The 72089-nt window shown below is 38.0% G+C and overlaps 3 protein-coding genes across 4 annotated transcripts; 2 read left to right on the forward strand and 1 right to left on the reverse strand.

Moving 5' to 3' along the window:
* Positions 1 to 20190: 20190 nt before the first annotated feature.
* Positions 20191 to 23060, forward strand: LOC110928563 (bZIP transcription factor 17). Of its 2 annotated transcripts, XM_022171577.2 has the most exons (4): positions 20191 to 20603; positions 20839 to 21006; positions 21082 to 22332; positions 22445 to 23060. In XM_022171577.2, exons 1-4 carry the CDS (start codon positions 20321 to 20323, stop codon positions 22918 to 22920), a joined length of 2178 nt encoding a protein of 725 aa, XP_022027269.1. In that variant the 5' UTR covers positions 20191 to 20320; the 3' UTR covers positions 22921 to 23060. The 2 variants fall into 2 exon arrangements, with proteins under 2 accessions (XP_022027269.1, XP_022027268.1); XM_022171576.2 differs by having other exon boundaries at positions 20239 to 20603; positions 20839 to 22332.
* A 2078-nt stretch (positions 23061 to 25138) lies between these two features.
* Positions 25139 to 26330, reverse strand: LOC110928564. Its single transcript, XM_022171578.2, has 2 exons — positions 25991 to 26330; positions 25139 to 25846 (listed from the first exon to the last, which is right to left on the reverse strand). The coding sequence occupies exons 1-2, from the start codon at positions 26327 to 26329 to the stop codon at positions 25481 to 25483; spliced, it is 705 nt and encodes a 234-aa protein (XP_022027270.1). The 5' UTR covers position 26330; the 3' UTR covers positions 25139 to 25480.
* Positions 26331 to 31557: 5227 nt separating this feature from the next.
* On the forward strand, positions 31558 to 32601 carry LOC110927507. The gene is made up of 4 exons (XM_022171095.2): positions 31558 to 31688; positions 31784 to 31904; positions 31990 to 32062; positions 32246 to 32601. The coding sequence occupies exons 1-4, from the start codon at positions 31673 to 31675 to the stop codon at positions 32492 to 32494; spliced, it is 459 nt and encodes a 152-aa protein (XP_022026787.1). The 5' UTR covers positions 31558 to 31672; the 3' UTR covers positions 32495 to 32601.
* Positions 32602 to 72089: the final 39488 nt, after the last annotated feature.

Raw genomic sequence — 72089 nt, forward strand, 5'->3', positions numbered from 1 at the left:
TTTTGTTCATTTGGCCATACTTTATCCTGAAAATCAAAAGTAAACAAAGAAACGCACTTTTTCCAACATTAACACTGAAAAGGGTTGTTTTTATACCGTATTTGATACACTTTATATGTTATATTTTGTGCATATCAAGCATGATAAGCAAATTTAACATGTTCATTCAATACAGTACTAAAACACAAACACTCAAAGTTTCTCAGATGAGACAAGGAGGTTTTAAAACCAAACATAAGTTCATAAGGACTCTTTCCAACTAACACAAAGGATGGTAGCATGTTAGTTAAATAAACTGCAGTTAGAATACAATCACTCCAAAATCTCAGTGGTAGACCACCCTGAAACATCAAAGCTCTCGCTATGTTTAAAAGGTGTTTATGCTTCCTTTCAACTACACCATTTTGCTGTGGTGTATATGAACATGAAGTTTGATGTATAATACCTTTGATGTTACAAAACATATTCATTTGATTATTTACAAACTCAGTACCATTATCACTCATAAACACTTTTACCTTTTTCTTAAACTGAGTTTGTATTAATTCAAAATAAATCTTTAAGTTTTCTAACACTTCCATTTTATTTTTAAAAAGATAACACCAAAAAGACCTAGAATAGTCATCTACCACACTTAAAAAATATTTATAACCTTCATAACTAACCACTTTACAAGGACCCGACAAGTCTAAGTGAATCAGATCGCCAACACTCTTAGACTTATGATCGCTTAGTGGAAAAGGGACTCTAACTTGTTTAGACCTATGACAAATTTTACAAGGACCATGCTCAATAGAACTAATACCTAGACTACCTTTTAAAACAACCAGAACTTGATCAGAATGAGGACCTAACCGACTGTGCCATATGTTAGACTTTAAAACACTGTTAAAGCACATATTCACAGAATTACCATTCCTACCAACAAAATATAGTCCATTATCTTGACTACCAATCATCAGGATTTTCTTTGGTTTCAAATCCTGTAACATGCAAGTATCCTCATTAAACAAGACAGTAATATTATTATCCTTAGCTAACTTATGAACATATAACAAATTAACACTATACTCAGGAACAAAAAAAAAACTTTCAAAACCACATCATTGATCAATTTTAACTCTCCAATTTTTAAAACACTAACACTGGTTCCATTGGGATGACTCACTTTTAAACCACATTCAGAACCATCAATGCAGTTAAACATATCTTTATCAGTTTTAATCATGTGTTGATTAGCACCAGAATCTACAATCCAATTGTACTCATGATCAAAATTCACACTACTAGAACAACTAACAAAATTATTAACACAGTTATACACACAGGATGACTCACCTCCCATATTAGACTTCAACTGATCTCCCCCAGGCTTATCACCAACCAGACTTATCAACTTAGAAATCTGCTTAGGGGTAAATGGCAAAGTAGATACAACAGAACTAGAGGGACCACTAGACAAACTAGATAATTATTACTTCCACTATTATTTTTAACAGATTGACCTACAGGCCTTTTCTTCATACCAGGAGGGTAACCAATTATTTCAAAACAACGATCAACAGTATGTCCTAACATATTGCAATTAGTACACTTTAAGTTTGGATTAGGATCCCTAAAATTTCTCCTTTTAGGATCAAAAGACTGATTAGACTTAGACACAAAATAAACATTTTGACCTTTAGACCCACTACTAGATAATCTGTGTGACTCTTCTCTAGACACAAAAGAGAATGCCACTTTGGTTGAGGGAAATGGTTCTCTTGTCAATAGATTTGTTCGTACAGGTTGATGAATATCATCAAGACCCATAAGAAACTGCATAAGTTTTATTAAAGTTGTGAAATCATTGTAGTCCTTGGCTGCTTGACAAGAACATGAAGGCAGATGAACCAAAACATCAAACTGCTTCCACATTGTTGTCGACTTGTTATAATACTCAGCCACAGAACTACCATTTTGGGCAATACAATTAATTCTTTTATAAATATCATAGACAACAGAACCATCCACCTTATCATATGTTTCTTTCAAATCATTTAAAACTTCAGAAGCAAGTTTGGAAAATACTTGTCCTAAAAAGAATTCATCAGATACAAAATTTAACAACAAAGTTAACACCACAGAATTATACATATCCCATTGACTAGCCAACGCATTATCATCTTTAGGTTTTATGCATTTACCATCTATAAATCCATACTTGTTTTTAGCTTCAAGTGCAAGCTTCATAGCATTAGACCACACTGCATAATTCTCAGTACCCTTAAGTTTTATACTGACTATGGTCAAAGCACTTGAATCACTAGGGTGTAAGTACAGGGGATTCCCTATATCAAGCTTACTAAGATTAGCAGAAGTTCCAGCAACATCACCCATATTATCACACAATGAACAACCAAGAAATCAACAACACAAATAATGAAATAACACACAAAGCAGAACAATCAAAAAACCTTGAGGCGAAACTGTGTCAGGGGCTAGATTCTAGGATCGTCACTCAATGGTGCCTGGACAAGTCTTAACACGGAGCTAAATACCTAAACAGACCACAATAAACTGAACAACAACAAATAATGTAACAACTAGCATAGAGAGTCGATCAAGGCCGATCCGACTACCCCGGTAACAGCAATGCCTAGACACAATGCAAATACAACACGAAAATAAAAGATCAAAGACATAAATATCTCACAAAAGTGTTTAACTCCAAGCTAATCAGACTGGTTAGTTTGCCCTGTAATCTTCTAGGATTGTAGAGACTAACGCAAATCTGAGCAAATAATACATATAATCTTTTGTTCTGCACATCTATGTTTATATATATAGGGGAAGGTTTATTGGGGAACACTAAAAAGTGGGGAACAACGGGGAACCGACTCAAACGAACTCCGATTTGACTCATTCCAACGGCGTTGGAACCGGCTCGTCGAACCCTAACTAAGATCTCTTAACCCTAAACCCTAAATCCTAACTCCTAAACTCTGAACCCTAAAGTTAAAAAATAAGGCTAAAACCTAGCTAAACCGTAAAATCTAAACTATAAACCCTAAAAGCTAAACCCTAAAGGCTAAACCTAAAGCTAAACCCTATAGCTAAACCTTAAACACTAAAACTAAACCCTAAACCCTAAAGCTAAACCCTAAGGCTAAACCCTAAAGCTAAACCCTAAAAGCCAAACCCTAATATATTTAGGGTTTAGAGGTTATGATTTAAGGTTTAGGGTTAAGAGATCCTAGTTAGGGTTCGACGAGCCGGTTTCAACGCCGCTGAAATGAGTCCTATCGGAGTTCGTTTGAGTCGGTTCCCCACTGTTCCTCACTTTTTTAGTGTTCCCCAATGAACCTCACACTATATATATATATATATATATATATATATATATATAAACGGTTTGGTATGTATTTGGAAAAATTGGTAAGTAGTTTACCGGAAGAAGCAGTAAAAAATGGAATTTCTTTTACGCTAAAAGTGAACTATCTTTAGCGACGAACTCTTTAGCGGCGACCAAGGGCTTTTAGCGACGGCTCTTTAGTGGCGACCGTTTAGCGACGACATGTCGCCGCTAAAGCCTTTAGTGACGACAAATGGGACTTTTAGCGACAACTAAAGTCGCCGCTAATGCTTCGTTTTCTTGTAGTGATTTTCGATCTTGTGGGTGTTTCACAAGAGGGGTTGCCAAATTTTCATCTTAAAATATGTGTCATGCATATCTCAGTCGAGTTTGTCATGTTGTCAGAGAACTCTGGCGCAACTATTAAGGGGCCGTGGATCCCCCAAACTTTTCGCTCAGTAGTGTAATATATGTGGTTTTTGTATAGAAATTTTTGGGTATATACATTTTCAACCCCCTGATTCTATAGAAATTTTTGGGCTTTCACTGGTACGGGCCCAATCAGTTGGACCCAATGATTGGATTTGTGGACTGTTTGTTATTGGACTTGTATGCGTTTACTATTTGGGCCGATTAAGAATCTGGACTGTTTAGATTGGGCCGTTATATGAATTGATTGAATGTTAATTGGGTTGTTTGACTTTCGGGCTTAGACATTGGATCGCACATGAATGTTAATGCTATGCTCTTACCTGTTTACTTGCATACGTGATGGTAACGTGTTAACATATGTGATGCACACGCGTATTACCTTAGTCAAAACCTGACTTGTATAATAACCATGATAGGACGTGGTTGACCATTTACTTGCTACCTGTACTCTTTGTGTATCTGCCGAGCAAACCAAGGTGAGTTCACACAGCCAAGGCATGGGATTCCCGGGTTGGGAATTGGGTTGGATATGTTGATATTGAAAGAGTTACTCGTACTTACGCATTCACTAGACTATAGACCATCGTCCTCAGGATAGTCAGGACACGTTACGTAAAGCCTACGTAACCCAGTAAATGCCATTTGTCTCCCGGGTCGGGAGGACACGTTGCGTAAAGCCTACGTAACCCAATACCTTCTACTGTCTTCCGGGTCGGAAGGACACGCTGCGTAAAGCCTACGTAGCCCCTACGCGTACCACTGTCCTCCGGGAAGGGCACGTCACGTAAAGCCTACGTGACCCAGTACGTATTCCTGTTCTCGGTAAAGAAGAACACATGGTTGGAAGTTAGTCTAGTAAGTACCACTAATGAGAAGCCCTCATTAGTAAGGATAAACGTGGGAAGCCCCCACCGATAATATAAACACAAGGTTTGGGAAGCCCCCACCTTTAGTATACACTAGTATGGGAAGCCCCCACTAGCTAAACTTATGCACTATGTTATGAACTTACTTTCTGTGAACTCGCTCAACTAGTTTGTTGATTATTTGCTGCATGCCTTGCAGGACCTTAGGTACATTATGGAGCTTGCACAGGGAGGAGCAGGTCGTTGTGGGATTTGGATCATGAACGATGTCTGAACTTATAACTGTTTTTGAGATTACATTACTATGCTTCCGCTACATAAATAATGTTTGGTTTTGAAACATCAATCGTGTCATGATGAACTACATTAATTACTTTTATTATTAAATGCTATGTTTGATATGATTGATGGCTTGATCCTGGTCATGTCACGCCTCCAAGCGGTGGTACTCCGCGTGTGGATTTTGGGGGTGTGACAGATTGGTATCAGAGCCATTGGTTATAGAGAACTTGTTTTTAATATGGGAAAACGTTTTTATTAAAACCAGACTATAACCAGAACAGTGCTCACAACGATCCACAACGACGCTTCGCTCCACGTGCAAGACTCGACATCCTAGGTAATAAGGTTTATGTTTATTGCCTGTTTGCTAGAACTGCTTAAAATTTTGCTCGCATTACGTTTAGATACACATGATACTATAGCATGAGAATCCCTACGTGCTTACTCTTTTCTGTCATCGTCCTATTCGCGAACCATTCTTACTTAAGCTACTTGTTACATTGAAGATCATGTCTGGACGAATCAACATGACTCAAGCCCAGCTAGAGGCTCTCGTTCAAGCTCAAGTTGCTGCGGCAGTTGCAGCAGCTCAAGCAGGTAGTATATCCTGCAGTATAGGCACACACTAGGATCTTTAGATCCTACATTAACTCTCGTATTTAACTTCGTCCTATTCGTACACAATAGGTCAACACGCGCAGCAGCCTGTCTGCACTTTCAAGAACTTCATGGACTGTCGTCCAAATTCTTTCAGCGGCACCGAGGGGGCAGTGGGACTCCTCCATTGGTTTGAAAAGCTAGAGTCAGTATTCGAAATGTGCGAGTGCCCTGAGGCTCGCAAGGTCAAGTTTGCCACTGGCACCTTGGAAGGAATCGCGCTAACCTGGTGGAACGCGCAGGTGCAGATTCTTGGGTTGGCAGCTGCTAACGCCACCCCATGGAACGATTTCAAGGAACTCATCAAGAGGGAGTATTGTACCCGTGAAGATATTCACAAGCTGGAAGACGAGCTGTATAACCTGAAAATGGTTGGGTCAGAGATCGAAGCATATACTAAACGGTCGAATGAGCTGGCCGTACTGTGCCCAACTATGGTGGACCCTCCATACAAGCGCATTGAGATGTATCTCAAGGGGTTGGCACCAGAGATCCAGAGCCACGTTACCTCGGCTAACCTCGACAACATCCAGGAAATTCAGCGCCTCGCTCATCGCATCACCGATCAGGCAGTGGATCAGAATAAACTGCCCAAGCGTGTCAACGCTACTGCCACAGTCACTCCTTCAGCTACTCCTGCTACTACTAGCGAAAGCAAAAGAAAATGGGATGGAGATTCCAGCAGGGGTTCAGCGACTGTTCAGCCACAAGCTCAGCAACAGAAGATTGACCACTATCAGAGTCCCAGTCAGCAATCCTCTGGTGGTCACAGACAGAGGAGATATCAGGGAAGTCAACCTAAGTGTTACAATTGCCACAGACATCACAATGGCCCGTGTAACAAGGGTCGTTGTCAAAGGTGTCTTAAGATGGGTCACGAGGCCAAAGACTGTAGGAGCCCTCGTCCTGCAAATCAGAATCAGCAGCCTCAGCAACCAGCTCCACAGAACCAGCAGCAGCAGCCACAGCGTGGAAACCGGGGATGTTTCCAGTGTGGGGCTGAAGGTCATTTCAAACGCGATTGCCCTCAGTTGAACCAGAACCAGAACCGCAACAACAACAACAACCAGGGCAACGGGAACAACAACGGTGGGAACAACAATAATAATGGCAACGAAGCTAGGGGACGCGCTTTTGTGCTAGGTCGAGGCGACGCAGTGAACGATCCCAACGTTGTCATGGGTAAGTTTCTCCTCGACAATATTTACGTTACTGTTTTGTTTGATTCGGGTGCGGATACAAGCTATATGTCTGTGAAAATGTGTCAACTGCTAAAACGTGCACCAACACTTTTACCCACCAAACATGTAGTAGAGTTAGCTAACGGTAAAAGTCTAGAAGCCACGCACGTAGTTCAGGGTTGTAATCTTATCCTAGCTGGCCAAGCCTTCTCTATTGATCTCATTCCCATAGTTTTGGGTAGTTTCGACGTCGTGATTGGGATGGATTGGTTATCCCAACACCAGGCAGAAATCTTATGCAGCGAGAAGATAATTCGTATTCCACGTTCTGGTCAAGAACCTCTCGAAGTCCAAGGCGACAAGAGTGGTGCTGTGGTTGGCATCATCTCATTCTTGAAGGCTCAGAAATGCTTACGTAAGGGTCACACAGCCATTTTGGCTCATGTTTCAGATGCATCGGCGAAGGAAAAGAGACTGGAAGATATACCAGTTGTACGTGACTTTCCTCAGGTATTTCCTGAAGACTTACCTGGCTTACCGCCTCATCGTCAGGTCGAATTTCAAATCGAGCTCGCTCCAGGAGCAGCACCCATAGCTCGCGCACCATATCGTCTAGCTCCATCAGAATTGGAGGAACTGTCAAAGCAGCTACAAGAGCTCTTGGAAAAGGGTTTTATTCGTCCAAGCTCTTCGCCTTGGGGAGCTCCAGTACTTTTCGTGAAAAAGAAAGACGGTACGTTCAGGATGTGTATCGACTACCGTGAACTCAACAAGGTAACGGTGAAGAACCGTTATCCTCTTCCACGTATAGATGACTTATTCGACCAGTTGCAAGGGTCGTGTTACTATTCGAAAATAGACTTAAGGTCAGGGTATCATCAGCTGAGAGTCCGGGATGAAGACGTCTCCAAGACAGCCTTCAGAACTCGTTACGGCCACTACGAGTTTCTTGTCATGCCGTTCGGGTTAACGAACGCGCCTGCCATATTTATGGATCTTATGAACAGGGTGTGCAAACCCTATCTTGACAAGTTCGTCATAGTATTCATCGACGACATCCTGATTTACTCCAAGAGTCAGGATGAACACGAGCAGCATCTTCGCCTGATATTGGAACTTCTCCGGAAGGAACAGTTGTACGCCAAGCTTTCTAAATGCGACTTCTGGCTTCGTGAAGTCCACTTCTTAGGCCATGTGGTGAACAAGGATGGGATCCATGTCGATCCATCCAAGGTGGACTCGATCAGAAACTGGCCTGCACCGCGAACGCCAACGGAAATACGCCAATTCTTGGGTTTGGCAGGTTACTACAGACGGTTTATCAAAGACTTCTCCAAGATCGCGCAACCACTTACACTACTGACACAGAAGGGTGTCACCTACCGTTGGGGCAACACGCAGGAAACTGCTTTTCGGTATCTAAAGGATAGGCTTTGCAGCGCACCTATTCTTTCATTGCCAGAGGGCACAGATGATTTCGTAGTATATTGTGACGCATCAATACAGGGTCTGGGTTGCGTATTGATGCAGCGGGATAAAGTTATTGCTTACGCCTCTCGTCAACTAAAGGTTCATGAACGGAACTATACGACGCACGATTTAGAGCTGGGAGCTGTCGTTTTCGCGCTTAAGATATGGCGACACTACCTGTACGGTACCAGGTGCACGATTTACACCGATCACAGGAGTCTCGAGCATATCCTTAAGCAGAAGGATTTGAACATGCGTCAACGGCGATGGGTTGAACTACTAAACGATTACGAATGCGCCATCAAGTACCATCCAGGCAAAGCCAATGTTGTGGCTGACGCTCTTAGTCGAAAGGACACCTTACCGAAGCGCGTGCGAGCGCTACAGCTTACCATACAGTCTAGCCTTCCTACACAGATACGAAATGCTCAGATAGAAGCATTGAAGCCCGAAAACGTCAAGGCTGAAGCCTTACGCGGCTCACGACAGCAAATGGAACAGAAGGCGGACGGCGCCTACTATGTAACAGGGCGTATTTGGGTCCCACTTTTTGGCGGTCTACGCGAACTTGTAATGGATGAAGCTCACAAGTCTCGCTACTCGGTACATCCAGGGTCGGATAAAATGTACCACGACATCAGCACTACTTATTGGTGGCCTAGTATGAAGGCCCACATTGCTACGTACGTTGGAAAGTGCTTGACTTGTGCGAGAGTCAAGGTCGAATATCAGAAACCAGCTGGCCTACTTCAGCAGCCTAAGATACCTCAATGGAAATGGGAAGAAATTTCCATGGATTTCGTTACAGGCCTACCTAGATCCCAGCGTGGGAATGATACCATATGGGTGATCGTGGACCGACTCACCAAGTCTGCACACTTCCTACCTATAAAGGAAACGGACAAGTTCTCCACTCTTGCAGACGTATATCTTAAAGAAGTTGTTTCAAGGCACGGGGTGCCCACATCTATCATTTCGGATCGCGATGCACGATTCACGTCAGAGCTTTGGCAAGCGATGCACAAATCTTTCGGCTCAAGGTTAGACATGAGCACAGCATATCATCCTCAGACGGATGGGCAGTCTGAGCGAACGATCCAAACTCTCGAAGACATGCTTCGGGCGTGTGTTATCGACTTCGGCAACGGCTGGGAAAAGCATCTCCCTTTGGTGGAGTTCTCGTATAATAACAGTTATCACACCAGCATCCAAGCCGCTCCATTCGAGGCATTGTACGGGCGTAAATGCTGGTCACCTCTCTGTTGGGCAGAGGTGGGGGATAGTCAGATCACGGGTCCAGAGATCGTAGTGGACGCCACAGAAAAGATTGCACAGATACGACAACGCATGGCGGCAGCACGCGACCGTCAGAAAGCCTACGCGGACAAGCGTAGAAAGCCTTTGGAATTTCAGGTCGGGGACCGGGTTTTATTAAAAGTCTCACCCTGGAAGGGTGTGGTTCGTTTTGGCAAACGGGGCAAGCTAAATCCGCGATATGTCGGACCATTCGAAATCATTGAGAAGATTGGCAAGGTAGCCTACAGATTGAACCTACCAGCTGAACTCGGGGCAGTTCACAATGTCTTTCATGTATCGAACTTAAAGAAGTGTCTATCAGATGAAAACCTTATCATTCCTTTTAAGGAACTCACTATCGACGAGCGGTTGCAGTTCGTCGAGGAACCAGTTGAAATCACGGACCGGGATGTGAAGGTCCTCAAACACAAGAGAATCCCTCTTGTTCGAGTTCGTTGGAACTCCAAACGTGGCCCAGAGTACACCTGGGAACGCGAAGACAGGATGACAGAAAAGTACCCCCAGTTATTCGAAACCAATGCTACCACTACTGAGGCTCAAGCTACTACTTCGGAATTTCGGGACGAAATTCCAGATCAACGGGGGGAGGATGTGACACCCCAGGAAAATCAGTGAACAATACAATTTACCTAGCTTCCTCAGTGAGTGCATACCAAATTTCGGGACGAAATTTCCAATTAGTTGGGGATAATGTGACAACTCGAACTTTAGACTTGCTTTGATGTAACGTTACGTGCTTATATGACACTTTGAGTTAACGAATGTTATGATGTTACGTACCATGTGAACTTGATTATATAATTATGTGAGTACGTGTGTTATTATGTGCATTGTGTGATATATGTTTGCATGTTAATCGAGCCAAACCCAAACCGCACATTATAACCGGTCACACAAGCCTTGTGGGCCACACCTTGTATACGGATCCATTAGGCAGCCGAGTGGGCTCGGCCCACTCCCCACTCGCAAACACTAAACCCTTTGGTAAGGGTTTGATTCTCATTGTTGTTACAAATCACACACACACAAACCCTAGACATCTCTCTCTCGTTTTGCTTGGAACTCGACGGCGAACAACCATCACTCGGATCAAGGATCTCGGCTCACTTTCCCTTTTGTTTCAATCCGATCGGTTAGTGTTTGATTATTGGTTGTTGATGTTTTGATGCGTGTGCTTATAATAGTCATGCTTGATGATATAAGATACTTGATTAACATGAATGATTAAGCTACATGGTTATTTGACATGAAATCGGTTACATGTATGTTTGGCTATATGAAGATTAGTTCGGATATGTTATGATTAAACCGGCTGTGATATTGTGATTTCGAAATTACACGGCATGTTACATGATAGTTAAATGATTCGGTCTAGGGTGGTAGGTTGATCCGATTGTTGTTCTTGATGATGTGTATGAACAGGTTGAATGTGTTATGATAACTGATTAAATTTCTGTGTTTGATCTGAAATCCGAAACTGCCTAAGTGTTTGCTAGAATCACGGAATGATTGTTGCGAATGATTATGGTAATCTGTTACAAATTGATAGCCACACTTGGTTGCGACCCGGATTGCGAGTCGGTACCTCACTCGAGACCAGCAACGATATCAGCCGAGACCACAGCAGCACGAGCCGCAACCACGGTTGCGAGTCATGTTGCGACTCGTAACCAAACCATGATGAGCCGAGACCACCCGTTGCGACTCGTATTCAGCTGTTGCGACTCGTAACCCCCGGTTGCGACTCGAGATCCCCGTTGCGACTCGAGACCACCTATGCACGTACACTGTATTGGGCTTTCACTGGCACGGGCCCAATCAGTTGGACCCAATGATTGGATTTGTGGACTGTTTGTTATTGGACTTGTATGCGTTTACTATTTGGGCCGATTAAGAATCTGGACTGTTTAGATTGGGCCGTTATATGAATTGATTGAATGTTAATTGGGTTGTTTGACTTTCGGGCTTAGACATTGGATCGCACATGAATGTTAATGCTATGCTCTTACCTGTTTACTTGCATACGTGATGGTAACGTGTTAACATATGTGATGCACACGCGTATTACCTTAGTCAAAACCTGACTTGTATAATAACCATGATAGGACGTGGTTGACCATTTACTTGCTACCTGTACTCTTTGTGTATCTGCCGAGCAAACCAAGGTGAGTTCACACAGCCAAGGCATGGGATTCCCGGGTTGGGAATTGGGTTGGATATGTTGATATTGAAAGAGTTACTCGTACTTACGCATTCACTAGACTATAGACCATCGTCCTCAGGATAGTCAGGACACGTTACGTAAAGCCTACGTAACCCAGTAAATGCCATTTGTCTCCCGGGTCGGGAGGACACGTTGCGTAAAGCCTACGTAACCCAATACCTTCTACTGTCTTCCGGGTCGGAAGGACACGCTGCGTAAAGCCTACGTAGCCCCTACGCGTACCACTGTCCTCCGGGAAGGGCACGTCACGTAAAGCCTACGTGACCCAGTACGTATTCCTGTTCTCGGTAAAGAAGAACACATGGTTGGAAGTTAGTCTAGTAAGTACCACTAATAAGAAGCCCTCATTAGTAAGGATAAACGTGAGAAGCCCCCACCGATAATATAAACACAAGGTTTGGGAAGCCCCCACCTTTAGTATACACTAGTATGGGAAGCCCCCACTAGCTAAACTTATGCACTATGTTATGAACTTACTTTCTGTGAACTCGCTCAACTAGTTTGTTGATTATTTGCTGCATGCCTTGCAGGACCTTAGGTACATTATGGAGCTTGCACAGGGAGGAGCAGGTCGTTGTGGGATTTGGATCATGAACGATGTCTGAACTTATAACTGTTTTTGAGATTACATTACTATGCTTCCGCTACATAAATAATGTTTGGTTTTGAAACATCAATCGTGTCATGATGAACTACATTAATTACTTTTATTATTAAATGCTATGTTTGATATGATTGATGGCTTGATCCTGGTCATGTCACGCCTCCAAGCGGTGGTACTCCGCGTGTGGATTTTGGGGGTGTGACAATATGAGCATTAATCAAAGTATATATGAAACGCTAGTTGACCACTTGGACCTTGTGCTTCTTTAATCCACAGTCAAATGATTAACCAACTCCTTTCTCATAACAGCAGCAAAAATTATTGTTGACCAGTTCTGTTTAAACATATTGAAAAACATATAAATAACATACGTGATTGCAAGAGACAGGCCAGCAGAGAATCCAGATGAAGACGAAGCAATAACGTTTGACATGATTGTCAGCTTGATCTGGTTCCTTCTTAGGGTGCAAATGTGCAATCTAATGATGGTGATGAAGAAACCGAATAGGGTGTTCGGTTGGGAGAGAGAGGTCGATTGATGTTATTGTTATGAACTAATAAGGTTGTCTAAGTTGTCTAACCTTGTAACCTCTACATTAGTCTACTTATATATGCATCCAAGAGGAAACCCTAATTAGTTAATGAGGGTAATATGTCCCATCAACAATTACCAACTAACTATTTAATAGGTTGTTATATATTTTGATCTATATAATGTAAATGATTATAATGGCTACTAGATTAAGGGGCTGTTTGGTAGCCTCTGAATGGTCATTAAGAGGCTACCTCTTAATGGAACCATTAAGAATTTTACCAATGAGAAGGTAGAAGAATGTGACATGTGATGATTTACCATTCAGAGCTTACCTCTTAACCATTCAGACTTGAGGTTACCTCTTATTCTTTCAGAGGTTTTAAACCATTAAGAGGTAGCATCTGAATGGTCATTAAGAGACTACCAAACAGCCCCTAAATATAACATAATATATATTTAATATTACAAGTATCACTTAATAGAGCCACCAATATTCATGAAATTCAACTTTGTGCGCTATGATACTTACATTTTACGCAAAGGACACTAAACTTTTATTCTGCTCCCCACCCAATTTTCACCATGATCAACAGATTGAGCCTGAATTAATATAAATTTGTATCATTAAAAAATATGATTAGCATAATTAAAGTGAAGAGCTGTTAATTAGAGTTGGCACTTTGAACCAATTATAGGTAAATTATTGATTCGCGTGATACTTTGGCTCTAAGTCTCTAACAGGTCACATGGGTTAAATTTTGATCGGTTATAATGGAAACATATCAAACGAGTCAAAAGTCACCTAAAAGGTATTTAGAATGCGTAAAACTTCCTAAACCCTTGTATTTAAATCATATCTTCATTGTAACAATATAATTCTTTAATCATAATTCAACCATTACATATTTAGAAAAATGGCAACCATTGGGTATCAGCCCAATGGCCACCGACACCCAAGTTAAACCGGTTCGAGGCCTAAAAGTGCTCGGGTTCGAATCCTGCTTGCAGGCTCTTCGCTCCCCTCGAAACGGCCGGGTAGTCACCGCCAGGCAGCGTTGCCGGGTCGCTAGCTTGGGGAGGGGATCCCTCCCGCGGTCAGGGGTACCGTGCAATTACCCTTTTTTTCGAAAAATGGCAAGAAAGTGTTTACGGGCCATCCCGACCCGTTTTAATCCGTCAAAAAATAGTTATCCTTTTGACTGGTTACCCAACCTACCTAGTTTTCAGAAACATAATTACCTGTTTCTTCCATGAACTGTTAGTTCTTTTGCGTTTTTTCTTCACCTATGTTACAGACTTTGGTGGATCGTCAGAAACCGAAATGGTTTTCTTTTCATAATTTTTTTTCATTTTCAGAGTGGCCGCATTTTGACATCACCAAAACTTTGCTTTCCTCTACACACCCAACTTGTGAATTATGATTTGCATCATTCTTTAACTCTTTTGCTTCAGTTGTACATGTTCAGATCAACGGTCAGGGATTTGTTTTAGAACCTGGACACGTATTGGGCTTTTAGCGACGACTTCTTTAATGTCGCCGCTAAAGGGGTCGTCGCTAAAAGCCAACTTTCTTGTAGTGTATAAATACCAGTTTGTGAAATAACGTTCATGTATATTCATTTATTAAGAAAAATATTCCAATTCCATATATATGCCTTTAAAACTCACATAATATCATATTTGACAAAAAAAAAATAGATTTATAAATGTTATTTTACGTTGATATTGGGTTAATTTATTAATAGTTCAACGGGTTAATGAAAGTTTAGTATTATTTATAGGGGTCAGGGTACATTAGAAAGTTTATTTGGGTAGTATAGTCAGAAAGTAATCTTGATATTTCATTAAGTAATTAAAGGCTTAGATTAAATAAGTTGAATTGATCAAAATGGGAGGCGAGTGAGTTTTCATTAAGAGTATTCTTGTCCTTCCAAATCAATAATTTCTATCTCCTCCAAATTTCCTCTCATTTTTAAAACGTAAATAACTTTTTCATATGATATTATTTTTATTAAAAAAGGCACCATAAAAAACACGTGTTTTTATCTTTAAAATGACTACACTATTGCTATACTTTTGAAAAAAAAAATCAGAAACCCAGTATCGTAAAATGCAATGGACAAAAAACACCGCAATGAACAAAAAAATAACTTTTTTTTTCTAAAATGCTGTCACACCCCAACCGATGACGAAAACATCGGGGCATGGCACTGAGCGAAACAGATTGTCCAGGAGAAATCCATAACAACTAAAATTATCAGATATCTATCATTATATCCCATACCATAATATATCAAATAAAAGCAGTTATTACAGACATTGTTTTCTCAAAGACAGATCAATTGTTCCGACAACTCAGATTCAAAATAGATAAATTGTTTTTGGTTTGTTTCTAGACTCCTCCCTACTCGATTCCACTAAAGCAGGTAAGCACAACATCCTAAGCATTCAAACACCTGTCACATACGTTAAAATATAGGTCAATACACATAGTGTAAAGGTGAGCATACAAGTTTGATAATAATAATAATATAGTTCGAAATAGTTTACGCATAACCAGCATGTAACATGTACAAAGTGAAGGTAAGTAGGTTATCGACAGAGAAATATGCACAGACGTGACTGCGAATTGTAGAATGCGCAACACATATCCCCACTGGGACACATGAAGTAAAGCCCTTAACAACCCCTGTCCACGACATCCAAACTATAGTACTATCGTTGCTAAGGTGTCAGGCAACAATCACTATGTTAACATAACATACAGTCATTCATCGAATAACACGTAGCATGCAATAATCGGTCAGCGTATAAATAGTGTATGCATTGTGTGATTTAGAATAAGTAACGTATGTAACACCCAAAAGTGCATAAAGCAAAAAGGGTTCGAGTATACTCACAGATTGTGTTTAACAAGTAAACACTCTATTGGATTGAAGGGAGCGCTGAGAGAGATTAGCCTAAACAGTTAACGATAGCATAAACGATAAGCGGCGTGTAAAACGGTGCAACAATACCAAGTGTCGGATGGTAATCCGATCGGATGGCAGTCCGATCGGATGGCCATTCGATTGGATTGACATCTTGGTAAGGACGTGTTTGCGTATGATGACTTTGAAGTTTTCATTGTAGCATTTTGAAAACAGAGAAGTATCTCTACCCTTCAAGTCGATCGATCGAACGGTCGTTCGATCAGGTAACTATCTGATTGGTGGGAGACTTAGTGAGAACAAGTTCACAGCAGGATTGTCACTCGATCGGATTGCAATCCGATCGGGTGGCAATCTGTTGGTCATTGAACATGTTGAAAATTGTTTAAGTGTTGAAGCTCCAAATGTCACATGTTCGGATAGTCGTTCAATCGGACAGCAATCCATTCAACATTCAGATCATGAAAGGTTGAAAATAACAGTTTAAGTGTGGGACCAAGTGCAGGCCGATCGGATGGCTGTTCGATCGGATAGCAATCCGATCGGATGGCAAATCGATCGGACGGCAATCCGTCCCAACGGCCTGTCGTCTTTGACACTTGATTGTTTTGATAGTTTGCAGTTTTAATCGAGACGGTGTGATATCGTGCTTAAACAACGGAAACCCCATCCTGACCCAAGTGACTCGATCGAACAGGAATCACCATAGTCCGACCAATTAACCTGTTCAAGACGGTGGTTCATGTTTAACCCGAAATCGGTAGTCTCTTTGGTAGAAACCAGATCCTGAACCGACACATCACTAAGAAAGAGTAGAAGATCAGAACGAGCTCCGATTCTATCGGTTTTGAGTGCATTGAGTGTAAAAGAGTTGAAAGAAAGTTGGAAAACCATCTTTCAATCCTTTTCACCATGAATATGTGTAGATCTATGCGGAAACATTGTTTAATCTTGTGGAAATCCTTCAGATCTGAGTTGTTCTTGGTGGAATGAGGTCAAAGCTTGAAGTTCATAAGAACTCCATGATGACATCATCCTAGAATACTTCAAATCCATTGATTTCACGGTTAAAAGTTAAGATTCAAAAGAGAAAATGGTGAAGAAGTGCGTGTAGATCATAGAAGTACAAGATTTAGGTTGAAAACTTACAAGAATCGCGAGAAATCGAGAGAAAGAAGAGCTTGAGTGCGGCTGGTCGAGTAGAGAGCTGTCACATCACAAATGATGTGACAAGATGGTATTTATAGGGTTTCCAAAAGAGGAAAGTGTTCAAGGATCGGATGGGTCACCAATCGGATGGCGGCTCGATCGGGTGACAATCCGATCGGATGGCCACTCGATCGGGTGGCCACTCGATCCTGGTGCCCGGTGTGTTGAGTATTGTCGTTTCGATTCGCATGTTGAGTGTTGCGATGCGTTTCGAGCGAGGTTGCGGTGCACTAGCATTCAACAATAAATAACCTATCCATCGCTCGCTATATCTAACATACAATCATCATAATTAACTGGCGTTTAGCGTTTGCGATTCAATTGCGATTGCGTTTCGATTAATCACCACCACATAAATATAAATAAACATGCAAAAGTAACACATAAATAGCACACACCCGTAAAACAATATCCAGAACGCATAGTTCGAAGTTGCGAATGCGATTGCGATGCGATAAGCGATAAAGCGACAAAACATGCGATAAATAGCGATTAAACCTCGATTATTAACAAGTACTCCACATAATACAACTAATGCGATAAAATAAATAGATTATCTACAAGTCAAAGAAGTCAAAACAGGAGTTGAGCAAGGAGTGACAGATCGCAATTAGCAATCTTTTCTTCCTTTGACTTCAATCTTGACTTTGACTTTCGAAACACGGGGTGTTACAAATGCAATGGACTAAAAACACAAAAGAAAGTGTTCTTATAAAGCGCAATGGACTAATAAAACAAAAGAAAGTGTTCTTTATAAAACACAATGGACTAAAACACACACAAGAAATTGTTCTTTCTAAAACGCAATTACCTAAAAACACAAAAGAAAGTGTTTTCTCTAAAACGTAATGGACAAAAAACACAAAAGAAAATGTGCTTTCTAAAACGCAATGGAGTAAAAACACAAAAGAAAATGTCTTTTCTAAAACGCAATGGACTAACAACACAAAAGAAAAATGTTCTTTCTAAAACGCAATGGGCAAAAAGCACAAAAGAAAGTGTTTTTTTTTTTTTATAAAACATAATGGACAAAAACAAACACAAAAGAAAGTGTTATTTCTAAAACTTAATGGACTAAAACACAAAAATGTGTTTTTTTTTTCTAAAACGCAATGGAGTAAAAACACAAAATAAAAGTGTTTTTTTTTTCTAAAACATAATGGACTAAAAACACAAAAAGGTGTTTTTTTTTTCTAAAACGCAATTCGAAAACTCAGATCATAAAAAGCAATGATTGAAAAAATTCTTTAGATTTTTTACATAGATCAAAGCCGATTTCTTTAACGACTAACGAAATTTGAATACTAGAAATACTGATCAACGATCGGATCGATAGAATCGAGTGATTCGCTTCAAAATCATGAGAAAAAAAAGAGAAATTGTATAAAATTAAATTTGATTTCTTTAAAAAAATTTAAAACATGTTGATTAGGTGTTTTAATCATTGATTGATGAAGACTAGTGTAGTGATTATAATGAACAAAAATGTTGAAGATGATGAGTTTTGAAAATAATGAGTTTTGAAGATGCAGAGGAAAAGAAGGGGAGAAGATAAGATGAGATTGACTAAAATGTCTCTCCCTATGTTTTTTTGTTATTTGTCACATATCCTCATATTATTGCTTCCTACATTTCCTATACAAACCAAATTTTCTATTTGATACTCTCACTTTATGTATAGTTTGATTTTACTCCTAGGGTCTTCATTTTAACAAGTTTATTGTAAGGACTTCATTTTTAATAAGTACGTTTTTGTTAATTCATTTACATATTTTAACAAGTTTATTTTAAGGACTTCATTTTTAATAAGTAACTATTTGTTAATTCTGTTAAACTAGATTTACCATCCGTCGCGATGCAACGAGGATCGGTTATATATATACCGCAGTAGATGAAAGCTTAATGTTTGTTACATTAATTTCTTGTATTTCATTCACATCATGCCACACTTAGGGTCGTCACAAATTGTTAAACCTCTAAATGTAAATGTGTTTCATTCACATCACGCCACTTATATATTTGAATTGAAATTAACATAAATGAACAAACATAAATGAATGAACATAAACAAATGTAAATGAACGAACATAAACGAAGGTTTACGAGCATAAATAAATGAATAAAATGTGTGTTCATATTCGTTCATTTATTTAGAACATAATTTTTTGTTCATATTCATTTGTTTATTAAATAAACAAACTTTCTACCAAATAAATTCATGAACCGTTAATAAACGTTAAGTCTGTTTACACTCTAATTGCGTATGTAACAATGACATGGCCTCTTTTTGGGTGTATTTGGCATTAAGCTTTTAGGAGCTTCTAGCTTTAAGTTTTTAAGAAAAAACTCCTACTCAATAAAAAGTCTTGTTTGGTTGAAGGAGCTTGAAGCTTTTAGGTTAGAAACTTGAAACTTTTGGTTGAACACTCCTACTAGTAGCGTTTAGAAGGAGCTACAAGCTTTTAGGGAAAAATATTTATTTTAACCTCTAAAGATAATTAACTTTTTAATACACAAACTTTTTAAATTTTTAGTTATGTTCATTTTGGTCATTTTATACATTTTATTAAAAGTTCCAGCAACTCTGCCAAACATCAAATATATCTAAAAAGCTACAGTTACTAGCTACCGTTCCAGCTATCGACTACCAGTTTCCAGTCAGCAACTACTTTTGCTAAACATATCCTTAGACCATGTGTAGTGGGGCGTGATTTTTAAAAAAAATTGAAAAATAACGCTCTAAAACGCCCCCACTACCACTACATGGGGCGTTTTATTGCAAAAATTTTGAAAAAAAAGGGATTCAGCGTTTTCTTCAAAACGCCCATACTACAACAAACTTTTGCATGTGATTTTTGATGGGCCAATGGAAAGGGGACAAGTGGGCTGACACACTTAACTTTTGCATGTGATTTTTGATTTCTTTTTTTTTTTTTTTTTTTTATGATTGAATGGGTATTATGGGGCATTATACCCACTACACCACTTTTGCTATAATGCCCCCTTGCTGACTAGGACGTCACGTGTCGTATAATGCCCCATGATGGGGGCATTATAAGGTTCTTCCACTACACATGGTCTTAATAGAGTCATTCGGTGCTGACTTTGTTATCAAGTTGTATGTAATTTTTTATTTTTTTTGGCAGACTTACGAGTAACGGTTTTCAAACGAAAACTCACGCGTTTTAATCTGTATACCTTGAACCAAACGCATACATACATACCTCTTAAACTCTAGAACCTTCTTCTCCGACGACCACCACCGAAAAAACCCTAACAATGGCCGACGCAGCGGCCCTCGAAGATCCGCTATCCTCCCTACCAATTCCACCTCTCAGTCCCTTCATATTCTCCGACGACCTCACCTTCCCCGAGGATATCCTCTCGTTCGACCTCGATGACCTCGGTATCACCTTCGACGATCAACATCAACATCATCCTTCAGATGCCGAACAATTATTCAATTCAACCGTTAATCAATCGAATCCGTTTGATCTGTCATCTTCTGATCCTCATTTCTTCGATTTTGTGCCTGATCACGAAACCGTTGCTGCGAATTCAGGTAATTTATTAGGCTTTCAATTCAACCTTTAATCAATCTAAACTGTTTGATTAGTCGTTTTCTGATACTGAATTCTTTGATTTTGTGCCTGATCACGAAACCGTTGCTGCGAATTCAGGTAATTTATTAGGCTTTCAATTCAACCTTTAATCAATCTAAACTGTTTGATTAGTCGTTTTCTGATACTGAATTCTTTGATTTTGTGTCTGATCATGTAACCGCTGGTGAAAATCAGGTAATATGTTAGGAAATCATGAGTCGGATGTTGTGAAATCAGGTAATTTGTTAGGAAATCAAGGATTTGATGTTGCGGACTCAGGTAATCTGTCAGGAAATCAAGGATACGATGCTGCGAAATCAGGCAATTCGTCAGGAAGTCAGGAGTTTGACGTTGCGGAATCAGGTAATTTGTTAGGAAATCACGGATTGGATATTTCTAGATTTGTTAACATTCAGTCACCCGATGATTGCGGTATAGGTTTTGTTGAGGAAATTATGAATCCGGTGAGGATTTCGGAGAATTCACCTTCGGAAATGAGGAATGAGGATCCTGTTTCGTCTCAGGGCTCTGGAACTTGTGGTTTTGCTGAATCGGAAGCTGCTGTGATTTGTACATCATCGGATTCAGGAAATTCGGTTGTGAATAATGTGAAGCGAGAAGCGAGAAGTAATTTCATCTTGAAGAGGAAGAACGAGAGTTTAGATGTGAGTTCGGAGTGTAGAACAGTTAAGCAGCAACGGTCAAACGAAGGTTCTACAACAACCGAAAATTTAAACGAAGTTAATGAAGAGGATGACAAGAAGAAAGCGAGGTTGATTAGGAACCGAGAGAGCGCACAGCTTTCGAGACAGAGAAAGAAACAGTATGTTGAGGAGTTAGAGGATAAAGTGAGAGCAATGCATGCAACGATACAGGATTTGAATGCTAGAATTAGTTACATTGCAGCAGAGAATGCAACGTTGAAGCAACAAATGGTTACTAGTGGTGGTGGTGTGTGTTCACATCCTGTAATGTACCCACCACACCCTGCAATGGCGCCAATGGGATATCCATGGATGCCATATCCACCTTATCCTGTCAAATCACACGGTTCTGAAGTTCCATTACTCCCAATTCCACGGTTGAAGACTCAACAGCCTGCATCTTCGCGGAAAACGAAAACAGATGTTAAGAAAACTGAAGGTACATCTAAGACCAAAACAAAAACCAAAAAAGTAGCTAGTATTAGCTTTCTTGGATTGTTGCTATTTATTGTGCTTTTTGGTGGGTTGGTTCCTATTATGAATGTGAAATTTGGTGGAGTAAAAGTAAATGATGGTGGTTATCTTGTTAAGCCTCTTAATGATTATAAGTCTTACAATCAACACCATGGGAGGGTGTTGACGGGTGATGAACATGTCAATGGAACTAATCATAACGCTAGTGAGCCTCTTGTCGCATCTCTTTATGTACCGAGGAATGATAAGCTTGTAAAAATCGATGGTAATTTGATAATATCTTCGGTTCTAGCAAGTGAGAAAGCTATGGCATCTAGGGAAGAACAAGAAACAACTCTAGATTTGGTCCCTGCAATCCCCATTCCGACGGTAAAAAGGAATGATGGAAGACAGCCTTATACGTATAGGACTGCAAGTGATCATCAAAGAGCTCTTCCATCAAATGAGGAGAATTTGCAGCCAAAACATGCTGATGGTAAACCGCAACAATGGTTTCGCGAAGGTCTTTCTGGTAAATGTTATTCATTGTTGCATCTTTATCACAGTTTAATAACACATAACATTGTGATTGTTTATGGTTTTCTTTTTAAGGGTACTAATCTAAAACTGTCTGTGTTACATAGGACTGATGTTGAGTTCAGGCATGTGCACTGAAGTATTTCAGTTTGATGCATCTGTGGCTGGAGCTTCAGGAGCCATAGTCCCCGCCACGTCACTAGTCAACATCACTGCCACCCCAAACCGCCACAATACAACCTCCATCACCACCGTGAAGAACAGAAGAATCCTCCATGGTCTTCCAATACCCCTTTCGGATTCCACCACCAACATCACCAAAGAACAAGTAGCGGGTCATGACTCAAAGCACGAGGACCACCTAAAAAACAAGTCAGTTTCATCAATGGTGGTTTCCGTGCTGGTTGACCCTAGGGAGGCCGGAGATGGCAGTGATCTTGACGGCATGATGGGTGGTGGTGGTGGTGGTAAAGGTACTTCATTTTCAAGAATATTTGTGGTGGTTCTATTAGATAGTGTGAAGTATGTTACCTACTCTTGCATGCTTCCTTTAAAAGGAGCTAGTCATCTAGTAGCAGCTTAATAAAGTTAATTTTGTAGATATTATATAGTAGTCATATAGGAAGAATTCATTCATTGTACTTTTGAATCTAATTTTGTTCTTTGTGGTCTAGATGTAGATATGACATTTGAAACTGTTTATATATATCATCTAATTATCTATCTGGTTTAGTTTTATTTATAGAAAATCCAAAAAGGAACAAGTTTGGCGACGAACATAATCATAAAATTCAGAAAAAAAACCCCCTCAAATTCAAGTACTTTAGTAAACAGATTGTTGTGTGATGACACAAATAGTCAAATTCAGGTTTCTTGTTAAATTTTACCGTTAGCTGCATCAAACATATCCAAGTTTGCAATCCCTGTAGTTGTGTGCAACATACTAAAGTCTTTATTATCTTTAAATAACAACTACAACCTTACCTGGTAAATCCCACAAATACTAAGCTATTGGTAGGGTTTGTGGAGGGTTAGATGTAGGCAAATCTTACCTCTGTCCGTAGGGATAGAGATATTGCGCACCAATAACAAACCAACTCTAATTACACAGTGAATAATTAAGGTTGTAATCTTGTATCCCTTAGTTATAGGAGAACTTATGAGATAATAAAAGAACAAAACCATATATCTTCTAACAGTTGGTATACAAGACTGTTCTCAGTATACTGAATTTTAATGCAGCAATAAGCTGTTTTAAAGGTGTTTGGGATTGCTTGTCGAAACTGCTTATCTAGTTATTTATGTTTGTTTGAGTGACTTGAATAAATTGGTAACCTGCCATTTGTTTTACTTTGTAATTCTTTTTCTTTTTAAATTATCAAATATGTAAGAAAAATAAAAATTTTATTATTGTTAGTATTATTATTTACAATTTTATTTTGCTTTTTTTTTTTTCAAGAAGTTGGTGTCGTGTAATCAGTTTCCTATCATTACATAAAAGTATAAAACAGTAAATGTTTCAAGTCTGGTACATTAGAAATAATGATTTTAGTACGTCATACACGATTACATGATGTGTCAAGTTCAATATGTGTTCAGGGCCGTCTCCGAAAATATGAAAAATAATTTGGGCCCTGTGCGAAATAAAAAATTGGGCCCGACCACCCTGTTAAAATGAATATCGGTACCGATTTTGATAATATGGATATCGGTATCGAGGTTGTTCGGTCAAAACCATACTCTATTTTGAATACAACTATGTTTTCAACAAAATTTACGCCTTCTTCCTATTAATTAGTTATCATATTCTCAAGTATCCTTTTCTTTTAAACTTGTACTCATTTTCAATCCTTTTACAGATAATCGATGTTAATGAAAATATACTAATGATATTTTTATTAGAGTTAGAGTTTAACGTGCTTTATTAGTTTATGATTTTCATTATTATGCCAATTATTCTTCCATGTTTTAACATTAACCAATAAAATAAAATATGAAAGGGCTATGATAGAAATTAAAATGAATGACTTGCAGAACTGGACATGGGCATTAATCTTTCTATACTAATAAACAAAAATCATTTTTGGACACGTGTCATTCACTGGTAATTTCTCATCCTTAGTTTTTTATTTATCTTTTTTATTAAATAATAATAATAATAATAATAATAATAATAATAATAAACATCAATTTAACTAAATCTATTTATCTCTTTTGTTTAATTGATTTCTTTTTTAACTCTAAAGTTTCAATCTTTGGCAATTTAAGTCTAAAGTTTCGATCTTTGGTATTTTAACCCCTTTGATTAATTTGATTTTTCACTTCTAATTCAAAAGTTTTCATCTTTTGCAATTTAACCCCTTTAATTTTTTTACTTTCAATTCAAAGCTTTTCATCTTTTGCAATTTAATCTCAACATTTTTTTTACTTTCAACTTTAGTCTCTTATATACTTTTCATCTTTCATAAGTTCTCCGTTTAACGTGTCATTCTAAATTTCCGACTTAACACGCCGCAACGTGCGTGTGGGGTTCAACGTTTTTCATCTATTTTTTTCCTGTTTGACATGTCCGTCGCAGCGCGTCTATTTTTCCCTGTTTTATAGGTCTGTCGCAACGTGCGAGTCAGAGATCGACTTAGTTATTTTTTTCTCGGTTTTACACACAGGCTCGTGGTCCTGTGAGAAACATTTGCCTTTCATCTAACATGGTATATAACTATTGAATCCCCCGGCGCATTACGGCGGGTGGTAAATCTAGTTGAGAAATAAAGAAAGACATATATAGTAACCAGCAGCCAGCATTAATTAAGAAAGGATTCATTGAATTGTAAAAAGAGAAAAATAACAGAACAAGCAGCCTCGAACTCAGGACTATCACCTTAAAAACAGGGTTATCAACCACTGGTCTGTGAAGCCATATGGTATCATAATTCAATGAAGAATATAAATAATATACATATATAATACAAAAAAAATATAAAAATTTTACGGGCCCTTTTACGTTTTTGGCCCTGAGCCGGCGCCCACCCGGCACTTGCTCATGGCCGGCCCTGTATGTGTTTAATGCATTTAGCCCTTAATTTTAAGGCTCAAACTCATTGTTATTTATTCAAAGACCCAATTCAAAAAATAACGATACAAGCTTATACATAAGAAGAACCATTATCGAGTCCCATATGAAGAAGTATTTGATAGTCCATTGGTGTTAGTTTCACCTGAGCCTGACCATCACTTGAACCCTGCTGACCTGTTGATGCAGCCGGTTGAGTCGTTGGTGCACCCTGATCACTAGGTTCAATATCTGATCCGTCATCCATTTGGTACAAACCCATTTTTATCTCGTTTGTTGCACATAACGTGTGAACTCCATAGTTTGCGCACACAAGACACTCGTAAGACCAATGCTTTGAATCCAACGGCTTTCTACACATTTTGCAAACTTGGTTCTGAACCCCGGTTTCACTGGTATGGTTAAGGACGAGCTCGTGTGGATGAGCTTTATGAGCTACCTATTTGCATAAACATAATTGTTACAAGTCAAACCACTTTTCTAAGCATTGCTAATCATGCTCAAATAACCAAAATGACTGTTGCTATTAAGCCTGATTCGCAATATAAAGACAAACAAAACAGCATAACAAAGACAAGCATACCTTTGGGGGTAGGAAAGCACAATTGACATGTAAATCAACTTCACACAAAGCACAACAATATGAAAACCTCGACCCGTTGGTACCACATGCGTTGCACAAAAAACAGTTTGACGGGTAAGTCGGGTACGGGCTAAGAATGAGATAATGAGATGAATGAGAAGGGTGTTTTATATATCGAGTGGCGTTCCCGCAATGCTCGTGAAGAAAGAAGTTGCACTGCCAACACGCGTAGATGGTTTTATCACAGAATTTGTCACATCCAGAGCAACGCAGTTGTTGCCCCGGCTGCACTTGGTACATGGACAAGTTGTGTTCATGGCTGAAATGCTTGTACTCCATGATTTGCAGATCTCTGTGCTTTGTATAAATGGAAGACATGTATATATATGTATGTATAGATACCAAGTCAAAGTCAACTATGGGCAAGTGGACATTAAGTTATGAAGTCAACTATAAGGATTCCTTTGTGGACTTTCTAGATTAGATGTATAATATGGATGGTGGATATTAGAACCAATCAAGGTTCGGACTTTGGGTCGAACATGATGGATAATGGATTATTTTTGTGGGTATAACCAAAAAATGTTGACTTTGTTGGGGTTGACCTTTTCGGGTATCAGTGAGTTGTTTTCTTAGTTTTGTTATTGAATAAATTTTAGTACATTCTATTGTTAGTATGTTTATTATATGTATTCTCTTTTAAGGGGTTAATGAATATGGGACCTAAATTTGTAAGTGTATATATAACTAGCGGTGGACCCAAAAGTTATTTCCTGAGTGGAAACAAGGGGTTCAACCAAACTTTCAAGTGATGCGATCGGGTTTTTTGCCTATAAGATACACTAAAATACTTTTTTTAAGGCGGCGCTTGCCCGCCCAAGCTTGTACTTGGTCTGCCCTGACCATCGCTACATATTATTCTACGTCTCATTGTGTGAAACCGAACCAAACTTACATTGCTAAAAATGGATAATGCAAATACGGGCGTAGTTTTTTGAGGCCATAGGTCTCTTGGAAGTGAATCAATGATGGTTGGTAAACACCATAACCCGAATAAGCACCTTCATGCAATATGTAAAGAACTAGTTGATGCCCCGCCTGCGTTGCGGGGCGATGGCTGAATAACTCTCAATCAATTAAAAAAAGACTACTATAATTTTGCTGGGAAAAAAAAACAAAAACGATGATAAGATCGTAATTTTGGGTTCAGGGCAAAATTGTAATTTTTCAGGACTAATGAGCCAGTGTTAGGCAGTTCCTTGACACGAAAAAAAGTTAAATCGAGTCAACTAATTAAAACAAAAAACCTTTATAGTTTTGCTAAAAAAACTAAAACGATGGGAAAAACGTAATTTTTAACCGAAGGCGAATCATAATTTTAATTCAGGGATAAAATCGTAAATTAGATGGACAAACGGGGGAGTGCCAGGCAGCTGCCGGCATGACTGTAATTTTACACTGGGGGCAAAATTGTAATTTCACCAGCAAAACAAACAAAAACGATGGACAAAATGTAAATTTAAGTTGAGGGCAAAATCGTAACTTGGCTGCGAGGAAAAAAAAACTAATGGCAAAACTGTAAATTTATACGGGCCAAAATCGTAATTTTGAACCGCGGGCAAAATTGGAATTTTTAGCTTGGAGCGAAAGCGTAAATTTATTTTTAAGTGGGGGTAAAAACGTAATTTTGAACTGATGGCAAATCGTAATTTTAAGGGGGAAAAAATTAATGGCAAAACTGTAAATTGAACGGGGGCAAAATCGTAATTTTGAAACGGGGGCGAAATCGAAATTTTTTGCTGGGAGTAAAAGCGTAAATTTATTTTTAAGTGGGGGCAAACGCATAATTTTGAATTAATGGTAAAATCGTAATTTTAAATCGGGATAAAATCGTAAATTTATTGGGACAATAGAGGAATGTCAGACAGCTACCTGGCACTATTAACTCTGCCGCCCATTTAGCCCAATAGAGGGCCACCACTATTGCCACTAATGTGTTTTGTAGATATTGAATATATTATTGTTAGTATGTATGGATACATACTCTCTCATGGGCTGTATGAATATGGAACTTAAAGCGGTAACCATTCTTAAATTCATTTCAATTACTCTATCAACGATAATTTAAGGGGTCAAACTATAAAGAACTGACAACGTTGAATAACCCTACTGACAAATTTGTGTGTTGAAGGTAATGCACCCATGTAGATTTGCTATAAAAGAAAGTTTTGTAGGTCGAAGGCCCACATCACATATCAGAATTGGGTTATGGCATTCATGATGTATATCGTATTAGGTGGGAAGATAGATGGTTCATGAGGGTTGTGTAACGAGTTCAAACACATATATTTTTGTTTGGCCACGACCAGGGCCGGCCATGAGCAAGTGCCGGGTGGGCGCCGGCTCAGGGCCAAAAACGTAAAAGGGCCCGTAAAATTTTTATATTTTTTTTGTATTATATATGTATATTATTTATATTCTTCATTGAATTATGATACCATATGGCTTCACAGACCAGTGGTTGATAACCCTGTTTTTAAGGTGATAGTCCTGAGTTCGAGGCTGCTTGTTCTGTTATTTTTCTCTTTTTACAATTCAATGAATCCTTTCTTAATTAATGCTGGCTGCTGGTTACTATATATGTCTTTCTTTATTTCTCAACTAGATTTACCACCCGCCGTAATGCGCCGGGGGATTCAATAGTTATATACCATGTTAGATGAAAGGCAAATGTTTCTCACAGGACCACGAGCCTGTGTGTAAAACCGAGAAAAAAATAACTAAGTCGATCTCTGACTCGCACGTTGCGACAGACCTATAAAACAGGGAAAAATAGACGCGCTGCGACGGACATGTCAAACAGGAAAAAAATAGATGAAAAACGTTGAACCCCACACGCACGTTGCGGCGTGTTAAGTCGGAAATTTAGAATGACACGTTAAACGGAGAACTTATGAAAGATGAAAAGTATATAAGAGACTAAAGTTGAAAGTAAAAAAAATGTTGAGATTAAATTGCAAAAGATGAAAAGCTTTGAATTGAAAGTAAAAAAATTAAAGGGGTTAAATTGCAAAAGATGAAAACTTTTGAATTAGAAGTGAAAAATCAAATTAATCAAAGGGGTTAAAATACCAAAGATCGAAACTTTAGACTTAAATTGCCAAAGATTGAAACTTTAGAGTTAAAAAAGAAATCAATTAAACAAAAGAGATAAATAGATTTAGTTAAATTGATGTTTATTATTATTATTATTATTATTATTATTATTTAATAAAAAAGATAAATAAAAAACTAAGGATGAGAAATTACCAGTGAATGACACGTGTCCAAAAATGATTTTTGTTTATTAGTATAGAAAGATTAATGCCTATGTCCAGTTCTGCAAGTCATTCATTTTAATTTCTATCATAGCCCTTTCATATTTTATTTTATTGGTTAATGTTAAAACATGGAAGAATAATTGGCATAATAATGAAAATCATAAGCTAATAAAGCACGTTAAACTCTAACTCTAATAAAAATATCATTAGTATATTTTCATTAACATCGATTATCTGTAAAAGGATTGAAAATGAGTACAAGTTTAAAAGAAAAGGATACTTGAGAATATGATAACTAATTAATAGGAAGAAGGCGTAAATTTTGTTGAAAACATAGTTGTATTCAAAATAGAGTATGGTTTTGACCGAACAACCTCGATACCGATATCCATATTATCAAAATCGGTACCGATATTCATTTTAACAGGGTGGTCGGGCCCAATTTTTTATTTCGCACAGGGCCCAAATTATTTTTCATATTTTCGGAGACGGCCCTGGCCAAGACAAAACATGTATATGTGATTGTGAATACCCTCTATCCGTTTACAATTAGAATTTTATAATAAAACATAGGGTAAATTACATTTTTTCGTCCTTTATATTTGTAGCGAGTTGCAATAGATGACCTTTAACTTTAATAATTACAGTCACAGTCCTTTATTTGCAAAATCTGTTACACCTTAGGTCCTTTAACCCTAACCTGGTTACAACTTTCAGTTAAGTAAGGTTATGTGCAACCCATGTGAGGGCAAAACAGTCATTTAATAATATATATATATATATATATATATATATATATATATATCTTATATATATTCACCAAACCACACTTGTCTCTTCAAACCAGTCTCCATGGGATATCATCACTTTCCTAGCATCCACACGTTCTTCTTCCACTTCAATTCATCTGGTAATTCCGTTAATAATGTCTTCTTCAAATGTATCTATTTCTAGAGTAGAGAATGGCACAAAGACAAAAAATCATACCTCTAAGGGCATGTTTGGCTAAGCTTTTTGAAACAACTTATTGACTTATTGGCTTTTTGAAAAGTTATAAGCTCTAGATGATGTTTGGCAATGAGCTTGTATGTGAGGGGAAAAATGACTTTTCTAAAAAGTCACTCCATACTAACTTTTCCAAAAAGCTAATAAGTCAATAAGTTGTTTCAAAAAGCTTAGCCAAACATGCCCTAAATGTCCAGAAGAAGTGATATCTGGAAACGGGAATCCTTGTCGAACATCCTTATTAATGGTTCTACATAAAACAGCAAGCATGCAACAGGTGTGATTTGCAGTTCCTTGAGCATGAAACATCTTCAATACATCAAGTCTAGAGATCTGCGAATCGAGCCCTAATTTAGGATGGATGCTGTTCAATCCCAAATCGCGAGAGGAATTTGAAGGAATCGAAGGAATCTGAAGGAATCGAAGGGAGATCTGCGAATCGAAGGAATGCTGTTCAACCATCGTCTTCTTATATTTTTGTTATTAGTTAGTAGGAATTTGAAGGAATCGAAGGGAGATCTGCGAATTGAGCCCTAATTCATCTGGTAATTCCATTAGGGTTTTGAGTTGGGGTTTTGTGAGGGGGTGTGGTGGAGATACGGTGGTGGGTGGTGGAGATATGGTGGTGGGTTGGATGGAGAGGATGGTTGTGGGAGTGATATTTAGAGAGAGAGGGAGGTGTGTACAGTGGAGAGAGAGACCAGGGAGATGATGATGATTATTTAGCTTTACAATTTTTATATAAATTTTGATAGTTTTTTTATTAAATGACTGTATTGCCCTCACATGTATTGTACATGACCTTACTTAACTGAAAGTTTTAACGAGGTTAGGGTCAAAGGACCTAAGGTGTAACAGGTTTTGCAAATAAAGGACTGTGACTGTAATTATTAAAGTTAAAGGTTATCCATTGCAACCCGCTACAAACATAAAGGACGAAAAATGTAATTTATCCTAAATCATATTAATATAATTATAACACATATGATTTTTTGTGAGTGTTTAAATATTTAAATACACTTTGAAGAACTTTAAAAGATGTTTGATCTCTCAATTGATGTCAGTTGTATTTCTAACTATTTTACCTATTTAACTAGGGAAAGTTTAGGCGTTAATGAATTATGTTAACTTAACTACTTATTGAATTGAAGGGCTTTTTGTTATATTTTACGAAGAAGATGTACCAATCCTTACATAAACTCTTTCTATTCTTTTCTTGAATCAAAAGCACAACTCTTCTTGACCACCATGCAAGTATTCCCTTCTTCCTTGACAAGAATCATTCATATGAACTCTATCTTGTTGTTCATATATACTATTAAACATAAACTCAAGTCTCATTCAACCTTTGCAAGATATGGGCCAAACTATTGGTATCATTCTTACTCATCTATTTGTTTTTTGTTTTTTTTTTCGATACTTTTACAATATTTATTTTTTTCTCGACATGGATGGATCAACTTGATAGGAAAAGAGGAAAAGAATGATCTCGGTCCAACCATAGGAAAATGCTACGACAAACATTTTTCAGACCGTAACAAGGAATGGAACTCGGCTGAGTTTTATCATGCAGTCTGTGAGATCGTCGAGTACATTTCATCTTTCTATTTAGCTTTTTTTTTTAAACCAAAATATAGGTAACAATAGCTACTAATCACATGGTGTTTTTGATAGAGAAATGAACACCATGCTTGGTAGCACTCAATTCCATGTTCCAAAGACTTCTACCCTTGAACAAGCCTACAATGTAAGTTTCTATAATAACTTGTCTTTATTTTTTTTAGAAAAAAATATTAAAAATAATCTAAATCTTTAATTACCCCTAATGAACACAAGAATACATACAATTCAGATTTGTAATTTTCGGAAAATAAATATGATTGAAACGTTGATGAGATATTTGGAATGGAATCATGGGAATGAATTGCAGAAGCACCACAAAGGAAAAGAGAAGTCATTGAGCAAGGAAGAGTTTCAAAGGATCATGCAAGATATAATCCTGGATTCCGGTATTACTGGAATGGGAATCAAAGACATACTCCTCTTCATCTTTGGAATCCCGATTGTAACAACGTTTGTCAAGCAACGAGCAGGCGCGACAGCCATTCCCAATGACATTTTCATTCCGGCTGTTACTTCTGCATCCGTCTTCCTCCTCACCAAACTAAACAAAATATGATCATTATATTATGTTTCAAGGTTGTTGTGTTATCATATTTTTTTTTATTTCAAACATGTTTTTTTAGTTAAAATTCAGAAATGTGACAAGAAGCAAACATGATCAAATATTCTAATGTCTAAACAATTAAATAACAAATTATTAAACACACAATTTCTTCTAATTAACCCTCAAGAAACCGTGTAAAAAAGGAGTTATTGAGTACTAATTTGACGAAATATTACATACCACTTTGAGGTCCCAAGTTCAAATATGGGATCTCTCCATCTCTTATATGTTTGTCTCTGAAGAAAGACGATTGAAAGTAAACGCTTGGCCTCGTTCACACGCGTGAGAAGACCAAGAATCCAGAAACGTGACCCAACGACCACATCACATACCAGCCAGCTGTCTTAACACTATTCTCCTAATTGATTTTCAAATAAATTTATAATTATAATTAATAGAATGGAATATGTATGAAAAAATAAATAGACTCTCTCAAGGGGTGTATGAATATTGAACCCTTAAGTGGTAACAAAAAATTACATTCATTTCAATTACCCTATTGACGATACTTTAAGGGGTCATAGCATAAGGAAGCAGCAACATTGAAAACCCCCTATCGGCATAAAATTTTGTCGGTCAGAGGGTAATGGACCACTCTAGATTGGCTATAAACGAAACTTTTGTAGGTCGGAGGGCCACATGACATATCTAAACCGAGTTACGGTACTCATGATGTATTTAATGGTAGAATTAGGTGAAGATAGAAGGTTCATGAGGGTGCCAATGTGAGATTAGTCCACTTGATAGAGACATACGCCTTTTAAAGGAGAGGTCCTAGGTTCAGTCTTAGACAAAAAAGAATAATTTAGAATTATTGATGTAATAGAATAGGAGCAAGTTTTGCTATTAAAAAAAAATTTCAAACATAGTTTTTGTTTGGTCAAGATGGGATGAAATGCATTTATGACAGTGAATACCTTTCTGTCCATTTACAATTGGAATTTTATATAAAAAAAGTATAAATTAGAATTATAAATTTTATTATTTCTGTGAGTGTCTAAATTTTAAATACACTTTTGGATAACTTGGAAAATGTTTGATCTATCTATTCATGTTTAACTCTTTTACCTATTTAACTTGGGAAAGTTTAGGCGTTGTGTTTAATTACCAAATTTATTTATTTAATTAAAGGGATTTGGTTATATTTATATAGAAGATGGATCAAACTGCACAGCTCTTTTTCAACGCCAACGGCCGCTAACACTAGAAAGCCTTGTAAAGCAAAAAAAAAAAATTTAAAAAAATGAAAAAATAAAATCGAAAAAAAGTAGATCTAAAAAAGTTTAAATATACACGTCTGTAGCGGTGTGTTAATACGCAAAAGTTAGAACAAAACATAAAACATAAAAAACAATAGCTAAGTCAATCTAGAACCTACGCGTTGCGACGGAGTCGTTAATTTAACGCGAAAATATATGTAAAAAGTTTAACCAAGCACACACATTGCAACGTGTTAACTCGTAAAATTTACACCGACACGTTTTAATAAAACGAAAGGTTTGTAAAAGATAAAAAATATACGATACAAAAATTAAAAGTTGAAAATATTGGGGTTAAAAATGAAAAATTCTTTGTGACAAATTTGAAAAAAACGAAAAGTTAAGCGCCAAAAAATATTATAAAAATAAAACTTCTTAACCGCACAAGAGTATACAACAAACGAAACTAGTATATATAAATTGGCAACTCTATGAAATTTTAGTGGTGTAACCAAAAAATTTTTTTTGCATAGCAACGCTGCTAATTAGTATATATAAATTGGCAACTCTATGAAATTTTAGTGGTGTAACCAAAAAAAATTTTTTGGTGGAGGGTTAAAATAAGGTTACTTTTTATACTGGTTACAACTAAGAGAGTGTAACTCATGTTTTTTTTTTTTTTATTAAAAGAAACTCAAATTATATATCTAAATATCCAACAAATCTGGTGACCAGGAGTCAGTAGGCCTTCTTGACCCCCTTGCTGATTTTACCATAAATATTTACCCAAACACATAAATTAATAAATTTATCATTAATTTTGTATATGTAAAACAACAAAGAAAATAATTAGAAAATTAGATTCTTTTAGTTATTTGATTATTTTAGATTTCAACCATTTTATAATTGTTGGACCACTATAGTTATGCAAATCAGCTAGCTCAATTAGCATTAGAGGGAAAGTGAAGATTTGGGTTTGAGACTATAGGTCTCAAATTCGAACCCAATTTCAAACGTTTTTTATCGTATTGGGCCTTCGGCGACGGGTTATCCCCGGAACTAGAGACGGTTGACTTAGACTTCTAAGCATTGTTTGTAATGGTGAGTGGGGTCGCTTTTTGCCATTGGATTATCCTGAGTAATCAGGTTTTTTGTGACAACTGTGTTCAGTAGTCGTGGTTCAATGTAAAACAATGTTGATTATTAATAAAACAATGTTATTTGGTGTTATTATATATGTTCTATGTTATTATGTGTGTATTTATGTTTGGTAAGTTTTCAATTCGATTCGATTCCAATTTCAAGCTCTAAATCGCTTTCTGGAAGGTTACATGCGCACCGATGCGTAAATATAACCAGTTTAATGCAACAAACACTCCGGAATAGTGACATAGGCTTAACATACCTTAAATAACCTCCACATAACTTAAAAATAAGTTTTGGATGGTTTGGTGTGTTAAAAATCAACTTTGTTCGATCGCAGGGACTATTTGTGTCAAACTGTGAAACTATACCGATTTGTGTAGTAACGAACATTCCGGAACTTGATCATAAGTTAAACATACCCTAAATAACTTTTACATAGCTTAGAAATAGGCTTTGAGGAGTTTAGTGCGCAAAAATAAACTTATTTGATCAATAGGGACAAAAAGCGTCAAAAAGTGCATAAGTTTGCATTTTCGCGCATATCTTACGTTCTGAATATATCCGGACTTCCAAAAAAAAATTTATGAAATCATTAAAATATTTTATTTTAGTGATTGGCATGATAAAATTCCATTCGTCGCGTAATTTGGATCGTTTTTGAGTTCGTTACGACTTCCGTCGTAATTAACCGAATAATGCAACCGTACGGCCAAACGAACCGACATCCGTGATGTCTTTGAGCATATTTTAAGTTCCCTGTACTTTAGCATCATTTTAGAGCCTTGAAATGAGGTTAAAGGGGTTTAAAAGCGCCAAAAAATCAAGTTTTACAAGTGCAGGGACCATTTTTGAAATTTCTGGCAGATTCAATGAACCTAGTCCATTTTGAAGTGTGATGGTTTTCACCCATGGTTTTGCAAAACCATGGGCTGGTATTCAATGAACATAGTCCATATTAGGGGCTCCCATGGTTTTAGAAAACCATGGGCACACATGTAAGGTCCAGATCAAAGCTCAGTTTTCGAGGAACGATCTTAACAGTTCTAGAAATCCTATATATACCCCATCCATTTCACTTCAAAACCCACAATTTGAAATCTGATTTATGCTCTCTAAGTGGAAGTATATGCTTCCTACCTGAGAGAAAAATCGGAATCAAATCTTGCGGGGACCTTCTGTAAGTGTTCTTTCGTTCTTTTCATTCGTTTTAGCGTTAAAGTCAAACTGCGTTTGACTTTCTGCTTTAACCAGTTTATGGTCAACGCAAAGTTCGTTTAAACTTCATAACGTGAGCGTAATCACGATGGTTATAGTCCCTAGTAACTATACCTACTGATTACCACGTTATCTAGGCTTAGTGACGAGTCGTAGCTTCGGCCAGAATGCGTTTTCTCGCGTATTTTTTAACCAAGCTACTTTTAGGTATCAAAACCATTTGTTTTGATACCAAACTTGTTTTCTAACTTAACTAAACATGTTTCGACATGTTTAGCTCGTCACTTTTTAGTTTAGTGCTTGTGTAGAGTCGTAAGTCAAGCGGACTAAACACCCGCTTAGACTTCCGAACACGACCCGTTTGGTCAATCATTAGGATCCGACCAAACATGTTTTGTGACCATAATAGCATAGGGAATAACCTTCCAAGGTTATACCTTATGGTCGCCTAGTTTAAATAGTTGTATGATAAGTAGTTTATATGCCTTAAGTAAATTACCAAAATACCCTTTTCATACGTAAGTGGTAATTAAATATATGTAACCTAAACTTTTGTCACATAACTGATTTTGTAACATATTTAAAACATGTTTTGGCATATAATACTTGTCATAGGACTAGTTAGACGTCTCGAACACGCATTTGCGCGCACGACGCGTTAAAGTAGCGTAAGCTACCTTAATGGGTCGCGATGGGTCGAAAGCACTTAGGTTAGGTTTCAATTTAGGATGTAGGCTTTGTTAAACCATATCACATGAGTTCCAACACTCATTTGGTTTACAAGACCTCATCCTGTCCGTTCGTCCGATTTAGGCGTCTATTGTTTGACTAGTGGTTCGATTACTAGGTGCTACATGATTCCTTTGGTTTACTTGAGGTTGTTTGAAGTTCTATTGATTGAGGATACTTTGCACTTCATGTGAGTACATAGTTCCCCTATTTTACTGTTTTCAATTGTTTTGGGGTGATTCATATAAACGAAATGTTTTCAAGATTTAAACGATGATTTCAAAAACGATTAAAACGACTTTTACTAAACTAATAACGATTTCAAGAATGTGAACGAAACTTGATGGTTGTAGTTACATAACAATTGACATTCATTAATTTTGGCCCAACCGACCAGTATTAGGTTATGGTACCATAGGATCTGACAAATCCCGTTACTTTACTACACCCATGGTTATGTGTGGGGGTTGTGGGTAGCGACTGAATCTGATGTTTGTTAACTTACCCTTTGGTGGTTTGTTAATTCGAGAAGCGAGAAGCGAGGTGATCGAGTCACGAAGGTTTGAATGTTGTTAGCGAGACGACCATAAATAAGTTTTCACAATTAAAACGAGGACGATTTAAACGATTTAAACGAGTTAACGATTTGGAAACGATTTGAAAACGATTTGAACAAGTTATATGAATTGGGTAAACGATTGGTTTTTTACTAGTGTTTAGATAACGGGACGGGTGTAATATGGTGAAAACATGGTAGATACGCCGCTGGTACTTCTTATATATGAGTGTTTTCAACATATTATATACCGTGGCGTTATTTAGTTCACTTGGGTAAACGATTTTGAAACGATGTCACACAAACAATGTTTTCTAAAGGTTATAAACCATACGAGTTTTTAACGAATTTTTACAAGATGTTTTACAAGTTGGTTTTCTAAAACAAATGTTTTTGGGTTAAGAAGCATGGCTATGGGATTTTACAAACTATAACCCACTTGATTTGAGTTGGTTAACTATGTTGCAATACACTTTTCAAAACAAGGTTTGTATTTTGACTCTTGTAGTCTAATAAAGTACTGCAACATATAAACGAGCCATGATTCCGATACTCTTATAAAACCTATGTACTCGCCAGCATTTCTTTGCTGACTAAGTTTTTACATATGTTTCAGGTGTTGATGCTTGATTGATTTCTAGGATGCATGCGTCACATAGGATCTGGACAAGGCCTTAGTGACATAACAACTATGATAGACGATATAAAACTAGTTTGTTCTATGTGTTAAGACAATGAAATGATTAATTTTATCAATAAAACAAAACTATTTTGTATCCATGGTTGTGAAACAATAGCTTCTGTTGCAACACTCCCCAACGTTTCCGCCACGGTTTGTTGTCCTACGTGGTCGGGGTGTGACAGAAGAAAGTTGGTATCAGAGCCAATGGTTATAGGGAATTAGGTTATTAGTAATGCTTTGACCTAGACTATAACTTTAGGATCCTAACACAAGTTTACTTGTGTTTAGAATTTAAAACAATACCGTCACCTATCCTTAGGTGATAACCACACGAGAACACAAATCTGAATCTGCTTCGAAAATTAATCATCCGTTCTAGGATGATTGATTACTAGGTTTTGAACCCTTCCAGTTTGACTCATGCTTAGCATAGTGCTTTCTGAGTTTTCAAAATCTCTTCAAAGTTTGGGTCTAAATAATGTGAACATGTGCAAACTGGAAGAGTGAATGCCTATACCCTGGGTTTTCTGTCTAAGGCTAGAGTGTTCGTACAAATCCACATAATCGGACCAGTCACTCTTACCTGGGAATTCTTGGGGTGAGTGTTCACTTATAGGCGAGCATGTCTTCGCGATACATTATTTTGATTCATTTACTTTGATTAGTCACTGCGTATCGTTTGTTTGTTCGAGGTAACGAACAAATGATTGCCTTCCTTGTGTTTTGTCGATGTTTTCAATGCCTCTTGTGTTTTTCCAATTGTCGATCCCGCTCATGGAGGAACATTCAATCTGAATGCAAACGAGGCCCGAGCTGACCACCTCGTTGTCGATGGTACCTTTCTGGTGAACGGTACGTTTCTTGTTAACAATCGATCTGCATCTATTCTTTTTTTGATTCTAGAGCCGATAGAAGTTTTGTTTCTTTGTCTTTGAGCCTTTGCTTGCAATACCTAGAACTAAACTGAGGAAACCCTTATCTGTCGAAGTTGCTTCTAGTAAACCTCTTGTTCTCGATTCTGTTATTCGTGGTTGTCAATTGAACCTTGATAACCATCTTTTTTTCCCACTGACCGCACGCCGATGCAACTTGGGAGTTTCAATATTATCGTGGGGATGGATTGGTTAACCAAACATCATGCTGAGGTGGTTTGTTTTGATAAGATCGTTCGCATTCCTTTGTCTTTTGGCGATGTTTTGGAAGTTCGTGGCGATAAACCTTCAGGTGGATTGAAGCTTATGTCATGTACAAAGGCCCAAAGTTATTTGAGAAAGGGATATGTTGCTTTTCTAGCACATGTCACCGAGGAGAAAGACAAGGGTAAGAGTATTTAGGATATTCCGATTGTTCGGGATTATCCGGAGGTGTTTCCTGATGAACTGACTGGTTTGCCTCCAGTTCGTCAAGTTGAGTTTCATATCGACCTTGTACCCAATGCCAACCTGATTGCGAAAGCACCTTATCGTCTTGCACCATCGGAAATGCAAGAGTTATCGAAACAGCTTCAAGAGTTATCTGATAAAGGATTCATCCGTCCGAGTTATTCACCTTGGGGAGCTCCTGTCCTCTTCGTGAAAAAGAAAGATGGGTCTTTTCGAATGTGTATCGATTATCGTGAGCTTAATAAGCTTACCATCAAGAATCGATATCCCCTACCTCGAATTGATGATCTCTTTGACCAGCTGCAAGGTGCTTCATGTTTTTCTAAGATCGATCTGCGTTCTGGGCATCATCAACTTCGTGTTCTCGAAGAAGATATTCCCAAAACTGCTTTCCGCACGAGATATGGGCATTACGAGTTCACAGTCATGCCTTTTGGCTTGACAAATGCTCCAGCTATCTTTATGGACTTAATGAATAGGGTCTGTAAACCTTATTTAGACAACTTCATTATTGTGTTCATCGACGATATTCTCATTTATTCGAAGACTCGAGCCGATCACGAGCAACACCTTCGCTTAACGTTGGAACTCCTTAAGAAGGAACAACTTTTCGCTAAATTCTCCAAGTGTGAATTCTGGCTTAAAGAAGTTCAGTTTCTGGGTCATATAGTCAACGAGCAGGGTATTCATGTGGATCCATCCAAGATTGTTGCCATTAAGGATTGGAGTACGCCAACGACACCTACAGAGATACGATCTTTTCTTGGTCTTGCTGGTTATTATCGTCGATTCATTTCTAATTTCTCGAAGATTGCGGTTCCACTAACTGCTTTAACCCAGAAGAATAAGCCATTTGAGTGGGGACCCAAGCAAGAAGAAGCGTTCCAAACACTGAAGCAGAAGTTATGTAATGCTCCTGTTCTATCTCTGCCCGAGGGAAGCGACGATTTCATTGTCTATTGCGATGCATCCAACTTAGGCCTTGGTTGCGTCCTCATGCAACGAGGTAAGGTTATAGCATATGCATCTAGGCAGTTGAAAGTTCACGAGAAGAACTGTACGACGCATGATCTTGAGTTAGGAGCTGTGGTTTTCGCGTTTAAAATCTGGAGACACTACCTCTATGGAACGAAGTGTGTGGTTTTCACGGACCACAAAAGTCTCGAGCACATTCTTAATCAGAAAGAGCTGAACATGAGGCAACGACGTTGGGTTGAACTTTTGAACGATTACGATTGCGAGATTCGCTACCATCCTGGTAAGGCGAATGTCGTAGCCGATGCGCTTAGTCGAAAGGAGCGAGTCAAGCTTCATTCTGTTTGAACTCTGTCTGATATTCAATCTCGTGTCCTTCAAGCTCAGCAATTTTGTGTTTCACAAAATTTGATGGGTAAGGAATTACCACGTCAGCTTGAGCTTAAACTCGAAGCGAAAGACGATGGTTTGCTCTATTTCAAGGATCGTTTGTGGATCCCGAAACAAGACGATCTTCGCACCTTGGTAATGGATGAATCTTATAAGTCTCGATATTCTATCCATCCTGGTGCTGATAAAATGTATAAGGATCTTCGTACTCAGTGCTGGTGGCCTCGTATGAAGAAGGATGTTGCCTTGTACGTATCGAAATGCCTAATTTGTCTCAAAGTTAAGGCTGAACATCAACGGCCTTCTGGGTTGCTTGTACAACCAGAGATACCGGTTTAGAAGTGGGAGAACATTGCGATGGATCTCATCACTAAGTTACCGCGTACGTCTAATGGTCATGATGCTATTTGGGTTGTTATCAATTGACTAACGAAATCAACTCATTTTATTCCAATTCACGAGGACCTATCTGCTGATAAACTTGCAAAGATTTATGTTGATGAGATTGTGACACGACATGGTGTTCCTTTGGGTATCATCTCTGATCGTGATGGCCGATTTTCATCTCATTTCTGGAAGACCATACAATCTGCTATGGGAACCCAACTAAATCTAAGCACTGCTTATCATCCCCAAACAGATGGTCAATCTGAGAGAACGATTCAAACTTTGGAGGATATGCTTAGAGCATGCGTGATAGACTTTGGTGGTAAATTGGGATTCTCATCTGCCATTGATAGAATTCTCTTACAACAATAGCTATCATGCTAGCATTAATATGGCGCCATTCGAAGCTCTCTACGGTCGAAAATGTCGTTCACCTGTCTGTTGGAATGAGATCGGGGAAGCTTCGCTTACTGGACCTGAGCTCGTTCTGGAAACAACAGACAAAATCAAGAAAATCCACGATAATCTTGTGACAGCTCGAAGCCGTCAAAAGAGTTATGCGGATATGCGACGCAAGCCCTTAGAATTTCAAGTCGGAGATCGTGTCCTACTCAAGGTTTCACCTTGGAAAGGAGTCATGAGATTTGGAAAGAAAGGAAAACTTGCACCTCGATATGTGGGACCATTCAAGATTATGGAAAGAATTGGGAAGGTTGCCTATCGACTAGAGCTGCCTCCAAAGCTTGGTAATATTTACCCGACTTTTCACGTGTCCAATCTGCGAAAGTGTTTAGCTGACGCTGATCTTCACATTCCTCTCGACGAGATCCGAATCGATGAAACGATGCACTTTGTCGAGAAACCCGTGGAGATTGTGGACCGTGCTTTCAAACAGTTGAAGAACAAACGGATTTGATTAGTCAAAGTTCGTTGGGAGTCCAAACGTGGCCCAGAGTTTACTTGGGAACTTGAGGACCATGAAGGCGAAATATCCGCATTTGTTTTCACAAGCTTCCTCTAGTTAAATTTCGGGACGAAATTTCCTGAAGTAGGGGAGACTATGACAATTGTGTTCAGTATTCATGGTTCAATGTAAAACAATGTTGATTATTAATAAAACAATGTGATTTGGTGTTATTATATATTTTCTATGTTATTATGTGTGTATTTATGTTTGGTAAGTTTAAAATTCGATTCGATTCCAATTTCAAGCTCTAAATCGCTTTCTGGAAGGTTACATGCGTACCGATGGGTAAATATAACCAGTTTAATGCAACAAACACTCCGGAATAGTGACATAGGCTTAACATACCTTAAATAACCTCCACATAACTTAGAAATAAGTTTTGGATGGTTTGGTGTGTTAAAAATCAACTTTGTTCGATCGCAGGGACTATTTGTGTCAAACTGTGAAACTATACAGATTTGTGCAGTAACGAACATTCCGGAACTTGATCATAAGTTAAACATACCCTAAATAACTTTTACATAGCTTAGAAATAGGCTTTGAGGTGTTTAGTGCGCAAAAATAAACTTATTTGATCAATAGGGGACAAAAAGCGTCAAAAAGTGCATAAGTTTGCATTTTCGCGCATATCTTACGTTCTGAATATATCCGGACTTCCAAAAAAAAATTTATGAAATCATTAAAATATTTTATTTTAGTGATTGGCATGATAAAATTCCATTCGTCGCGTAATTTGGATCGTTTTTGCATTCGTTACGACTTCCGTCGTAATTAACAGAATAACGCAACCGTACGGCCAAACGAACCGACATCCGTGATGTCTATTTTAAGTTCCCTGTACTTTAACATCATTTTAGAGCCTTGAAATGAGGTTAAAGGGGTTTAAAAGTGCCAAAAAAATCAAGTTTTACAAGTGCATGGACCATTTTTGAAATTTCTGGCAGATTCAATGAACCTAGTCCATTTTGAAGTGTGATGGTTTTCACCCATGGTTTTGCAAAACCATGGGCTGGTATTCAATGAACATAGTCCATATTAGGGGCTCCCATGGTTTTAGAAAACCATGGGCACACATGTAAGGTCCAGATCAAAGCTCAGTTTTCGAGGAACGATCTTAACAGTTCTAGAAATCCTATATATACCCCATCCATTTCACTTCAAAACCCACAATTTGAAATCTGATTTATGCTCTCTAAGTGGAAGTATATGCTTCCTACCTGAGAGAAAAATCGGAATCAAATCTTGCGGGGACCTTCTGTAAGTGTTCTTTCGTTCTTTTCATTCGTTTTAGCGTTAAAGTCAAACTGCGTTTGACTTTCTGCTTTAACCAGTTTATGGTCAACGCAAAGTTCGTTTGAACTTCATAACGTGAGCGTAATCACGATGGTTATAGTCCCTAGTAACTATACCTACTGATTACCACGTTATCTAGGCTTAGTGACGAGTCGTAGCTTCGGCCAGAATGCGTTTTCTCGCGTATTTTTTAACCAAGCTACTTTTAGGTATCAAAACCGTTTGTTTTGATACCAAACCTGTTTTCTAACTAAACTAAACATGTTTCGACATGTTTAGCTCGTCACTTTTTAGTTTAGTGCTTGTGTAGAGTCGTAAGTCAAGCGGACTAAACACCCGCTTAGACTTCCGAACACGACCCGTTTGGTCGATCATTAGGATCCGACCAAACATGTTTTGTGACCATAATAGCATAGGGAATAACCTTCCAAGGTTATACCTTTTGGTCGCCTAGTTTAAATAGTTGTATGATAAGTAGTTTATATGCCTTAAGTAAATTACCAAAATACCCTTTTCATACGTAATTGGTAATTAAACATATGTAACCTAAACTTTTATCACATAACTGATTTTGTAACATATTTAAAACATGTTTTGGCATATAATACTTGTCATAGGACTAGTTAGACGTCTCGAACACGCATTTGCGCGCACGACGCATTAAAGTAGCGTAAGCTACCTTAATGGGTCGCGATGGGTCGAAAGCACTTAGGTTAGGTTTCAATTTAGGATGTAGGCTTTGTTAAACCATATCACATGAGTTCCAACACTCATTTGGTTTACAAGACCTCATCCTGTCCGATCGTCCGATTTAGGCGTCTATTGTTTGACTAGTGGTTCGATTACTAGGTGCTACTTGATTCCTTTGGTTTGCTTGAGGTTGTTTGAAGTTCTATTGATTGAGGATACTTTGCACTTCATGTGAGTACATAGTTCCCCTATTTTACTGTTTTCAATTGTTTTGGGGTGATTCATATGTACGAAATGTTTTCAATATTTAAACGATGATTTCAAAAACGATTAAAACGATTTTTACTAAACTAATAACGATTTCAAGAATGTGAACGAAACTTGATGGTTGTAGTTACATAACAAATGACATTCATTAATTTTGGCCCAACCGACCAGTATTAGGTTATGGTACCATAGGATCTGACAAATCCCGTTACTTTACTACACCCATGGTTATGTGTGGGGGTTGTGGGTAGCGACTGAATCTGATGTTTGTTAACTTACCCTTTGGTGGTTTGTTAATTCGAGAAGCGAGAAGCGAGGTGATCGAGTCACGAAGGTTTGAATGTTGTTAGCGAGACGACCATAAATAAGTTTTCACAATTAAAATGAGGACGATTTAAACGAGTTAACGATTTGGATACGATTTGAAAACGATTTGAACAAGTTATACGAATTGGGTAAACGATTGGTTTTTTACTAGTGTTTAGATAACGGGACGGGTGTAATATGGTGAAAACATGGTAGATACGCCGCTGGTACTTCTTATATATGAGTGTTTTCAACATATTATATACCGTGGCGTTATTTAGTTCACTTGGGTAAACGATTTTGAAACGATGTCACACAAACGATGTTTTCTAAATGTTATAAACCATACGAGTTTTTAACGAATTTTTACAAGATGTTTTACAAGTTGGTTTTCTAAAACAAATGTTTTTGGGTTAAGAAGCATGGCTATGGGATTTTACAAACTATAACCCACTTGATTTGAGTTGGTTAACTATGTTGCAATACACTTTTCAAAACAAGGTTTGTATTTTGACTCTTGTAGTCTAATAAAGTACTGCAACATATAAACGAGCCATGATTCCGATACTCTTATAAAACCTATGTACTCGCCAGCATTTCTTTGCTGACTAAGTTTTTACATATGTTTCAGGTGTTGATGCTTGATTGATTTCTAGGATGCATGCGTCACATAGGATCTGGACAAGGCCTTAGTGACATAACAACTATGATAGACGATATAAAACTAGTTTGTTCTATGTGTTAAGACAATGAAATGATTAATTTTATCAATAAAACAAAACTATTTTGTATCCATGGTTATGAAACAATAGCTTCTGTTGCAACACTCCCCAACGTTTCCGCCACGGTTTGTTGTCCTACGTGGTCGGGGTGTGACATTTTTATTATGTTTGCAGTTAAAAAAAGAGTATAGTTATTATTTGTTCATATGTTGCAGAAATAACTTTTGGACTTGTTAAAAATGTTTAGTTTTTATCGTTATATAATGGTATACATTTAGTCTAAGAATCAAATACAAATGGGTCATAACGTGTTAAACGTGAAAAGTCAAAGGAGGATTTTTATTTTTTTAGAGTTAAATGCCCGGATAGTCCCCGTGGTTTGACTTTTTTTTCACCTTTAGTCCCTAACTTTCTAAAATTACCTCTATAGTCCCAAACTTTTCAATTTTCGTTCCCGGATAGTCCCAAGTGTGGATGGGAGTTAGTTTTTGGTGTTAAGTGAGTGTGAAATTACCTAAATACCCTTTATATTAAAAACTGATAAATAAAACATTTAAAGATCAATTTAAACTTAAGTAGGCACCACCTAAATCACCACTCACCTCTTCTTCATACCAACACCACCTCCAACCACCCACCTTCACCATCATCTTCACCCAAGATCAATTGGGCCCCATCGGAACTAAATATAAGAACTAGCTCCTTTCCTCCACCCCTTTCATCTTCATCTGCATATAACACACCTTCTGCCGTCATCTTCTACCACCGCCTCTCTCCATGTCACACCCCAACCGATGACAGAAACATCGGGGCGTGGCACTGAGCGAAACAGATTGTCCAGGAGAAATCCATAACAACTAAAATTACCAGATATTTAACATTATGTCCCATACCATGATATATCAAATAAAATAGTTATTACAGACATTGTTTTCTCAAAGACAGATCAAATGTTCTGACTACTCAGATTTTATTAGAATTGTTTCTAGACTCCATCCTAGTTTGATTCTAGCAAATAACAAGCAAGCATCCTAAACACCTGTCACATACGTTAAAATAGAGGTCAATACACATAGTGTAAAGGTGAGCATACAAGTTTAATAGTATAATAGATAGCGAAAATCGTTTGCGCATAACCATCATGTAACATGTAGCAAAGTGAAGCATGTAGGTTATCGACAATGAAATATGCACAGACGTGACTGCGAGTTGTAGAATGCGCAACACATATCACCAATGTGACACGTGAAGAAAGGCCCTTAACAACCCCTGTCCACGACAGGTGCTGAGTCCAAACTATAGTACTATCGTTGCTAAGGTGTCAGGCAACAATCACTATGTAAACATAACATACAAGCATTCATCGAGTAGCACGTATAACATGCAGAGTCGGTTAGCGTATAAAAGTGTTTGCGTTGTGTGTCGATTGTGATTTGAATATAGGTAACGTATGTAACACCCAAAAGTGCGTAAAGCAAAAAGGGATCGAGTATACTCACAGATCGTGTTTAGTAAATTAACACTCTCTTGGATTGAAGGGAGCGCTGAGAGACTAGCCTGAACAGTTAACGATAGCATAAGCGAAAAACGGCGAGTTAAACGTGTCACACCCTGACTCTTACGGAAGCGTATGATGTGTGACTTGTTTAATACCATTGCATTCAATCATAATAAACAAGTATATGATCAAAACGATGCTCATCCATTCATTAAGTAAAAGTATTACAAATACCAGTTATTTAAGTTACAAACAACACAACCTTCGACTAAGATACAATTCAACAAAAGTGGATGACATCTAAACTTGGAATTTACTTCTAGAAACAACACCCGTGCCCAAGATCCAACTTGATACCTGAAATACATGTAATTTTGGAAAACATCAACAAAAGTTGAGCGAGTTCATGCGTTTTGTGTGAGTACTGACAAACTTGTAAACCTTTGAAAGACTCCTTTGAAAACAGGTATGAAAAGCATTTATGAACATATCAAATAAATGTTTTACAAGGACATTAAAGCATGTGAGGTCATAGGGAGCACTCGAAATGAGTAGGCTTATACCCTTGTCGATTTCCCTCGACTATGTCGAATTCCCCTTCGACTATGTCAATTCACCTTGACTATGTCAATTCACCTCGACTATTGTCGATTCACCTCGACTAATGTCGATTCACCTCGACTATTGTCGATTCACCTCGACTAATGTCGATTCACCTCGACTATTGTCGATTCACCTCAACTGGGACACCGAAGCACTCAAGTGGTCACATAAGGACCATGAGTGGGGTTCGGCCGTACCCGTTAGATCTAACCTTCGTCCCTAATTAAGAATTAATGGCATTTCAAATTTAATCTATGCTCACATGATCTAATAGTTCATTTCAAAGTCATTTCATACCGTTTAAACATTCGTAACATGTATTCCACCCCCGAGAGTTATAAAACCAAAAACAGTTAAGAGAAAAGAGGGACATGAACTCACTGTTATGCGTTCTTCAATCGACGTAACTCACGCTGCTACTAGTGTGCACGACTACCTACAACGTACTACGGTCTATTAGCCGAGCGGGTCGTGCCTTGACTTAGTATTAATTGGTGTCTTTGAGTTACATTTCACTGTGTCCTCAGTATTATTCCAATTTATATAATTATTTGTTAAAATAATAAATATTTTAACTTAAATTATATTTATTAAGTTTTGGAATAATTGTTAAGAATAATATATTTTATCTTGACACTTTCCAGGTATTTATACATGCATATCCTTCCCAAGGATGGGTATATTTCTATTTATATTTCTTATACTCGTATATTTTTGCCATGTATTTGATTCGTATTCCGGAGCGTATTTGTATGTACACAGATGCGTATTTCCATTGTGTTTATTAAGTATCATTATACTTAATTTTTGATTTAACTTCTCCGGAGTACTATTTCTAATAAAAACAATTCATATATATTTCCAATATATATTTTAAGGTTTACTACTTAGGAAAATTATTTATAATTTTTCCCTTGACAAAAATACTTGTATTTTCATATAAGTTCCAAAAATACTATATTTTCAAGTCCATCTTGATAAATATATATAAACTTATTTTTATCCAAAAATAATGTATTTCAAGTTTTCTCAAGAAAATATATATTTTTCCCAAAAATAATATATCTTCTAAAATTTCCAAGAAAATCTATTTTTACTTCCAAAAAAAATATATTTTCTCCTTGTCAAAAATATGATATAAATTTGCAATAATTGTAAAAATCATGTTTTCGTTCCTTTGATGTCCAAAATATTATTTACCAAAAATATACTTATGAGTAAGTTTTCCGGAATATTTTGTAAATTACATTCTTTTGTTCGGTTTCACCAATATTTTGTTTGTAACTTGTATATTTATTCCTTGGAATTTTTGGTAATACTTTGGATTGTAATTTCTTGGTACATAGATGAGTTATATTATTTCAAGTCCTAAAATAATATAACTAATACACATAATATACAAATAATCACACGAGTTGTGACATCAATATATATATATATATATATATATATATTTTCCGCAATATATACTTAGTCACTTTTATTTATCAAAAACCAACCTCCAATATTTGTAATTTTTGTAATAAAAATTATGACAACTTTTTATGTGAAAACCATTTTCAAGATTTACTTATAAGCACTTGTTTTAAAAATATTTTTCTAAGTGTTTACTTTCTACAAAAATTTTGCCATAGTTTCCCCTTAAAAATGGAGGTTTTCATGCTTTCAAAGCATATCATTTTCTTTTAAAATCATCATCAATCATTAACAACATGAACAAAACTTACCATATGTTTTAAATATGCAAATTTACACTTTGACATGAACTTGAAACTTTGTAAAAATTTGTAGTAACTTAGTATGCTATTTAGTAGGTTAAGTTACCCTTAAAAACATAGTTTACAGTTTATAAAACTCATTCTTGAAGATTTTAGTTCTTCACAACTTGTATGAAGATTTTCTAAAAATACTTCTTCTTGTATTTTTCTTGTTAACAATATGTTTCTAGCTTTGATTTAACACTTAAAACATGTTTACTTCCTTTAAACACCATGATTATATTAAATCTTGTAGTAAACTTTAGTTTCTTGAAAATATTATTCTTGAAATCTTTTATTTTCAAGACTTATAACTTGTAGAACTAATCATCATACATTAAAACAAGCTTATTTTCAAGTTCATGATTTACATAAAGGATGATCATTACAAATTTCTCAAGATCTATCCTTACACTTGCTAGATCATGTGTTTAATCATCATCTAGCAAGGTTCTTATGATGATCAATCATCATATACACAAGAAATCAACATTCAAGTATACTACGTACACTTAAAACAACTTGATCTTCATGTCTTAGAGCTTTATGTTCATGTTTATGCTTATGTTTCTTCATGATCTTTATATTTAACAACTTATATCATCTTTTAACCAACACAATATGAAGTAAAATCAGATCACAAGAGTCTTACTACTAGCACAAGGCTATGGATGATCAAGAGAAGAAATGAGGTGGATAAAAGCAAATGGTGAAGGTCCTTCCAATTCCGTTGCTTACAACCTTCCTAGATATGCTTCCTACACCTTTTTATCACCTTAGAATGGATGGAAGATGATCGAAAATGAAGGAGGATGGATGGGGGTGCTTGGCCGTGAGCTATGGAGGAGAGGGGAGAAGTGTTTGTGGTGTTCGAGTGATGAAGATGATAGGTGTGTTACTTTGTGGTTTTTATAAAAATCTAATAGCATATGGCATCTATTTCAAGCATATTCCAAACAAATCTTATAAAATATAAGAAAAAAAATCAAAGGAAATCAAGTAAAATCAACTAAAATCAATGTGCGGGGTCCTTGTCTAACCAGCCTTGGATGGGGGGGAGGGGTAAAGTGTAATATTTCAAGTATTAGTTACTTCATGCTAGTTAGATTCCATGTATTAATTTAGGGATTTAGGTGTTTAGGTGTTTTAGGATGTAATGTGATGTTCGGTGACCATTACTAGCTTCGTAGCACTAAAACAATGCTTCTAGCAAGAATTTGGTGTTCCGGGCAGTGTCCGGTTGTTCGGTTCGTTACTATTCGTTAAAGTGCTAAATTACACAGTTTTGTGTGCTTTATGTAGTCTTTTATGACAGTTTCGATTCGCGACACTTAGGAAAGTATTCTAGACCATTAAACCACTTTTCTGCATTATATTCAGATGTTAAATTGCTGAAAATTGCTGAATTTATTTATTTTCTGCAGAATTTTACAGTTTTAGTGTGTTTCTGGCACTTTCCGGCACCTATGTTTTCACTAGGAAGGCGGTTTTGTAATCCCTGCTTTCCTACACACTATCCTAGTGTGTCACTTGGTTCTGGGGCTCATTCTGTGTCTTAACATCATGTCTGTCTAAGTACTGAACTCCCGTCATTGCTTTTAGTTTGTCAGATAATGGTGCCAATTCTGTTCTGTGCATTAATAGAACTATATCGTGTTGTATGTAGTAATGATAAAAGTCTTGAAACATGAAATGCCATTGTATGTATATAACAGAAATCAGAAATTCATTCGTCTTATAAACTGGATTATGCACAGTCATCAAAGCACAATTTACTGTCTAATTATTGTACGGAATGTACGGAAAAGTGCCAGTTGTCACATTCTCCCCCTGTTAAAAGAATTTCGTCCCGAAATTCAAGCGATGCCATCGGTCACAGGGGAGTTGTGAGTCAAATGTGGTCACTTAGGTTTAAAATTGGTCTTCATGTTCCTAAGTAAACTCTAGGCCATGATATGAATTCCAACGAACTCAAACAAATCAATTACGTCTTCTCCGTGTATTGTGGACTCCCAGTCCGCAACCTTAACGGGTTCCTTAATAATTTGGAGTTTATCGTTGACGTGAATCTTGTTTGCAGGAATAACAACTATTTCTAAAGTCAGGCCTCTCTAAAGACCAGACGCGTGGAATGTGGCGTGATCACTACTGGTCTTCTCTGGAAGTTTCAGCTTATGAACAATGGTCCCGATCCTTTCCAGGATCTTGAATGGTCTAATATACTGTGGGTTCAACCTCCCACACTTTCCAAATTATACCACGCCTTCCCAAGGCGAGACGTTCAATAATGTCATCTTTCCAACTCAAATTCCAACAGTTTCCGCCGCTCGTCGGTGTTACCTCTCAGTATATCACGTGTTGTCTTGATATGATCACGTATCTGAACGATCTTGCCTATAGTTTTCCTGAACCAATTCGGGGCCAGTAAATCGTTTATCTCCGGTCTCCGTCCAACATAACGGGGATCGATACTTACGGTCCATCTGAAACTTCACACAAGGCGGCCTAAACGACGGTGTGGTAAGTGTTATTGTAGGAAAACTCCACTAAGGGCAAGTGAGTATTCCAACTTTTCATCAAGGTTCGTCACACAAGCACGTAACATGTTCATACAGTCTGTATCGTCTGTTTGCTCTGGCCGTCCGTCTGTGGGTGAAATGTAGTACTAAGGTCCAATCGTGACCGAAACGCCTATGAACGTCTGCCATATCCTTGGCACAGAATGACCATCTCGGTCCGACATGATAGAATCAGGCACTCCATGACGTGCCACAACCTTTCTAGGCTAAATCTCTACTAATTCCCTTGCGTTGTCTTCCTCACTGTTTGGTAGGGAATGTGTAGTCTTGGTGTGTCGGTCAATACTCACCCAAATCATATCATGACCTCTTTGGGTTCCTGGTAGCTTGTAATCAAAATTCTTTTAGATTCGTTCCCTCTTCCACATGAGGACCTCAGGCTGTTGCCACAGTCCTAATGGTTTCTGGCATTCTGTCTTAACTTTGGCATAAGTAAGACATTTACCCACATAGGTAGCTATATTAGCTTCCATCTTGGGCCACTCATACTAATCCTTCAAGTCTTGGACCTCTTGCCGGATCCAGGATGGATCGAGTACCTGGACCTATGAGTCTTGCCCCCAAGTAAACGTTCGTAAATTGTCGCGAAACGGAACCTAAAGTCATTCCAGGAAGTGTATGGTTCTGTCTTCCTTAGGCAATACTGCACTTACATTCCATATAATGCTCCAGCTTGAAAGTTCTCTGGTTTGAGCATCTCATGCTCAGTTTCACAAATCCGAGTGACAAGAATTGTCTGTATGGTCATTTCTAAGGCTCGCACCCTTAGAGGCTTTGCGCGTTCCTTGCTGCTCAAGGCGTCTGCTACAATGCTTGCCTTGTTCAGGGGATACTTAATCTCACAGTCGCATTCGTTCAGTAGCTCACTCTATCTCGTTATCTCATGTTTAAGTCCTTTTGATCGACGGTGTGCTGCAATCCTTGTGATCAGTAAAGATCGTGCAGCATTTTCCCATACAAGTACTGGTGTCAAAACTTCAGCGCGCAATTACTGTACCTAGTTCAGGGTCTCTTCTCATGATTCCTTTAATCAACGTGACGCGTATGCGATGACGTGGTCTCGTTGCATCAACGTGCAATCGAGACTTTGTCGAGAAGCGTCACAAGATAAATTGCAGATGTTGCTCATGACCTTCCTTGGTCGTTGAGCATATAAGAACGTAGTCAATAAATATAATCACGACTTTATCCAGGTATGGCTTACACACCTGATTCATGAGGTCCATGAATACTGCCGGTGCATGTGCTAAGCCAGACGACACGACAAGGAACTCGTAATGCTCAAAGCGACTCCTTAAGGTCGTTTTAGGGATATTTTCCTCTTGTATTCGCAGTTGAGGACATCCTGACCTCAAGTCGATCTTCGAGTAGTAACTAGAACCTTACGATTGGTTCGTTCATGTCATCAATCCTTGGCAAAGGATACCGATCCTTGATATCCAATTCTCTGAAATTGATGCAAAGTGGAAACCGCCAACTTTCTTCTCGTGTCCTTAACTAAGGACACCATGTCCTTAATTCGATCTTGGAGTAGTAGCTGGGACCTTGTAGTTGGTTGACAAGTCATTGGTTCTTGGTAAGGGGTACCGATTCTTGTTGGTTAGTTGTCTATCTCCCTGTAACCCATGCGTAATACTTTTCTCCCTCGTTATTCCCTCTGAGTTCCTCTCAGATTAGGCTATGTACGCGTGTAAAAACTAATGTCATGTTTCCCAACGAATAACACCGGGGCTTCCCAGGGTGAGAAACTCGGCCTGGTAGATTTCCTCTGCCTAGCAGATCCTGCAGTTGCATTGGAGGCTCCTGTATCTCGGATGAAACTAGTCGGTAAGGCGTCATCTTGTCACTAGTACCGCTCCTGGCACGAGGTTTATCCTAAACTCCTTTTGTCGTTGAGGGGGTATTCCTGGCAAGTCTTCAGGAAAGGCTTCTGGAAATTCCTCCACCATGGGGTTGTCTTCTAGCTCCAGCTCCTTGGTCTCCTTATCGGCAACATGAGCTAGGAAGGCTATGCAATCTACTCTGAGGCGCTTCTGTGTCTCTTTAACCAATGTGAGATGTCGCAGACCCACGGTCTTATGGGGCCTAGTACCCTTGCACCTATTGCAAGAAGGTTGTGTACTATAAGTGTTTCATCATTCGCCAGAAGGATGCGACTGATTTTCCTTATAACGAACGACTTCAGCTCTATACATGGATATCCAATCCATGCTGACTACCATATCTTGACTTCCCAAGTCAGTGGTAATAGAAGGTTCCGGCCTTCTGAGTTCCCAGAATATAATCCTTAATCGCCTCGTCTGCTTAAACTAACCTTCTATATGCCCATTTCTAAAGAATACGGGACGTCTATTCTACTCGAAACTAGGCCAAGCAGTTTCTTAAGTTCTAAGCATACAAGGTTAAAGTTGGTGCCAGTATTAATCAAAAATAGATGCATAAGGTTGGTTAATAGGGAACGTACCCGTAACCGCATCTGGATCCTAGCGTGCTTCACGAGCTCCGATCGTGAAGACCCTTCCTCGCTTGGTCCTTCCTAGGGCAATCTTTCCTAAAGTGTCCTGCTTCACCACATCTGTAGCAACCTGGTATTCTACCATTATCTCTTCCGTCTGGATCCTTCGCCCAACAGGCATCCTTGTTGTGCCCTTCTTTTCCACACTTCCCGCACTTAGGCCTTAGACATTGACCTTCGTGGTAAAAGTTGCATTCCTCGCATCTCGGCTTATTCTCCAAGTATACCTTACCACCGGTCTTATTAGTGGCTCCATAAGCCTTCCTGCCATGGGGCGGGTTCACTTCCCTTCTTTTGTTTGCTTTAGAGCTTCCATAGCTGACTTGGGTGCCTATCTTTAGGTTCGAAGACTTCCTTTTCTTATTGCCCGAAGACTCCACATGAGTCTCTTTCTTGTTTGTCTCTGATTCCGAAAACTTTCCCGTATGTAGAGCTTCTTCAGTAAGTATGACACTTAAATCGATAGCCTCTGTGATGGTTGGAGGCTTTGAGGTAGTAACCATGCTCATGATTTGCGGTGCAAGTTCATAAATGAATCGCTTAATCCTCTTGAATTCCGGTTTGACTAAGTAGGGAACGACCCTAGACAAGTCATGAAAGCATTGGACGTACTCAGTGATCTTCGGCCCGTCCATTTTCAAATTCCAGAACTCCACCTCAAGCTTCTGGATTTCGGCCCTAGAACAATATTTCTTCTCCATCATTTCCTTGAGCTCGTCTCAGCTCAGTGCATAAGCAGTTTCTTCACCAAGGGTCTGAACCTGAAGGTTCCACCAGGAGAGTGCACCATCCAAAAACAACCTTGAGATAAAGGTAACACTCCACTGGGGTGAACAGTTACTCATTCTCAGAACGGAGTAAGTCTTTTCTGCCCAACGAACAAATGCAACGGCACCTCCTGTGCCATCAAAGTTCAATGGCTTGCAGTTCAGCAACTATTTATAAGTGCAGCCAGTTGGAGGGTTACTTCCAGAAGTGCCACCGCTGCGTTCAGAGCGGAGGGCTTCATGTCACGCTATAGCTTGGGAAATGCGCTCATTGAGTTCGGCCTCTGTTAACGTAATGGTGTTTGTGTCACGTTTGGGCGGCATTTCCGTCTATCAAAAGGGTAGGGAGTAGGTTAGACAACACTCCATTTTCTATGAGGTACATATTACCACAAGCAAACATGTAATCACCCAATATCACATGCATATATATAACAATGTATAAGTAAGGAAGCAACCACTGGGCTCTCATATAGGCTTGACAACTTAACTTATTGTTTGTAATGTGAAAAACAAAATGAACTCGAGGCTACATCACCTCGGTCATGCAAGTTTCATAATACGAAGTGGTAGTTATTTTCCTTCTGCATTGGTTTCCTTAGGTCTTTAGCTTCACAACGACGGATATGCTTTCCAATGGGTGGGGTTTGTGCATGTAGAGGTGATAGAGAGTGTAACGTCACCAAATCTTTCCCACATGTTAGCCATCTTCACTTGCTTGGAAACCGATTCCCAACGGCTTGTAGACAGGTAGAAGTGTCTGACACGAAGTAGGCAAAGACGGGTTTCCTACTTTGTAGGGTGCTAAGGCAACTGTCTAGGTATTGTTCTACCAGATGAAGGTGTGAACACCTAGAGATTATTTTTGGAGGGATGGTGATCATTAGCCTGACCCGCAGAGTCTACCAGGATTTCCATGCATTACAAGTCGTTATTACGTGGGCCCCCGTAATAATAAATTGTCTTGCACGGTCACCCCAACTTTCCCTCGTCCAAGCAGATGATCAATCAAAGAGGGGACACTACCGTCCTTATACCTCTGACATGTAAAAGACCATTGCGGTGGTCCACGTGCTAATATCCGTTATCGTTACGCGCGAATAGGCACGATGATTAAACGTAATAGGAATAAGGAGAATTCCTAGTGGTTGGAGGGGCACCTTTAAGATGAATACTTCATCTTCCTAGCCCAGACAAGAGCGTCTTCAATCTTGTTTCAAAAACCATAGGGACCTCGTCCTGCTGATAAGGTTGTTGTCCAAGGTTGCCTCATCCACCTCGCCATCACTACCGTAGTCAGGCACCTTCGCATTCGAGAGGGAAGAGCATCCGTCTTCTACGGAAACAAGCTCAGGATCTCGTCTGGTAATCACTCCAACCATGAGCTTTTCAATAAGCGTGAGGTCGATAGTCTCATCGTGCGTGCCAATAACAATAATAGGATTCGGAGTCGAAGGTATCTTATTCATGTCAATAATTGTACACTTATTCGTATGTATATATCAATAAACAAGTATGTTACTTAGCATAAACAGGAAAATAAATGCATCATATCACATATAACTCTCGTTTATCCTTTGGGGGGGGTCATTTTGTCTTTGGCAAGTCTATCCCACATAGACTATGCCTTAATTGGCACCTTAATTTGGGGTATTCTCCTCCCTACTAATGTCCTTGCCTTGTCTTTTCTTTGAAAAAAAATGTTTGACTCATGGATCTTGACACTTACGTGAATGCAATGAAAACCTTTTTGTAAAATGTTTTCATGAGAGAATCCTAGTGATTGTAGTCTAGACTCGTGAAGGAATCCTAGTTCACTACAATCGAAGCTCTGATACAAAACTGTCACACCCTGACTTTTGCAGAATCGTATGATGTGTGACTTGTTTAATACCATTGCATTCAATCATTATAAACAACTATATGATCAAAACAATGTTCATCCATTCATTAAGTAAAAGTATTACAAATACCAATTATTTAAGTTTCAAACAACACAACCTTCGACTAAGATACAACTCAACAAAAGTGGATGACATCTAAACTTGGAATTTACTTCGAGAAACAACACCCACGCCCAAGATCCAACTTGTTACCTAAAATACATGTAATTTTGGAAAACATCAACAAAAGTTGAGCGAGTTCATGCGTTTTGTGTGAGTACTGACAAACTTGTAAACCTTTGAAAGACTCCTTTGAAAAAAGGTAAGAAAAGCATTTATGAACATATCAAATAAATGTTTTACAAGGACATTAAAGCATGTGAGGACATAGGGAGCACTCGAAATGAGTAGGCTTATACCCTTGTCGATTTCCCTCGACTATGTCGAATTCCCCTTCGACTATGTCAATTCAATTTCACTATGTCAATTCACCTCGTCTATTGTCGATTCACCACGACTAATGTCGATTCACCTCGACTATTGTTGATTCCCCTCGACTAATATCGATTCACCTCGACTATTGTCGATTCACCTCGACTGGGACACCAAAGCACTCAAGTGGTCACATAAGGACCATGAGTGGGGTTCAGCCGTACCCGTTAGATCTAACCTTCGTCCCTAATAAAGAATTAATGGCATTTAAATTTAATCTATGCCCACATGATCTAATAGTTCATTTCATAGTCATTTCATACCGTTTAAACATTCGTAACATGTATTCCACCCCCGAGAGTTATAAAACCAAAAACAGTTAAGACAAAAGGGGGACATGAACTCACTGTTTTGCGTTCTTCAATCCGACGTAACTCACGCTGCTACTAGTGTGCACGACTACCTACAACGTACTACGCTCTATTAGCCGGGCGGGTCGTGCCTTGACTTAGTATTAATTGGTGTCTTTGAGTTACGTTTCACTGTGTCCTCAGTATTATTCCAACTTATATAATTATTTGTTAATATAATAAATATTTTAACTTAAATTATATTTATTAAATTTTGGAATAATTGTTAAGAATAATATATTTTATCTTGACACTTTCCAAGTATTTATACATGCATATCCTTCCCAAGGATGGGTATATTACTATTTGTATTTCTTATACTCGTATATTTTTGCCATATATTTGAGTCGTATTCCGGAGCGTATTTGTATGTACACAGATACGTTTGTGTTTATTAAGTATCCTTGTACTTAATTTTTGTATTAACTTCTCTGGAGTACTCTTTCTAATAAAAAAAATTCATATATATTTTAAGGTTTACTACTTAGGAAAATTATTTATAATTTTTCCCTTGGCAAAAATACTTGTATTTTCATATAAGTTACAAAAATGCTATATTTTCAAGTCTAACTTGATAAATATATATAAACTTATTTTTATCCAAAAATAATGTATTTCAAGTTTTCTCAAGAAAATATATATTTTTCCCAAAAATAATATATCTTCTAAAATTTCAAAGAATTTACTTCCAAAAATAATATATTTTCTCCTTGTCAAAAAAATGATATAAATTTGCAATAATTGTAAAAATCATATTTTTGTTCCTTTGATGTCCAAAATATTATTTACCAAAAATATATTTATGAGTAAGTTTTCCGGAATATTTTGTAAGTTACATTCTTTTGTTCGGTTTCACCAATATTTTGTGTGTAACATGTATATTTATTCCTTGGAATTTTTGGTAATATTTTGGATTGTAATTTCTTGGTACACAGATGAGTTATATTATTTCAAGTCCTAAAATAATATAACTAATACACATAATATACAAATAATCACACAAGTTGTGAAATCAATATATATATATATTTTTCTCAATATATACTTAGTCACTTTTATTTATCAAAAACCAACCTCCAATATTTGTAATTTTTGTAATAAAAATTATGGCAACTTTTTATGTGAAAACCATTTTCAAGATTTACTTATAAGCACTTGTTTTAAAAATATTTTTCTAAGTGTTTACTTTCTACAAAATTTTTTCCATAGTTTCCCTTAAAAATGGAGGTTTCCATGCTTTCAAAGCATATCATTTTCTTTTAAAATCATCATCAATCATCAACAACATGAACAAAACTTACCATATGTTTTGAATATGCAAATTTACACTTTGACATGAACTTGAAACTTTGTAAAAATTTGTAGTAACTTAGTATGCTATTTAGTAGGTTAAGTTACCTTAAAAACATAGTTTATAGTTTACACAACTCATTCTTGAAGATTTTAGTTCTTCACAACTTGTATGAAGATATTCTAAAAATACTTCTTCTTGTATTTTTCTTGTTAACAATATGTTTCTAGCTTTGATTTAACACTTAAAACATGTTTACTTCCTTTAAACACCATGATCATGTTAAATCTTGTAGTAAACTTTAGTTTCTTGAAACTATTATTCTTGAAATCTTTTATTCTCAAGACTTATAACTTGTAGAACTAATCATCATACATTAAAACAAGCTTATTTTCAAGTTCATGATTTACATAAAGGATGATCATTACAAATTTCTTAAGATCTATCCTTACACTTGCTAGATCATGTGTTTAATCATCATCTAGCAAGGTTCTTATGATGATCAATCATCATATACACAAGAAATCAACATTCAAGTATACTACATACACTTAAAACAACTTGATCTTCATGTCTTAGAGCTTTATGTTCATGTTTATGCTTATGTTTCTTCATGATCTTTATATTTAACAACTTATATCATCTTTTAACCAACACAATATGAAGTAAAATGAGATCACAAGAGTCTTACTACTAGCACAAGGCTATGGATGATCAAGAGAAGAAATGAGGTGGATAAAAGCAAATGATGAAGGTCCTTCCAATTCCGTTGCTTACAACCTTCCTAGATATGGTTTCTACACCTTTTTATCACCTTAGAATGGATGGAAAATGATCGAAAATGAAGGAGGATGGATGGGGGTGCTTGGCCGTGAGCTATGGAGGAGAGGGGAGAAGTGTTTGTGGTGTTGGAGTGATGAAGATGATAAGTGTATTACTTTTTGGTTTTTATAAAAATCTAATAGCATATGGCATCTATGTCAAGCATATTCCAAACAAATCTTATAAAATATAAGAAAAAAATCAAAGGAAATCAAATAAAATCAACTAAAATCAATGTGCGTGGTCCTTGTCTAACAGGCCTTGGATGGGGGGGGGGGGGTAAGTGTAATATTTCAAGTATTAGTTACTTCATTCTAGTTTTCCAAGTATTAAATTTAGGGATTTAGGTGTTTAGGTGTTTTAGGATGTAATGTGATGTTCGGTGACCATTACTAGCTTCGTAGCACTAAAACAATGCTTCTAGCAAGAATTTGGAGTTCCGGGCAGTGTCCGGTTGTTCGGTTCGTTACTGTTCGTTAAAGTGCTAAATTACGCATTTTTGTGCGCTTTATGTAGTCTTTTATGACAGTTTCGATTCCCGACACTTAGGAAAGTATTCTGGACCACTAAACCACTTTTCTGCATTATATTCAAATGTTAAATTGCTGAATTTATTTATTTTCGGCAGAATTTTGCAGTTTTAGTGTGTTTCTGGCACTTTTCGGCACCTATGTTTTCACTAGGAAGACAGTTTTGTAATCCCTGCTTTCCTACACACTATCCTAGTGTATCACTTGGTTCTGGGGCTCATTCTGTGTCTTAACATCATGTCTGTCTAAGTACTGAACTCCCAACAGTGCTTTTAGTTTGTATGATAATGGTACCAATTCTGTTCTGTGCATTAATAGAACTATATCGTGTTGAATGTAGTAATGATAAAAGTCTTGCAACATGAAATGCCATTGTATGTATATAACAAAAATCAGAAATCCATTCGTCTTATAAACTGGATCATGCACAGTCATCAAAGCAAAATTTACTGTCTAATTATTGTATGGAATGTACGGAAAAGTGCCAGTTGTCACAAAACGAAGCAAGAGTCAACCAAGTGACAAATGATCATCCGATCGGATGATAACCCGAACGGATGGTCATTCGATCGGATGTCAATCCGTTCGGATGGTCATCCGGTCGGATGGCCATCCGACCACATTCGGCCAGATTGACATTCGTTTGGGATGGATGTGTTTGTGTATGATGGCTTTGAAGTTTTCGTTGTAGCATTTTAAAAACAGAGAAGTATCTCTATCTTTCAGGTCGTTCGATCGAACGGTCGTTCGATCGGATAGCGATCCGTCCAGCGAGGCATTTCTCAGAGAACAAGTTCACAGCAGGATGGTCATTCGATCGGATGGTCTTCCGATCGGATGGTAATCCACTGGAACTGGTATGTTTGGAAGTTTTGTGAAAAGTTTAAGTGTTGAAAACCAAGTTCAATCCGATCGGATTGTCGTTCGATCGGATCGTCGTTCGATCGGATGGCAATCCGATTGGACGGCAATCCGTTCGACCACCTGATCGTTTGAGATTTGAATTATTTTTGCTAAGTTTGAAAAGTTTGCGGTTTGATCGAGATGGTATGACAATGCGCTAAACAATGAGAACTCCACCAAGACCCAAGTTACCCGATCGAACGGGAATCACCCAGCCCGATCAGCTAACTGTTCTTGATGGTTGTTCATGTCCAACCCGCTAAGTCGGTTATCTCGTTGATAGGAATCAGATCTCAGACCGACACTTCACTGGGAACGAGTAGAAGGCCTGAATGAGCTCCGATTCCATCGGTTTTGAGTGCATTAAGTGTAAAAGAGTTGAAAGAAAAGTTAAGAAATCATCTTTCAATCCTTTGAACTTTGAAAAGTTTACATCTATGCGAAAACAGTGTTAATTCATGTGGAAATCCTTTAGCTCTGAGTTATTCTTGGTGGGATGAGGCCAAAACTTGAAGTTCATAAGAACTCCATGATGACATCACCCTAGAACACCTCAAATCCGCTGATTTCACGGTTTAAAGTGAAGATTCAAAGGTGAAAAATGATGAAGAAGTGTGTGTAGATGATGTGTGTCGGTGTGAATATATTTTTAGTTATATTTTAAGCTCTTTTTAACACTTTAGTCAAGTTTTGAATTTATAAAACACGATATTTTACTAACACTAAACACACATATGGGCAACTGCACCCATTGTGAGCGTAGTATAGCGTTGGTAAGATACCGAGGTCGTCCAAGGACACAAGAGCTTTTAATACCGGTTTATCCTCAACGTCTAATCAAATCAAAAGTTTAGAAAAAGTTTTAAACATGAAAATAAAAACTAAAAATGCTGAAAATGAAATAAAAATAAAAATAAAAATAAAACAGATAGACAAGATGAATCACTTGGATCCGACTCGCCTTTATTGTAACCTTTGATAGTTTCTGCACTTTTGTACTTTTTAAGAGATTATCTTAGTTATAGTAGTAGGCCCCTCTTTTGAAGGTGGCGTTACCCTCAACCCAGTAGTTTGAGTCAGCAAGGATACAATCCTAAAGGGTCGGAATATTGAAAGATAATTAATTAAGTTATCAATGCGTAATGTGGTAGGCCCCTCTTTTGAAGGTGACGTTACCCTCGGCTAAGTGGTAGGACCCTCTTTTGAAGGAGGTCCTAGTAAGCTTGACCCAGGTCCTTATAGGATCTATACACTGAACAAGGCAAGAACCTTACCAAACCATCCCCTTAACCCCCGACCAGGTAGCCAACATATCTCTATATAGACCGTAGAGATATGAATGGTGTAAATCTTTTATTTTATATAGACAGTAAAATAACGCCAAGACACCACGGACAAATGATAAGGAAGTTTCACCTTCAACATAAGAAACTAGTTATTAAAGTCATTAATACAAAACCAAATAAAAAGTGCGAAAAGATTAAAAATCAAAAGTATTACACTAAATTCTTGTCTTCACCAAGTGATGTAAGAGACTTAGGCAAACATGGCCTTTGATTGTCAAGAACTCTTACTATCAATCTTGGATCTTGAGACTACTACACACACTCTATGATGGATGATGGTGGTGGATATGGGTTGTAGTGGTGGTGGAATGTGGGTGAAGTGTGAGAGAGGTGGTTTGCCAAGGGATGCCTTTGAAGTGAACCAAGCACCTCTATTTATAGCCTGCACAGAAGCCCGGACACGGCCCCGTGTCCATCCACTTTCTCTTTCTTCATTAATTGCAATTTGTCTACATTAGCTCCACACGCCCCCGTGTCCGCTGGGCACAGCCCCGTGTGCAGAAGCGTATCTGTACTATCAAGATTTGCTTGGATTTTGCGAATCTTAGCATTGACCACGACCGTGTTCAGCTGGGCACGCCCCCGTGTCGGGGATAGAATCTTCTATAGCTTTGTCCTTTCTGCAGACACCTGGCCACGCCCCCGTGTCCGCTGGGCACAGGACCGTGGTCAGTCTTCTGTTCACTTGTTTTTGCTTGGGAAGATGTTATCGAGGGGTCTGGCATGCCACGTTTCTTGTAACTATGTTAGATTTTGCTGCATATTTGCTCCTTTTGTTCATTTACGCTCATTTAATCCTGAAAATACAAAAGGAAGACAAAAGCACACTTTTTTCCAACATTAGTACTAAAAAAGTGTTAGTTTTATGCCTCAATTAATATTATTTATATGTTGCATTTTACACATATCAAATACCCCCACACTTGAATCTTTTCTTTTCCTCAAGCAAAACTCTTTATATTGTGGCTTACACTCCCAAATGGAATGGGTAGAAGATAAGTTTTGGGCTTGTCTTGAGTGTCGGGAATCCGAGATCTTTATTAGGCTTTATTTTTATGTTATTTACAATCCTATTCGTTATGATTTATTTAGAACGTTTCATAAGAGAAATTAGTTATTTGGGCATAACATGTCTCTTTAAATTTCCATTTATATACAAGTTCACATACCTCACGGGAGATCACTCAACACTCGGCCGAAGATGTATTTTTGTGAAACACTCGAGACCGGCATGGAACTTACTTCTACCATATGCTTGCTAAGCAATCAATCCTCCTCCTTTTTAACTATACACCTTTGTAAATATCAAGAGTACTTGGGGAAGGGTTAGGCTTGGGCTAAAGGTAGGTGGTTTTGGGTTAGTGGTTAGTAAAAAGGGCGAAAAGGCATAAAAAACGTCGGTCGTCGTAAAACTTTTTTGTTTTTTGTGAATTTTATTCAAACGAAGCATTTTCAAACAAAGTTTCTTTGAGGAACTTGTTTGTTTATTGCTATACTTCATTTTTTTGATAAGGAATATCACATGAAAACCGAGCTTTTTACTAAAATAAAGGGTTAAAAATAAAAAAAGGTTTTGGTGGGTAAAGGGTGTTTGTTTTGTGGGTTTAGAAACGAAAAGGTTTAGGCTCAAAGGGGTTAACTAGGGGAATTTTGGGTAGGTGGTAAAAAATGAAAAATAATGGTGTTGAAAAGAAAAAGGGTTAGTCCTAATGCCTCCATCATTTACTTACTTGGGTTTAATTTGGTAAGGACCGGGAATGTATCGTCGTGGCAAGTTCTAGCGTCGTAAGAAACCAAGCGGCTATTCACACAAGAAACGAAAAATGAGCATTTAATTTAAAGATGTGTATTTGTATGCTCAATAAAGGCTCAAAACTCACTTTTTGTGGGAATGGGTTTTTTTAATGTGATCAAGTATGTATAATCAAATTTTAACTAGAATTGTCATGCCGTTTCATAATTTTCTTATGTTGGTTCTTTTTATCACGACGCTATCGGTTGTAAATTTGTAAAAATATAACCTTTTTAGAACTTGTTATACCCAAATTAAACCAAGACAAGTAAAAAATGAAAAGTTTTTTTTTTTTGAAAAAATTTGGGGTGATTAGCAGTTCCAATAGAGTTTTGTGTAAGGCTTGTTATTAAGACTGACAAAATTCAAGGTTTTAGCATCCCCCCCCCACTTAAATTACACATTGTCCTAAATGTGTCCCAAAAATAAGTTTTTAGGTTGATTGAATGTGTAAAAAGGTGTTTAAAAACAAAAATTTATGTTACTGGGCATCTAGACACGGGCTCGTGTTGATCCGGGCACGGGCCCGTGTTCAGATTGCCAGTATCATAATTAACAGAAGGCTGGGCACGGGGGCGTGTTCAGTGAACACGGCCCCCTGTCCAGTTACCTGAATTGGGCATTTTCTGCAGATCATTGGGCACGGGGCGTGTAGGCTGAGCACGGCCCCGTGCTGAACTTGCTGTAATGAAGAAAAATTGTCGGGTGGCTCTGTTTTTGTGCATGGGGTGTGGGTTCAAGTTTCCCTTAGTAACCTTCATCATCCCGAGTGTGTTTTACCCATTACATCATCATCCAAACACCATTAATTAATTAAAACCATCATTCATTGAAAATAACAAATTACATAAGGTCCTAGAAAATTAGAAAAATAGAAAACTAAAAAGTCCCTAAGATAGATAGGTCAAGTGATACATGAAATCATCTTAAGGAGTTCTACCCTTATTGTAGGAATATCAAAAACCCGAAAATAGCTTTCCGGTATTTAAAGGCGTCGTAGAACTCGGAACCGAGGGGTGTCCCCTAGATGTCGTTGAGCCATTCTTCTATCTCTCTCGGAAGGAAGAAGGTGGGCTCATTTTCCACAACATCTTGTGGAGGAGGAGCGACGGCAACCGGGATCCCATGTAATATGTCTCGAGGGGGTTCCGTGTGCATGGCGTACCACTCGGCCAGTATGATGACTTCCAGTACCACATTCCATGCCTTTTGTGTAATGATTGGTACCAAAGGAGGAGAAGCGAGAATATTCAACCTTTGGTGCAAAAGATTGACTTCTCGGAGACAGCCTTCTAGCCCCACCGTTAAATGATTGATACAGTCGACCAAAGCTTCCTCTACTCCCGTCATTTCATCGATGGCTTCCCTCAAGGCATACACGTAGTTTACAAGAGATTCTTCTACCGATGACCTTCTCCTTTGTCAGTTGTTCCTGGAGTGTGATGAAGATGTTCGGCTATTTCTGCTCGACATTCTAAGAAAAAAAACCGAAAAGAGTTCAATTTAATGAAACAGTACCTCGGACACGGCCTCGTGCTCACTGAGCACGACCCCGTGTTCACCTCTCTGCAGGTTTTTGAAACAAGGAATCTTGGAGCTTTAAAATATTTTTCTGACTTTTGAAGCATTTTTAAGCAGAAATAACTTAAAACAGTGTTGTAAAACTTATTTTTAACAAGATTCCTTGAATAAAAACCTAACAAATATTACAATAAAGCTTGAAAACATAGAGATTTCAAACTTTAGCGGAGGTTTTGAGGAGAAATGAAGAAGAAGGCAATGGACAAAAGTAGAAAAGACAAGATGGTTGTTGAGAACCTTCTTTAGAATATACCTAGTATGGTATATGTGAAGATCCCACCAGATCTTTGTCTTTAGAATGGGCCCAAGAGTGCAGGAATCTTGCTGCATTTATAGAAAATGACAGCATGCTGGACACGGCCCCGTGTGCAGACAAAATTCTGACACTTTTTGCCCGTATTCTGACCAAAAGTCAGACGGGAATCTTTTGGTAGACACGGGGGCGTGCTAACCTGGACAAGGCCCCGTGGCTAGAAGTTGTTTATGAAGTTTCGTCTATTTTCAAGGAGTTTATTCGGATCGGGTGGTTCTTTACTAGACGGAACAACACCGAAGTGCCTGAGATACCTAAGTTGCCCTAGTTTTAGACATGAACACAAGAGGTTATCGGAAAGGGTGATTCCTAAGCTAAATACCGGTGGGCAAAACCAACCTTTATTTCCCTTATCCAGTCTCTCGTTAAAGAAGGTGTATGTCGAATCGCTCAGGTCTATGTATGCATCGGCGGATACCGATGGGGAGTCCTTCACGACACAATCGACACAGGGACGACTATCGCTCAAGTCCTCGAAGGGATGATTGAGAGCATTCGAGGGAGAGATAGGGATTGTTTTTACTTTCGCCCATCTTAAGGCTACAGGAAAACAATGGTTCTATATAGTGGGGGTTGTAATTTAAAAAATAACATTTTAAATCTTCATGAGTTCCACCACATAATTGACACCACGTACATTTAGAGGAGCGAAAGTAAAAATTATCAGTATCACTCATGTTTGCGTCAGAAATTACCAACCGTCGGGATCTTACGGTTCTGTTTTCAGTATCTGAAGCTTGGGCACGGGGCGTGTTTAGTGGGCACGACCCCGTTTTCAGCTACTATCTGACTTAAAACAGAATTGCCAGTACCAAAGATTGGGCACAAGGTGTGTTCAGCGGGCACAGTGTAACAACTCTCACTAAAATCAATACTTATTATGTTAATTGTCTATTAAGGAAACCCTAATTTAGAAACCCAAGTAATTCTACATAAACCCTAAAATTTTCAGAACAATCAGACATCAGGACCAGGGCCCCTAAAACTCAGGGGGGGATAAACCCTAAGTTACGATTATCTAAATAAAACGTTGTCGAAATAAAATTTCACGAATCCAGCAACTCAGCAAGGCTACGCAGGTGACGGGGCTACCCTAGGGTAGATTGTCATCCGTCGCGACACGCGACAGGACTTACGTCCTCTGTCGCGACACGCGGGGGGGGGGGGGGGACAAAAATTCAGTATAAATAGGGGGGCCTGGCACTTGCAGTTTGCTGCTCGTTCGACGTACAAATTCACAATATACACTGAGTTATAGTTCGATTAATACACAACACACTAATCTCGAAACACTACCGTAATCAGGGTAATAACTCGATCGCTATTACGATTCAACGTCCGATCGATTGAAACTATCCAACGAGTGTTTGAGTGCTGCTCAAATTGAGCTTATACTTTGTTATTCATCGTGATTTCGACTTGAATGTTTGAGTGATGTCCGAAATCGGGCTATACTCTATCATTCGTTGTGAATCCGCTGAATTGTTAAGTATTGCACTTTGTTAATCGTTGTGAGGGTTTGATCTCATGAATTGACGTAACTGCTGTATTAGTTACTAACCCCGTTTGCGTGTATTGTGAATTAAATTAGGTTAATCAAGGCTAATCAGTAGGCTTATACTCTGCTCGTTAAATCTGCAATGTGAGTCATTCTCTTTTTATCAATTGTTTTACAAAACTCCAAGTTATTTTTAAAAGTTATAATTACAGGGATTAAGTCTTTGTAATCACCAAATTACAGCCGGTATGTGGGGTTTTGTATACATTACTTGATAATCTTCACCATTGGGGCAGCCAATGGGTGATATGACCATAATCACAGACGCCATTGGACAGGTGGGCCAATGGGTCGAGTGACAAAGTACTGTGGGTAGTTGGTTTGATATCAGAAACATTGTAATCGCTCTTAATACTGTAAATTATAACAGATGTGTCGTTTTCAGTAAACTGAATGATTCACTCAGTATTTCCCCGCTGACAAAACCTTTTTCAAACATGTTTCAGGTGATATGTTGTGAGCAAAGAAAAGTGCCGGGGAGCACTACAAGCTTAGAGAAGTGGCTCAATGGAAATAAATAAAAGAAACATGTTTTGTAAAATAAAGATTTCCCAGTGAAATTACCTTATTGTAAATTACAAAGTTTTATCCTTAAATTATGTAAACGAGCAGTTTTAATATTAAAAGATCCTATTTTAAAAAGACTTCCGCTGTCGCTTAAAATTTAATACCACAGGATTTCCTGTCTCGCAGCTCTGGACCTGGTCAAACCGAGGCCGAGGGCCGTGACAGGAAAAATGTGGTATTAGAGCCACTGATTTAAGCTTACTATTGATTTTAGCCTATTAAAGTAATTTAGAAATACTTAGTAATTTCAATTGCCATTCTGTGAATATGTGTTTTATTAACTGACTAATTGTTAAGTTACAGTATGGGTAAACAAAGACTTTCTGCTATCTACCACAAATTAGATACTGCACCCACAGAAAAAGGAACCTCTTCCTCCAAATATCAGCAAATCTGGAAGAAGGGATTTTTGTCCGTAAAGCACAATATGAGAATCCTCTTACACCAGAGAAAAGAAATTCAATTATTAGGAAAAGCCAGAAACCCCAAGTCAAGAAAGTGAGGTTTAATCCAGAAATCCAGGAATTTGATACTAGTCCACCTTGGGAGGACGAATTAGATGAAAAATGGGCAAATCTTTATATGCCAGCTATCGTAGCAGAAAATGCAAACCTCTAAACTACCAATAAGCCTGAGCTAGTAGAAAATCACTACTCCATAAATCAATAAATCATTCCTAGTATGTTCTCTTTCCTGTTGACCTTTGTACAAATTAGTATGCAATAAAACTTCAATGTTTATTTGTTAAACTTTGTTCCAAAGTTTTAACTTAGCATTTTTGTGCATTTTGCATATATGCTACCCAGCATGAGTGAGCTATCTGAAGCATTTCAGAATCTCAACCTCTACCCAGTACAAATTGAAGTCTCCCACAACTTCACTGGTTACATTGCTGACTTGGAGGAACCTATGGAATTCAAAGCTCCACCTCCGGAGAAAGCAAAACCAAAGAAAAGAAGATATGTAGGATGGAGGAAAGTCCGCAGGAGGAAGCCAGCCACTAGGAAAATTCCTAAAGTAGAAAACCCTGTGGACAAAAGAAAAGGAATTGAGATCGGAGAGAGTTCTAAACCAGCAGAAATAGAAACTAGAGAAAAATCTAAACAAAAGGGAATAGAAGTAGGAGAGAGCTCGAAACAATCTGAAGAAATCACATTTCAAGACGAAATAGACCGTCTACTGGCAAATTGTGGTGTCCTTAGCCCTATCAACAATAATCTATATCCTTACCCAGCCGAAATCCAACTTCCCGTAAATCTGGAACCAGCTATTCCGGACCCTCTAATCCACACACGACCGTTAGGTGAAATGGAAGAGTGGTGGACAAATGACTGGCAATTCCAAAACATGATCAATAGTCCTTATACCTTCCTTCCTCAATTTGATCCAGAACCTATCCCCAATCCTTCAATGAGCAACGAAAACTTAGCCGAACTTCGTCAGTTCGGTGAAGAGCTGATAAGTACAGGGAATAGGATCCGGGAAATGGGAGAACAAATCTCCTGGAAATACGACGAGAGGGAGCGTCGCTACTAAATTGCCAGTTGATCAAAGAATAGTGGGGTTGGGAAGTGTGTCTGTAACATAATAGTAATAGTAAAATCTAACTCTGTAAAATGGGAAATAAAACATTGTAAGATAAACAGTGTGTATGATGCCTATATAATCTATAAAACAAAATAGAAGTCGAGAAAATCGACAATTTTGACTATATATGTGTGTTGTAAGATTTTATGTGTTTCTGTGTAATCATTTTAATCATTGAATACTAATAATTCATATCAATACTAATTATCAGATGGAAAACGCTAATAATGAACCAGTTAATGAAGTAAACCAATCTGAGCAAAATCAGGAAAATCAGTATATGACTAGACAAGATATCGAGAACATTGTTGCTCAAGGGATAGCCAATGCTATTCCAGCAATTATGGCTGCTGCTCAGAAACCTGCTGAACCACAAAAAATCATTCCTAGTAAACGTACTCCGGAAGATAACGATAGTAACAACATAAATGGAGGCGGAAATCATGACGATAATAATCCACGACAGGCTCCACTCCCTAAGAAAATGAAAGCTGCAACGCCTAGTTGCACTTACAAAGAATTCCTTGCCTGTAAACCAGCAGAATTTGCAGGTAATGAAGGAGCAGCTGCAACACTGCGTTGGTTAGAGAAAACCGAAGCAGTAATTGCAATAAGTAAGTGTGCCGAAGAAGATCAAGTCATGTATGCTTCAAATTTGTTCAAAGAAGGGGCGTTAGAATGGTGGAACACAGTATTACAAGCAAAAGGAAGAAGGATGGCTTATGCCATGAACTGGGAAGAATTTAAGAGTCTTGTAGAAAGAAAATTCTGTCCCGAATATGAAAAAGATCAAATGACAAATAAGTTCCTAAATCATCGTATGACGGGCGTAGATTGTCGAGGATATACTTCGACATTCTTTGAATATGCGAGAGTGGTACCAAACCTGGCTTTGTCCAGAATCGATACTCATTTCTCGTTATATTTGGGGATTAATTGGCGAAATCCGTAACATCGTTAAAGCTGCGAGACGACACACTATTGACGATGCTGTGGAGTTAGCTAATACCCTAACCGATGAATTGGTGCGCACAAGAGATGAAAATAGGAAGAAGGAATTGGCTCAGAAAATTACCCAAGGATTTCGTACGGGTAATAATAACAGCTTCAAAAGAAGAAGAACAGGGCAATCTTCAAACCCGCTATTCTGCAGAAATTGCAAAAAGAAACATTTTGGAAGATGTGATATAACCTGCAATTTTTGCAAATCTGTGGGACATAGGGAAGAAACCTGCAAAAAGAAAACCGTAGTCTGCTATAACTGTGGAGAAACAGGACATTACAAAACAGAATGTGCTAAATTAATTAAAACCGCAGAAAATAAAAGCAAACCAGCTGATGGAACAACCAAGAAGAATGCACGAGCATTCCAGCTAACCACCCAGGAAGCAGAACTCATCCCAGATGTGATAGCCGGTACGTTCTTAGTACATGATGTGTTCGCCAAAGTATTATTTGACTCTGGTGCAAACCAAAGTTTTATTAATACTTCATTTTGTCAAGCTCTTAAGTTACCCTTAATCACCCTTAAGCAAATTTTTATGGTCGAAACGGCAGATGGGAATTCTATTAACATAGATAAAGTTTTGCAAGAAGGAAAAATAGAACTTTTAGGCCATAAGTTTTCTGCAAACCTATTACCTATGAAATTAGCCGGATTCGATGTAGTGTTAAGAATGGATTGGTTAGTAGCCAACCATGCTCGAATCCTTTGTGATAAGAATTCCGTAGAAATTCGTACCCCCACAGGAGAAGTAATTTTAATTACAGGAGATAAACCTCGAAAGCCACTGAAATTCCTTTCAGTAATGAAGTTGGCTAGTTATTCAAGAAAACAAGAAATGGTGTATATGATTTCTGTAATCATTAACACTAAAAGCAAGGAACTCCAGGACATCCCTATAGTC

The sequence above is a fragment of the Helianthus annuus genome, chromosome 1, assembly GCF_002127325.2.
Source record: "Helianthus annuus cultivar XRQ/B chromosome 1, HanXRQr2.0-SUNRISE, whole genome shotgun sequence".
Taxonomy (NCBI): Eukaryota; Viridiplantae; Streptophyta; class Magnoliopsida; order Asterales; family Asteraceae; genus Helianthus; species Helianthus annuus.

Bases quoted from the DNA above. Each gene is read 5' to 3' on its own strand.
- LOC110928563 (XM_022171576.2), top strand. From the start codon at position 20,321: ATGGCCGACGCAGCGGCCCTCGAAGATCCGCTATCCTCCCTACCAATT. The intron at 20,604-20,838 runs GTAATTTATTAG...GGTGAAAATCAG, and splicing joins AACCGTTGCTGCGAATTCAG to GTAATATGTTAGGAAATCAT. The intron at 22,333-22,444 runs GTAAATGTTATT...TGTGTTACATAG, and splicing joins GTTTCGCGAAGGTCTTTCTG to GACTGATGTTGAGTTCAGGC.
- LOC110927507 (XM_022171095.2), top strand. The intron at 31,905-31,989 runs GTACATTTCATC...TGTTTTTGATAG, and splicing joins GCAGTCTGTGAGATCGTCGA to AGAAATGAACACCATGCTTG. The intron at 32,063-32,245 runs GTAAGTTTCTAT...AATGAATTGCAG, and splicing joins CCCTTGAACAAGCCTACAAT to AAGCACCACAAAGGAAAAGA.
- LOC110928564 (XM_022171578.2), bottom strand. From the start codon at position 26,329: ATGGAGTACAAGCATTTCAGCCATGAACACAACTTGTCCATGTACCAA. The intron at 25,847-25,990 runs GTATGCTTGTCT...TTATGCAAATAG, and splicing joins GTGCTTTCCTACCCCCAAAG to GTAGCTCATAAAGCTCATCC.